This window comes from Cuculus canorus, chromosome 18 (assembly GCF_017976375.1).
Source record: "Cuculus canorus isolate bCucCan1 chromosome 18, bCucCan1.pri, whole genome shotgun sequence".
NCBI lineage: Eukaryota > Metazoa > Chordata > Aves > Cuculiformes > Cuculidae > Cuculus > Cuculus canorus.
In genome coordinates, this window is record NC_071418.1 from 5181563 (window position 1) to 5253037 (window position 71475).

The 71475-nt window shown below is 42.6% G+C and overlaps 2 protein-coding genes and 1 long non-coding RNA gene across 6 annotated transcripts in view; all 3 read left to right on the plus strand.

Annotated features, from left to right (window-relative positions):
• Positions 1-4584: 4584 nt before the first annotated feature.
• KCNJ16 (potassium inwardly rectifying channel subfamily J member 16) lies at positions 4585-36258 on the plus strand. Of its 4 annotated transcripts, none has more exons than XM_054083136.1 (3): positions 4585-4603; positions 4685-4754; positions 34585-36258. In XM_054083136.1, the coding sequence occupies exon 3, from the start codon at positions 34661-34663 to the stop codon at positions 35945-35947; it is 1287 nt and encodes a 428-aa protein (XP_053939111.1). In that variant the 5' UTR covers positions 4585-4603; positions 4685-4754; positions 34585-34660; the 3' UTR covers positions 35948-36258. The 4 variants fall into 4 exon arrangements, with proteins under 4 accessions (XP_053939111.1, XP_053939112.1, XP_053939113.1 ...); XM_054083137.1 differs by lacking the exon at positions 4585-4603 and adding an exon at positions 17318-17423 and having other exon boundaries at positions 4692-4754; XM_054083138.1 differs by lacking the exon at positions 4585-4603 and adding an exon at positions 17271-17423 and having other exon boundaries at positions 4702-4754.
• A 16975-nt stretch (positions 36259-53233) lies between these two features.
• Positions 53234-63838, plus strand: KCNJ2 (potassium inwardly rectifying channel subfamily J member 2). The gene is made up of 2 exons (XM_009558223.2): positions 53234-53378; positions 58337-63838. Exon 2 carries the CDS (start codon positions 58553-58555, stop codon positions 59834-59836), a length of 1284 nt encoding a protein of 427 aa, XP_009556518.1. The 5' UTR covers positions 53234-53378; positions 58337-58552; the 3' UTR covers positions 59837-63838.
• A 6644-nt stretch (positions 63839-70482) lies between these two features.
• Positions 70483-71475, plus strand: part of LOC128853999 (uncharacterized) — a 6209-nt gene continuing 5216 nt past the window's right edge. Inside the window, exons 1-2 of the long non-coding RNA XR_008452870.1 lie at positions 70483-70617; positions 70977-71249. This is a non-coding gene — a long non-coding RNA (uncharacterized LOC128853999). The remainder of the gene's footprint in view (positions 70618-70976; positions 71250-71475) is intronic.

Sequence of the window (71475 nt, forward strand, 5' to 3'; positions counted from 1 at the left end):
TTATTACTTCACTTAAAAATAATAAGAAAGTCCTACATCTTCTTTCTGATGTCCTCCTTTTCTCTTACAGCCTGGAAAGCCCAAGGAGATGTCTGTGTTTGAGAATGGGAGAAAATGTTTCTAAGATGTCTCAAATAAGCTCTTTAATGTGAAAAAAAAAAGAAAAAGGGAGAACATCTCCATTTATTTTCCCCTGTTTGCAGAAGCTATGTCCATCTCTGGTTACAGCTGCAACAATGGAAGTCACAGTCTATAACTTCTCCTTCTGTCCTGCTTCTAGATAAGTAGGAATGAACCTAATGTGTCCTCGGCCCTTGCACCGACTGATGAGGAAGGGTCACCCTCATAAAGTTAAGGGCAGTTCCAGCCTGTATAAATCCCTTTAGCATTCACCACCCCTCAAGGGCTTGGAAAAAAAAAAGGTGGGTCATTGCCAGGCACAGCCCATTACACACACTTAAAGGTTGGTGCACAGTCAGTGCACATCGATCCTCGAGGCACAAGCTCCTATTTAGGCCACGCGTCTCCATAGCATCTGTACTTGCAGGCGGTGACAAACAAGCCCCATCAGGCTGGTGGTATTGACTGCCTTTGTACTGTCCCATTCTGTACACACTTTGTTTGCTTGTCCCATTCTGCTAATGCTGAAAAGAGTTCAATTTTAAAAGGGAAAAAAAAAATGGAAAAGAAAAGCATAGTGCCGTTGAGTCCTAAGAGTGCCATTGAGTCCGTAACTCATTCCCCAGCTGTTTGCTCCAAGGGGAATTATAAATAGCTGGAAGTAAGAGTGTGGAACAGTGGAATATACATTTGGTAAATGGAATTCTGAGCAATGTCCTTGTTTCAGGACCAGTGAAGTTAATAATGGCCTAGAATCCACCTCCATGTGCACGTTATTATAATATAGAATAATAATAAAAGTGTTCCTGGATTTTCACAACTTCAAGCCATAAAAAGGAGGGAAATCATATATTTACTCTGCCTTCCAGTCACTTTTTATAGCTTTTATTGTAACTTTTCCCAAAGAAGAGAAGGAAGGAACAATGTTAGCCATCTCTAGGTAAAGAAGAAAAGAGCAGGGGGGGAGAAAAGAGAAACACAAAAGATTTGAGACTAAGTCCAGTTCTGTTGGCATCTTTGAGATTTAACTGTTCTGTAGTCAGTAGTAGTAACTGTGTAAGAAAGTCAGTATCTTCTCCATTGTCTTCCAATTACAGACAGCTTTGCAAATAATGATAACAAACCTGCTGTTAATTATCATGCATTATTTGCCAGTGCAAAGCAATGTTTCTTCATTGTGACCAAGGAGAATTATGTTAGTCATACTATCAGAAAATTATCCACAATGGTTAGTAGTAAGTGTTAGTTATATTATGGTCTAGGAAAAAAAATGAGATATAATGGGGCTTTCTGTGGTATAAGATGGGATACAAGGATTTGTGGATACATCTCCTGCTATTCCATTGAGGACTATCACAATAGCAGTACCCTTAAAACAAGATTTGTTTATGTGTGGGTGAAAAAATCAGATACTTGAAATTTCCCTGTTGGATAACATTTGGCTTGATTTTTTGAGTGAAGTAGAATTATACTGATTAAAGTAATTAGTTGTCACTGCACCCCAATTTGCTAGCTATAAAATGGGACTAAGAATTCTTACTACAGGATGGAATACATGAAGTTTTGGACTGGAAGATACTTTGTTAAACAAGAGCTAAATTCCTACTGGAGAACAGACAATTTTGAGCCTACCTTGAAGTAGATGACAGATGACATCTTAGAATCATAGAATCGTAGAATCATAGAATAGTTTGGGTTGGAAGTGACCTGAAAGATCATCCAGTTTCAACTCCCTGCCATGGGCAGGGACACCTCCCACTGGCTCAGGCTGCCCAAGGCCCATCCAACCTGGCCTTGAACACCTCCAGGGATGGGGCAGCCACAGCTTCCCTGGGCAACCTGGGCCAGTGTCTCACCATTCTCATGGTGAAGAAGTTCTTCCTAATGTCCAGTCTAAATCTGCCTCCCTCCAGTTTATACCCGTTTCCCCTCATCCCATCACCACAAGACTTTATGAATGATGACAGATGCTTTGCCATTGCTACAGCTAACCCCATCACTGCCACTGATGAGTGTATTTGACCAAGAGTAGCTGTAAGATGGTCATGGAACTCTGGGTAGTCGGAGTAATTTCTAAAGCAGGCAATTGCCTTCACTCCTATTGACTTCTAAAGAACTTCGGTAGCTTGAAGGTGCAGACGATGCCAGTGGCAACTGAATTAGAGGATAGTAAGTAGAAAAAAAAAAAGGCTATCTGAAAAAATCAAGACTAAAAAGAAATTCATCATGCTACAATCATCAGGCATGGCAAACGGTGATTGGTTCAAAGCAGTAAGAGCCAAGGCGAAAAAGGACAGTTCATATGCAGCTGTTCCAGTTCCAAGTGGTGTGCTTTGCATATGCTACTGAATCTCTAGATTGTGATGGGATCATTCATCCTCAGGCAAAGGAGATGTTGTATTATCTACTCCAAGATGATCTTGTTTTCATTTTTATCTTGTGTGCATTGTCAGCTCCTGCTTTGTAGTCCTACAGACTTGTCTTTCCTACACGCGTGAGGTTGCGTTTAGCAGAGTGTGGTAATTAAGCCTTTTGAGGGTCTTGCATATTTTAATTATTACTTGTATTATTGTCCAAAGCTTGCCCACATGAGATGCAGCCTTGCATTCCATGTGGGACCGAAATAGGGGTCAACACATTCCTCCAGAACCCCAAATATTAAACAGACATTAATTTGTTTTGAGCTTTGCACATTTTAGATATGCATAAATCAAGAGGTATAATGGGGATAAATTTTCCTTCATGTGTTGGGAAGTTGAACTGAGGCACTAACTCTAAGTGACAAAAGGTGGTGAATGCAACAGAAAATGATTAAATTATTTGTTTAGTGTTTAAATAATGCATTAATGACCTTGTCTGTATTAAAGCGAAGCAATGATTGGGTTTCCACCAGCAAGGGCTGTGAATTTTAGCTGTATTCCCTTCTGGGACTCTGAAGTTCTCAGGTTCCAGCTTATACAACAGCAAAGTCTAAATGCAGACCAGTTTTTCATCCATGAAATGGAAGTTAAATAACGCTTGACCAAAGTAGACAAAACAAGAAGATACGTAGACTAACTGGAAACACCAAGATTTGAAAATTACCTGATAGGAAAAGGGAAGGGAGGGGATCAAAGACGTCCCAGGGAATGAAAAATTCCTTCACAGCACTTCCTGTTCTCTCTGTTATGTTAACCAAGGTAGGATTAGGTTTCAGCTGCCAAAAGAAATAACATTGGTAGATTTTTTTGGTCTGGGGAAGTGGGATAGAAAGATTTAAGACAGCTTTTTCCAAACTATTTGCTTTTTGTCAAGGAGTCAAGTCCAGTTATTATTATTAATTTGTATTACAGAACTACCAAACCGAGGGTGGATTTCCATTGTATTAGGTGCTGTACAAATATCCAGTCAGAGGCTGGTCTCACCTCAAAGAGCCCGCAGTCTAAACAGACCAGACAGACAAAGGGCATTTTGCCCTAAGTTGTAGAGCTGCTCGGCAGTAGAATTAAGAGTTACACTCATCCCTCCTGAGTCACAGCCTAATACCTCAGCTACTGGAGTACAGATCTGGAGAACGGAGCTATCATTAAAAGAAATGAGCCTGCCTTCTTGTGCTCAAACACGAGATAGGCTGGGATTGATTCACCAAACCCACGATTAATGTGAGTTAGCATAACTGACTCCCATTGATGGCCGACTGGGTGAGCTGGAGAAACCGCGCACCGCCTTGCCCCAAATCATTTTGCTGTTTAGTCCTTATGGTTTGCTGTGGTTTGGTTTTACAACAGGTTCATTTCATATACAAGGTTTAGAATGGGCATGGTCTCGGTGAGGGGATTGCAGTCTGATCTGCTCCTCGCCTTACGTGGTACAGAACAATACCTAGAAATTCAGATGGCCTAAATTCATCTTTAGGTGCCTAAAAAATCAGCCTGAATGTAATGCTGTGAAAAGTGAAAAGCAGTAGCTAATAGGCTTTCCAAAAGGTCCTGAAGGAGCAGAGCTGCTGAGCAGGGATGAAGGCTGCACTCCACTCTCACCCTTTCCCAGGTATCTGCCCAGCAGAAATTGGCACATAGTACTGCCTGCTTTGTGACTGACAGAAAAGGAGTTTGCACTCTGAAAGTCTTTACTTTAGCCTCACGCTAACATAGAAACAAAAGACTTCCCGTAGAAAAAAAAATCTGAATAAATAGAATATAAGTATAAACTTGAACCTGCTTATTCTAAAGTGGAGCATCTGTGGGTAATTCCAAATCCAATCCCACATGTATTTGAAGTAGCATTTGAATTGTGAAGGGCTTCTCTTAGATGGGAGAATTTCCTGCTTGTCTTTTAAATACTAGCTTAGATGTGCACAGGTGACTTCAACTTTCTGCTGCGTGTGTCCCAGCTGCAGGCAGGGAAGTGGCTGGGCAAGCAGCAGATTGGCTGCCACTCATTTCTCAAGATGCCAGCAGTTAGGAAAGCAGACCTCTGAGTTTGCTCACAAGACCAAGCTAAAGTAAATGTTTAACTTGAGTCTTTGGCGTCTACAGCTTGTACCTTTCTTTATTATTAACCCAACCCCTGTTTTTCTTTACAGTTGCACAGCTGCTGGCACACAAGAAACAAAGGACCCTTGAATTAACTTCCTGATGGAGGAATGAGCAAAGGTAAAGTACGTTCTCTATTGTTTCCACACCTATACATGGGAAAGCAGTTACACATTTTTGTGTTCTGCATTTCTCTTAGGGCAGAAAAGCTTGTCAATAGAAAGCATTGTCTAACTGTGTGTTTTGTAAACTAAATCACTAGATAGAACCAGCTAATTTCATCCTAATTGGACACAAACTGAAAAAGTATTTATATACCTGATATAGGAGTATGTATGGAAACTTTGTTCAGACATTCACATACTCACCAGTATGCACCATTGCTTTCTCTCGCTCCTTTCTTCGCACCAATAGCCTTATCTTCATACCTATTGTTTTCCTCTAAATCGCCTTCCTCTTAATTGCTTTCTGTATTGCTCAATTTGAGAAGTTCTGTCTCTTTTCCCTGTGGAAAGGCTTGACTGCATTATGAAGATCTGAATTTACATCAGGCCTTTCACTAAGCTCACACAAACCAACCGTATCATTCGTTTCCGATTCTTCCTGCATCCTTTATTATTTGTCTCTGCTCTTGGGTAAGCTGTGAATTCTAGAAGGAAGCTTCTTGGCAAGGCAGGCACTCATCAGCACAGCACAGAAATGACACAATTGTTCTGGTTACAACATCAATATGGTGTGAATATGTATTTTAAATTATTCTTAAATATCTGTGTGTACTATGTGGTGGCTCAAAATTGGTTTGTAGAGAGAAGGATTAACTTGCTCAATTTTTTTTTTTTATTTGTTGAGACATAAATTTATGTGGAAAATTATATAATTGGACATTAGCAGCATTTGAACCATGGTGCGAGCTGTCCTCAGAGTAAAATAGTTTCTTTACATTATCTTTGAGCTTTATTGGCAATCAAAGCATTTGACTTGTAAATATATAGGAATCTGTGAGTAAAGGTTTGCAGGCACATTATGGAATGAGAAAGTGGCATAATCACTGAGCGCTGTGAAGATACGTTGTCTTCATAGCTCCTGAAAAGAAAGTATAAATAGCTGTTTGGGAGAAGTTCACACATTTCTGATCTTGAAAGCCTGTTAGATTAGGAAAAAAACTCTGCTACTGCATGTTGTGATCAGATCCAGCTGTTTATTTAGCCCTAAAGATTGTTGGCACCATAAATAAGGGATGATGCAGGGATGGTAATGTGGCTAACAGATATTTCCAAAATATCTGTCACATATAGCTAAGATTCTGTCACTTTACTCCCACTGAAGAATACAGAAATGAATGGGACTGTTGGTGGAATAAGTTAATATGTATTGGAAGGATGTCAGAATACCGGCCCAGGTGGCTATGAAAATCTGAATCGTAAGACAGAAAAAGTAAATGAGGAGTTGCATGAACTTCAAGAGAATGACACCTTGGTTATGAAGTAAGTGGGAAGTCAGTAGTGAAGCTTTCACCCTGTTTCTACAGTGGCCAAATTCAGATTTTACAATTTACTCGAAAATTAAGAGATAAACAAGGAAAGAAAACCTAAGAAAACACAAACTTGTTTTCTAAAAGAAAGGGAGAATTGGCAAGTTGATAAAGAACCTCGTGTCTGTTCAAAGGTGACCTAGGTCAGCAGAGGATGAATTTGCCTTCTTTTTTGTCAACAGCTTAATGTTTATTAAGGGTCCATGGATTTCTCCATTTCCCAGGCATTTTTTTTTCTAATCTGGCAATTCTACAAAGCATATGTTGGACTTTAAATGTATTTGCCTAACTTGTTCTGGGTGCTACGAAATGCAAATAAAGGCACTGGCATCAAAAGGGGATGGAGTGCTTTGAAGAAGAAGAGCTTGACAAAGAGCCAAGAAGCCAATGGACCAGTGAGAACTGGAATTCTTATAGGACTTAAAGAGCACAATGTTTGTTGGTGAAAGCAAACAAACATCATAAAGGAACCAGGGGAGACCTTCATTGTTTTCTTCTAGCTGATTGCTTAGGCCAATAGAGCTGCCTCAACTCAGTTTCAGAACTGAAGTGGTTAAAGAAAAATATGGATAAGTGGGGGGTCCTACAGAGAAGAAGGTGGGAAACGAGAAAAGGCTAAATTCTACATTGCCTGTATTAAAAGAGGACAAGACCTTTGAGCCTGTGTTAACTTTTGGCTCTGCTGGTATGACAAAGCCAGCAACAAGAATCCCAGTCCAACAGGACTTTGAGCTTTGTAGGGTTTTGGTTTCTTTGGTTGGTTGGCTCTTAATTTTGGGGTTTTTTTGTTAATATTTTTTTATATTTGATTGCTTTGTTGGGTTTTTTTTTTAGTGCAACACTAGCAAACTGTTCCAAAGCATTCTGGTGATACTACAGGATAAGATATAGGACCTTATCATGCTTCAGAGATGTATGAACTGAAAGCAGAAAAGCATCATTTCCCAGCACCACCTCCCATCCAGGCTCAGTGTTATTCTGACAATAAATAGATTACTCTCTTGGAGGAAAAAGTGCAAAGCAGTAACTGCTTTTTGTGCCTCAGTCCAGCTCTGAACTTGCTTCTCCCCTCCTGTCTAAATCCGCAGAAAAAGACTCAATTGGCTAACAGCAGCGTACGGCGTTAAGTGTTAAAATGCAGTCATAATCATAGAAATAGCAATAACACTATCCCATGATATGATCAGGATTTTTTCAGAATCTAATGATGTTAAAATAAAGGGAATTATGTTGCTTTCAATTTTTTTAAGTCACTAAATTCCAAAAGAGGATTTGCCCCATTTCTACAATGTGCTTAAGGACTTAGAGTGCACGATCAAATGCAGATTTATTAGGGGCATGAGGGGCTGGCATACAGCATTCCCTGCTTAGAACTGCTCAGTGCCTTTTCATTCTGGTCAAGGAGGTTGGTTTTTTTCATCTTAATCAGTATTTGTGGGACCATATGTGGCCTTGCATTTTACAGAGATGGTTTTTGATTGCACAGAAAAAGCCATGAGCACTCTTTACTATGAACAGCAAGGAAAACTGGTATTATGAATGGGACTTAGAAAACATAAGTTGGAGAAAATATCACAAAGATGTCACTAGTGGAAGACTTTTTCTTCTTTTTATTGACACAGTCAATGAGAATACTTCCGCTGATTTCAATGGAAGTTAGATCAAATCACAGTGTCTCTCTAACTCTCCCCCTCTGCTGGCAATTCAGTTCTTGCTGTGCTGTCAGAGCTGCATAAGATCTTCAAGCTTTGCTAAAAAGTCTTTTAGGAAGTCATATAGTAGCAGTCCTGATTTGAGTAAAAGGATGAAGCACCTAAGAAAATTCTGTGGCAGTGGAATGCAGGAAAGGTAATAGATTCTAGAGAAAGACAGGTAGATTCTGCAGTCTGAGAAATATCTGTTTACTTTTTATAGAGATTGGAACCAAGCACACAGACTGTGACTGATAACACCTGGTCAGGAAGATAGTGTTTCTGGTTCAAACATAAGGAACAAACATTCAGAAAGGGCACCTTAGATTTTAACCTTACTTCCTTTGATAACCTAAATCAATTTCCACTACTAGACCAACAAAGCATTATATTATTGTTCTATTTTGAAACACAAAATAAATAACATACAAACCAGCGACTGCAGATAAGATTATTTCATATGCTTTTGTAAGACACTGCTATTTACAGAATACACAACACTGGTACAGTCCATGCTCTGCGATATTGTACATTATGGATCTTAAAACTCATACTTTCTCATGCACAGGGAGATTGGATTCTTGTATCTGAGATGTTTAGCTTGTGTGCGTACGGTGGTTTGTACGGTGGTTTGTACGGTGACAAGAACATCTTCCTACTCCTGCTTCACAATCCTTCTTTAAGCAGCTTAATTTTTTTATTCTTATTCTGCTCCACACAATTCTTTGTTTTGTTCAACACAAAGGCATAGAAGTTGCTAAATGTAAATGGTGAGGAAGAGAAATCCAGTCCTTGAAGTAAACTTTTCCACCAGTGATTAGAAATATCTTCTCTCAATAGAAGCACGAGAATTTCTTTTCAATATTTCTTCTGGCTAGCTAAGAATATGTTTTATATATGTAACACTAAAACCTGGGATACTATGGAGGTCCTGATTTTTGAACAGAAACTTAGAATTCTCTGCCTTTGATGGAAAAATTCTCACCTGAAAATAAGTGCACCAAGTACTTTTGGAGTCATAGGAGGCTATTGGATTCCCAGATATTTGCTCAATTCGAAAGACAGCTATTTCTTCCCTCCAGACCCAATTTGAAACAATGAACAAGCATACAGTGAACTAAGTTTATTTAGTTGGTAGGCAGATTATTTTGAAATAGTGGTATAAGAAACAGTCTCAGCTCAAAATGAAATTATTAATGGTCAAGGGAATGGCAGAGTTGTATGTTTTAGACAAATTCTAACCTTCATTAGCCCAAATTACAGTGTTGTCCAAATTGCCAGATCAGGTCCACAGGTCGCATGGTTGTGTAGTTTTCTTCTAGTTTAATTATATGTACAGAAACACTTATTATTTTTTTTAGAAGAAAGGAAAGCACAATCAATACTTTGGTAACTCAAAAGAAAAAAAAGAAAAAAGAAAAAAAACATATTTTCTCTCTGTTTGTTTAGGGCTGAAGAAATGTCTCAGTAAGACAACATTCAGAAAAAGGATTTGTTAGTTCAGGACTTTGGCATGTTTTCAGAATTCAGACACTTTCACCATGTCTTTTGTTCTCAGCTCAAATTCAGAAAATCCTCTTAGGTTAATTGGTTTTCCAGTGCAAAAATGAGATGAAACTTGAAACCGGAGAAAAGCATTTTCTTATTTTCTTTCCTCCCCACCTCAGAAGAACGAGATAATCCCTGCTCGGTATGAGCAGACAACATAGGGTTGATCTCAACATTGGGAAGGGCTCTTGGGTGGAAGGTTTGGGATAAGGGCTGGAAGGGGCTGAGCCGAGGTGCGTCCGCTGTGGTGCTGAAGGGACAGCGCCCGCCCCCGCCCCCCCGGGACCCCCTGCGCCCTCCCGGGGACTCTCTGAGGCTGTAAGAGCTTTTGCAGCTCTTTCTGAATGACAGTTGTTCATGACTCTGCTCCTTCCCCATGGCTTGCCGTACTGTAGGTATAGAATCGTTTCAGTTGGGAAAGACCTTCAAGATTGTCAAATCCAACAGTAAAACTAGCACTGCGAGGTCCATCGCTAAATTATGTGATGGAGAGCAGACCCGCAGAAAAGGACTTGGGGGTGCTGGTTGGTGACAAGCTCGACATGAGCCTGCAATGTGTGCTCACAGCCCAGAAACCAACCGTGTCCTGGGAAGCATCAAAAGAAGCCAGCAGGGAGAGGGAAGTGATTCTGCCCCTCTATTCCTCTTTTATGAGACCTCATCTGGAGTATTGTGTCCAGTTCTGGAATCCTCAACATAAGAAGGAGATGGAACTGATGGAATGGGTCCAGAGGAGGCTACAAAGATGATCAGAGGGCTAGAGAACCTTCGATGCGAGGACAGGCTGAGAGAGTTGGGCTTGTTCAGCCTGGAGAAGAGAGGGCTCAGAGGAGATCTAATACCGACCTTCCAGTGCCTGAAGGGGCTACAGGAAAGCTGGAGAGGGGCTGTTCGGAAAGACTTGGAGTGATAGGACGAGGGGGAATGGGTATAAAATGGAGAAGGGCAGATTTAGACTAGGCATAAGGAAGTGTTTCTTCACAATGAGAGTAGTGAGGCCCTGGCCCAGGTTGCCCAGGGAAGCTGTGGCTGCCCCATCCCTGGAGGTGTTCCAGGCCAGGTTGGATGGGCCTTGGGCAGCCTGAGCCAGTGGAATGTCCCTGCCCATGGCAAAGGGTTGTAACTAGATGATCTTTAAAGTGCCTTCCAACCCAAACTATTCTATGATTCTGTTCTGTGTCCCTAAATGGCACATCTACACACCTCTTAAACACCTCCAGGGACAGTGACTCAACCACTTCCCTGGACAGCTTCTTCTGACACTTGGCAAGCCTTTCGGTGCAGTAATTTTTCCAAATATCTAACCTAAATGTCTGCTGGTGCAACTTGAGGCACTTTCCTCCTGCCCTATCATTTGTTGTGGAGAGCAATGAGGTTTCCCATGAACCTCCAGACTAAAAATCCCCAGTTCCTTCAGCTGCTTCTCACAAGATTTGTTCTCTAGACTCTTCACCGTCTTTGTTGCTCCTCTTTGGACACGGTTCAGCACCTCAACGTGCATGGGCAATACTGTTCTCCCTGAAACTTAATATCTCCTTCCCAGTAACAATTACTGAGGTTTAAAAAAATTATAGTAGTACTTAATGACCCCAGTAATGGTCTGTTGTGCTGCTTTACCAACACAGAGCAAAGAATTGGTCTCCAGCCTGAATTGCCTAAAGCTTAATTAGGTAGGACACACATTACTTCTTGTGCTAAACTGCTGCAGGAGGATGTTGTATGTTGTTAAACAGCTGCTGGATTCTGCCCGAGAGGGAAATCTATTTATGGGTTGTATTTTGAGTTGTAAAGTTTGCAACTATACTTACAAAACAGCAAGGCTATAGAATCGTGCTGAATTATTAAGAATGTTCAGTCACACAGAACAATAACGATAAAACAAAGGGTCAGACACTGGCTGGCCCCATATGAGTGGTGTGCAGGGACGGAAAGCACAGGTCATCCTGAGTGCAAGGGCTACTGCTGAGTAGCAATACCTAAGTGGCCAGAGACCATTAACAATTACCCTCTGGCCCGTAGAACTGGCTGGATCCAGACAGCTCAAAAAAAACATATGTAACCACACTGGAGTGACTATACTTATGCAATGAGAAGTTCTGGGAGAGATTTCCTGATTCACTAAAGAATTGAACCTGGAAGTACAACTGCCAGTGAAAACTAAGACTTTTTCTTCTTCAAGTACTTTGGGAAAAAATGACTTCTGGGTTCTCAGTAACATCTTAAGACCAGGAGGTTATCTTTGCATTTGGCAAGGGCTGGTGTACTTTTATTTATCAAGTATCCCATTTGAATTCCCCTGCTAAGAGCTGAATATTTAGCATTTCCATGGCAACATATTTCTGAACCCATATTACAGTCAGACTGACGCGTGTCAACCGATACAGCGATGCAGGAGGTAGTGGCTGAATTTATTCAAGCAATCACATTCTCTTTTCTAAGGCTAATGCACATGAATCCAGAGTTAGCAAACTGAATTGACAGGGATTCCATCTCAATGAACATGTATAATGTTCCAGCCCAGGAGAGTAGCATTTAATTGATGAGTGGGATTATATTTACATAGCAATTATAACAAAGTCAAGGTTGGCTTTATGTCAAAGACTGTTTGTTGTAATATCTTGTTGTTTCGTCGTCCGCAAAAGCTTTTTCTTTGTGGGCAAGAAAAAGAAAAAATTCAGGACAGATGCACTCAGGTTTAAATGTACTTCTTTTCATATTCTGCAAATACTCACTTCGTGAAGGCAGCTCGGTAGTCACATTGTGGTTGCCTTAGATACGTACATTAATTTACTCCATTATAACTTAGATGCTGGTTGTTTAACTGTGTAAGTATTAATAGTTACTCGCTGCTATCCTCAAATGGCTGTTTGGTGGCTAATGTAAAATGAATAAGGGCTCTTTCTAAATCCCCCGTAAGTCAATGGACGTCTTTGTCCTCATTTCATTCAGAGCTGGAATTAGCTAGCCCTGTTACCGTGTCCCTAGATATTAATTCTTTGTCCTCAAGACACCTTTGCAAGGTAAGATAATGCTAGTGACTCAGTTTTACAGGTGGGAAGCTGGGGCCAAACAGGTTGCTTCAGAATCACTCAACATATACACAGAGGTCCTGATCCTCATCATAACTTCAGTTTGGATTACTTTCTGTGGATAGTGGGATGTAGAGAAGAGAAATGTGCGTGCCTGGGTTTTACTCCAACCTGGAGTTGGATTCAGAGGGAAAGAAGCAGCTGGACCTTGGATCTAGAAAGCAATTTCACATCTTCTAGTTCTGGTTAGTCAAAGAGAGCAACAGCTGTATTCAGATGTCTTCTTATGGGGCCTAGCATGTAGTTAAGTTCTGCTGATGTCTCTGGAATCAAGAGGGTGGTGAAGAACTCAAACCATCTATTATCTAAGTCATTGCAGGGAGAAATATGCATCACTCATTTGCTGAGTTGTGTGAACGGCTCTAGATGTTGAGAAGAAGGAAGGGCTGTACTTAGAAGTATAAAGCAAATGCCATACTTTTTCTTTCTTCTCATACAAGAAGCCAGATCCTGGCATCCTTGAATTCCCTAATGGTCAGAAGTGATCATCCTTCTCTTAAACATGGATGATAGATAGTGTAGTTTAGGTCCATCATTTTTTACTACACTAGGAGGATATCCCTAAGTGGCTCACCTAAGGATATACCATGCTAGAGACAGAGAAATAAACTTAAGTCTCTTGAGTCTTTTACCACAAAAAAAAAGTTTTCTTACCTTAATCTAAGCTTTCACTGCTCTCAGTCTTATTGCCGTGGAAATTGTTTCCATAGCTGGTATTAGAATTGCCTTGTTGATATCATTAGTAAAGCATATAATAGATAGCTGAACTGCTCTGATATTTATCTTTAGGTCAACAGTTATTGAGCTGCCAGAGGCAAATTAGAAAAAAAGCATAGACTCTTTATTAGTAGAACTTAGCTTAACTGCATTTAAACTTCATTATAGAGCAAAAAAAGAATAACCTTTCTTAATGCACTCTTTCTTTATAAACTATGAAATAAGGATATTAGATTAGCTTGATCCTGGTTCTTATTATGCACACACAGTAGATGAGAATGCAAAAATTCCCTCACTCAGTCAGGTACTCTTGGATGTCATATCAAAGACCAGGTGCTCCACAAGCCTATTTCCTTTCTTCAGTGTTTTATGTTTCCTAGCCCTGTAATTCCCCCCAAGAAACCAGAAGAAATCTTAATTTCTTGCCCCTCTCCCCTCCATTAAAGTAACAGCTCTGGTCATTTAAACAATCAAGCACATGTTCCTACACTGTCTGCACCTCATGCTATCCATAAATGGTGATGTGGTAAGAAAAACCATGGAGGAAAGGAAATGACATTAACCTTTTCCATCTGATAAATAAGGGCTCTATTCAGCTGCAATAATCCACATCCTTCCCTGGAGATCCAGTTAATGTTATACCTAAGGGCTCAGTTCATTTAAAATTATTTCCACACTGGCCAGCTGATTTCTTGGTGAATTATTCAGTCCCCAGACTGAAATATTCTCCCTGTGCAATAGTACACGTAAAAGGGTTAAAGCCCTTCTGTAGCTCCCAATAGTCTGACATTCAGAGAGTCTGTGACATCCACATGGCTTATCTGTATCTTCTAAATTATCAGAAACTGTTGTGCTGATTTTCATGGGACCACCCGTTTGTAAGCAATGAGGGTAGCACACATCCTTTCCCGTTCACTGCTCCTCTCTGCAGGGTGCGTCCCACCTCCCTGTCACAACTGCAGCACCTGCAGTTTACAGGTGGTAAAAAGAGAGTCTGATCTTTGGGTGGATATTTAGTTCAAAAAAGGCAGCCTGGATTATGCACGTTGTTGCTGGGGTTTGTGGTAATGGATGTGGATCAGTGATCACCGCAAGGTTTCTTGAGGGATCCATACTCTCAAAGGCTAAAAGCTGCATACTGGAATGCAGGGGTTTTTCCCCCTTTCTCCCTTTGGAATGCATAGATGGCTCCAGCGTGATTGGTATCTGCTCAGCTATATGTGCCCAAGAATATTCCAAAGAGAAAAGACTGTTTGTATGTGTTTAGGCAGATGTTCTCAAATATTTCAGGACAGGGGAGTAAACCATACAGAATCGAACTGTACATCAGTGGGAAACACTCAAGTAACATCAGTAGCAATATGTGAAAATTCCAGATTTATTTAGTTCTATTGATCCATAGTTGATTGAATACCAAGGGAATCCTCTCATTGGCATCAAGACGTTTTGGATTAAGTTCCTACATTATGAGGCATGTTCCTTCCTCTTTTATTTTTTTTTTTCCAAAGGGAGTGTAACTAATTGAGCATAATAAACCAAAGTTGTATGCAATTTTGCAACCTTTCTGTTGCTGTAATAAGCTGTGCTCTGTGGGTTCATTATTAGCCTGTCTTGAAACTTGCTAGTTAAACAGGAAAAACAAGAAAGCTGACCTCGCTGTAGTACTTAATTGAAGAGCATTTATTGACTGTTTTTAAGTTCTTATAGCAACTCTGTTTGCTAACAACTATGAGCCAGCTCTTGGCTTGCGTGGACCCTCAGTTCCTGGGGTGGGCACAGCCCAGCCATACAAATAACGTCACGCTCCAGGCTTGCATCACAGGGTTGGATGGGGACTGAAGAGGAAGGTGTAGCTGGAGATTGGCACATTTTCTCTTGTTGCAAGTCTCCTCAGCTTCTCTCCTCCAGAAGCCCTCAGGCTGGCCAGCCCATGTACGGCCAATGTGCCATTGGTAAAGCAAGAGTGTTGTACTGGGCACGCTTTAGTTCCTGGCTCTCTGGTGTTGGGGCACATAACAGGAGTCAGTAGAGAAGAAACCCTTTTGGATCTACCCTGACTCTTTAAGGATTCTGCAAGCTGCGAATCTTTAGAAGAATGTTATACATCAGTGCCAAAGCAAGCTACAGCTGGATCTCTCTGCTAGTATATCTGCCTTTGAACTGTGATGCTGAGACTGGCGTGCCCTTAATGTTAATACATTCTTATCTCCATCCCATCTGTATTAGAAATCAAGGCAGAAATGTGAAGATCGTTACGATGCTGTAACCTTAAGAAGAGTTTCTCACTTCATAGAGGTACTCAGCAGGCACCGGTGCGTTTAGCCGTGATTCATTATCGCTGAACTGTGGTGCTGGCCTTTGCCAGTTTTATCTGGATTCAGTTAAGTTGTTCCACTGGTAGGAAAGATTGCTGAGCATTTGTGTTATCTCTCTGGAAATCTTAAGTAGGGAGCTGAACAAGATTGAGAACAGTTGCCTGGTAGAAAAGACGAAAAGGAATGTTCTGCAGGAGACTAGGGAGGAAAGGAAGTTGATCCTGGAGTGGATGGACATGGCTCTCCTCTGGTGTAAAAGAAAAAGCTGAGCTAGCGAGTGCTGGAAATGGACAGTATTGTATATGATGTTGTATTGACTTTGTGCAATGCCCATTGAACTCACCTCTAACCTAATTCACCATAGTGTTAAATTAGACTGGCCGTTTGGGTTTTTTTTCCCCAGAAGTTTTTAAAACAGTTATGGCTTTGCAGAGCTGTTGCTTATCAGCATCCTGAATACTGTAATGCCAGCAGAGTGACGCAGGTAAATGGAGTCTGTGATACTTCATTGTTATAAAGCAGCTGCAAATCTGACCCAGAGGAGATACGGATTCTATTTGAGGAGTCTTTGATGCAAATTTATGCAGATGACTGCCATTAGTCTACTGTATGTTTGCTTGAAACAGCAGGATAGGAAAGAGACAGATACTCTGCAGAGAACAGGCCACAGAAATTGCAGATTTGTGCCCAATCTGCTGTCTTAGAAGAAGTATTAGAGCACAAAAGAGACATGCCTCTCAATTCTTTTGAAAGATTTAAGGAAAGTGGGAGTGTAGAAGCGATTTCGTCACCAACCAACCTGTTGTCTGTACTTCCTCGGCATTTAATAAGAAATATTTCTGTCCTTGGGTGCCCAGAAGCAAAGCTTCATGGCCAGTTGGGCACGGGCAAAACCAGCAGTGGGGCAAAGAAGCCGGAGCAGTAGAGTTCATTCCATACAGTCCTAATTGACAGGATCAGGCTAAGATCACTTCATTTTGTGTGTAAAACTCTAACGGACTGAGTTAAAAAACTTTGTAGCAGCAGGAGTTTCCGGGAATGTATTTTGTCTAGGTGAGCCGGAGCACCTGGAAAGGGCTGTGGAAGCACACAGCTGTCAGCATTGCTCTGCACTGAGTCTGCCTCTTTTTACACCGACCTCATTTTTGTGGCTTCCCAAAGCTCTCTCCCAGCTCTCTGGGATTACTATAACATTTCAGGTGACAGTGACAGTAGGTCCAGTGGTCTCTTTGCAACCAAATCAGAGAGTGAAGTGGAACAGGAGTTTAAAATAATCTTTTTTTTTGCTGAAAGCACAGGCAGGTTAGCAGCAGCAGAGGGTTCTGGGGGAAAAAATGAGGACTTCAGACACCTATCAGTGACTTTTGTTATATATAATGGTGGTGGGATGCAAAGATAAAAGCCAAGGCCCAAAAATATTTGTGCTGCATGCAAGAAAACCTTTCCGCTTTTATAAAAATCCTGTTGTCAAAGGTGCCTTAAAGGGGCTACAGTTATCTGTTGGATCAGTTATCAGAGAAAGGGGGAAGGATTTGGGTCATATTAGTTCCTGGTGTAAATCCTCTGGTCACTTCATACTTACTGCAAAGTAGACTTTGAGGAAATAAAATCCAAAAAATGCTGGGCTCCCAAATGGAGCCTATTTTTCATCAGTTCTAATGTGTTGAAAGGATGAGATTTTCTGTGAACTTTTCCCAAACAGTCTTGCTTTTTTTTTTTTTTTTTTTTTTTCTCTCTTTGAGAAGGGGAGGAGTTGTGCCTAAAAAAACAAACCCAACCTGTCTATTCTCAGCTTTGCCAACCTGTCAGTCCAGCCATGCAAGAGAGAGGGAGAGAGACAGAGAAAAAGAAAGGAGGGAGAGAAGTAAAGATTCTTTCAGATCTCATCAGGCATTAAGGTAAAGCCCATTTCTCATTTCCTTAATTACGCTTGTCACCATGTGTGTACATGTAAACAGAAATTCTGTTACCTTAGAGAGTTTTAAGCTAACTTAACAACCTGTATGGGAATAAACTCCTTATCTTATTCAACTGGAAGTGTGTTTTGCATTGCAACCTGGCAGCTTGTTAGTGGATGTTTAGAAACGCAGTTTCCCCTCTCTAAAATTCAGAAGGAGAGTTTGTGTTCATTTGAATATTAAGAAGAGGCAGAGCTTTAGCACTCGTATGAATACATGTTTGGGAGGAATATTAAGCTGTGTAATTTCAGGACTGAAGCCAGCCTGTAATTACTGAAGATCAGGATAAGAACTTGTTAGAGGAGGGAAATTCTTCCAAAGCTGCCTATTGCAAGGCTTTTCTGGAGCATTTGGTATTAGGTGCTGCTGGAAACAGGATACAACACTAGGCAAACTGTGGAACTGGTCCAGTTTGGTAGTTCCTACATTCTTCCTCTCCGTCCATTTTTGGTGGGGTTTGTCCAGTTTGTCATTACCAGGGAAGGAACAAAACTAAGGTGCTGCAAAACTACCCGCATGAATCCTTAAAGTAGGAGGGCAAACCAGCAGAGGCACTTTCAGCTCCTACCAGAGGAAATTGAAGGTTACAGACTGTGAGAAATGTTGGCTGAAATGTGTGTGAGTCAGAAGTATCATTTTGCCCCACAGCTGGTCTTATGCGTCTCATCTGGGCAACCAATGTGTTGGAACAATTGTAGGAGAGGGGGCCTTGTAGTGAAGGCCTGAAATACAAGAATGAGCGCTACTTTGTTAGATCTATCTGTGCGTGAGCACTTGTGTGAGTGTGTACTTGTGCACAAGTGTATATACGCAAGGAGTTTGCTGAGAGATTCTGACATCTAGAATGTCAGGAAAATCTGCAGAAAAATGTAAGAAAGGGAGAATTACTTTCATTTACTTTAGAGGTACTCCTACCACTACACTGCTAAATCCTGAACAAACATTTTAAACTGTACTGAGGACTCTGTAATATTATTCTAAGTAGGTTGATGCTCTGGGAGGGTCATATAGAAGGCAAACTGGTGGACAAGTCTTCCTTTCCTTGCTGTATGTTTAGGGTTTTCATGCTGCCAAAGTGTGCCTGCTGAAGATAACCTGTGACTAATATCAAACCAACAGACAAAGCAAGTGGAAAGATGGCAGAGAATGACAATACAAACGTACTTTTGCTCTCTGCATGGGTTGAAGTGCCTTTGCCACGGGTTTTGTCACATCATATTGGCTACTGCATCTTCCTTGTTGTTAAACTTCCTCCACCAGTTGTGCCTGTGCTGTAGTTTTGGATTGAGTCTCTCCTCCGCTGACAGTGGCTACAACAGAACTGTGAGCCTGGGAAGAAGACAGAAGAGACACAGATCAGAGAGGGGTGGGTTTGTCCATATGAGCATTACTATGGAAAAGTTTGCAATGTCCTTGCATTACATCATCTTCCTTTCTTCTGGTAGTATGGTCTCCTGAGAACTTTGAGCTGGTGTTTCTTATTGTCCCTGACTCATTCCCTGTGGGGATGGCGATACAGAGTGAGACTAGAAATCTTAAATACAAAAAAGAAATTTATTTTATAGATAATAGTTTTATAGCGTTATTATAAACTTTCATGCCAGAGCCAGAATGGAGAGGGAAGAGCTTTTATCAAGTGACTGTAGGAGACAGAGGAGAGGAAGTGGTCATTTTTTTAAATGAGGGCAAACATTCTGTTGCACTTGTTTCATTACCGCTTTTGAAAGGATATGAATGTACTGATATAACAAGATTGTTGCTACTAAGTCAGCCAACTTCCCTAGAGATCAGACAATTGATCTATGTACTGTCAAACACAAGATTATAGTACACGTTGATAAATGGTTTAGCACTGCTTAGCAAATGTCAGTTGATCAATCAGAGTTAACCAGCTGCAAACTTGCTAAATCCAGGCAATGTCCAGGCAATCCATATTTTAGATGGGCCTCATTAGTGTAGCTGTAACAACTCAGCACCGCGACAGAAGGGAAAATGTGTCAGAAATACAAATACTTGGTCATATTCTTACCAAGATTTCTATATCTACCATTCTTGAGACAGAAAGAGCAGGGACTGATGTATCAGTCATGTGTTCAGGAAAATGTTCTCAAACAAAAAAAAAACTTTTGCAAAGGAAGTGTTGCTAGAGAAAAGGTTGAAATCTCAAAAACCCTCTACCAGAATGGGTTCTAAATAGGTTTTGGAAATATCAGTTAGAAAACACTTCATATTAAGAAGGTTTCTCCCTTCCAACAGAACACTGCTGATTGATCTTGCTCAGTGTTCTCCATCGTGACTAAGACTCTCCGCACTAGCTGATGTCTTAGCCTTCTTTCTTTTATTAGTTACCTTCCTTGCCCAATATTCTCACCATGGCTTTTGGTGAGACTGTTTGGTAGCAGAACATCCATATCCAGTAACCTATTGTGCAACTAAAATGCCACATGATAAATACAAGCAAGCCAAACAAATAAAAACAGCCTTATATTACTTTTCTTTTTCTTTCTAAATTGGAATAAAAGCTTGACTTGACTCTTCATCTTTTCATCTTACATTGTAAAAGCAGGCTTGTTGTCCATCCTGTCTGGCAGGAAGCAATGCTGTAACCAAAGAAGCCATCGTGCCGCTTTTCACAAGGAACTGCTCATTTCTTTTAGTTTGCAATCACAATAGTAGCACTGGTTCCGCTTTTCCAAGCAGTTAAATTCGTGTTTTGAGAGTGTAGACAGGGGGGAATATGCTTCAGCTACTCATATGTTATTTGTGGTGACACGCTGGATTGGAGAACTGGAAGAGTGGAGAACATTTCAGCCCTTAATTTCCTGTGGAAAGATTCAGCTGAGGAAGCATTGCATTTTTGGTTTCTCTTTGCTGTCAGCATGGTAGAGGATAGGAGGTCAATACTAGCCTGAGGAGATCTAAGAATTGACATTTGATAAAAATCAACAGTCTGGGAAACAAACTGAATAGAGGTAATTTCAGTGAACAGCCATTTTTCAGGCAAGTTTTCCTGCACCCCAAAGGAAAACTAAGATAGGAATTCACTAGGCAGTGTGAAATCAAGACTCACCTTGATAAAAGGGTAAAACTAGTTGGAAATTTCCATGTATAATAAAGACATCTCCACTCCGGAGGCAACTTAGAACACAAGGGAACTGCATGTCTTTTTAAAAATATTCTCTCTCAAACTGTTTCAAAATTGGCATTTAGTTCTGTGCACACCAGTCTCAGGGTATTGATTCTGTGTCGCAGTACCAGCATCACCTTGTTTCTTTGCAAGCCTGCATCCTGGCAGTGTCTAAGACTGAAGTCACTTTATGGACCTGGTTTCTGACGTGGTCAGACGGCCCATTTTGCTGTCCTAGAAGTGTTGATCCTTAGCAGCTATGGGAGAATACGCACATTTTCTCACTATCGTTCTCCCACTCAAAGGTAGCTCAAATGAGGACAAATCTGAACAACCGAGATATTCACTTAACTTATATAGAAGTATATGCTATAAAATACAGTCTACTTTCCATGAGAAATCTCAATGGGAAAATCCAAATATTTATATTTCCACTCACAAGCCTTAACCAGCTGTTCGACTATTAATGAAAATCCTTTTAGTTTTCTACAACTGAGTGAGAACTCTTTCCAGGAGTGGCCTGTGGTGAGATTTCTAGTGCAGTCGTGCTTTGGATAGACTAAGAATATTAATCGTCTCATGGCATTTTGTCACCACAGCTAGCTATTCCCCAAAGAAATGAGGCGATTTGTACCTCATGCAAAAAAAAACCCCAAGCAACCGTCAAACAACTTCTCTAAGTTTCTGTTATTCACGTCTCAGAAAGATTTTATTTAGTCTTTTCCAATAGGAATAAATAATCAGTGCTTTGCTTTATCTACATGAGTCTGTTCAAATTGAGTTAAATGATTGGTGCAGCAGAGTTTTGGATTGAGGTGCAGTTGCCCTGGTAACAATCGAGAGTGAAATCAGAACCTTTTGAACAGCCACTGGAATGTGGTTCTACTTGGATGACAATAGGTTAAAGCATTTTAATGGGTAAAAACGTAATCCAGTACAATAGGATTTATTGCCACCATGTCATCAGATTGACACTATTCCTGCAAATTCTTTAGCTTGTGACAGACTTCAACCGAAATCTGTTTAGTGGAAAAACTTGTAAAATGCCATTAATCATTTTGTTTTCCAAATCAACCGGAGTCTGTGTCTCAGGGGGTTAGAAAGAAAATATTCCAAGTGAGTGAAATTCAACCTTTCTGCACAAAGCCCTAATGAATGGCTGTTCTGGACACAATAAATGGTTCTAAGAACTAACGGTTCATTTCTGCAGGGTGCTGAGTACTCTGGTCCAAGTCTGTTGGAGAACTTCCGCACTTGCTTAATTTTACACTAACAAAATAGTTTCCAGTGATTTCTAGGATGGTTATTCATGTTCTTAAACCTGATTGTATTTGCTGACAGACAAGACCTTACAGGATTAAGTCCTAAACCAACACTGGAAGAAAAGATTCCCTGTTCAGTATGGCAAAGGCATGGGGCAATATTTCATCCCTTCTGCTGACATTTTTCCAACTTCTGTAATAAAAATCTTTTTCTTTTTATTTTTTTTTTAATTGAAAGATCCCAAAGTTCTGTCTGAACAAATGCAGTGCAGCCACAGCTAGGAGCAACAGCGTGTAAGATCAGGACAGGAGAATTTGTTGTCTGCAGCTTTAAGGAAATGTCAGGTTATGATTCCAAAATCCGCCCCTTCACACTGAAGCTAAAAGCATAAAAGGCTTGGCTTGGCATCCTTTGGGGTGTTAGTAGGGGACCTCTGTCACGCATAGGTATCTAAAGCCATCTATTTTGGTAATAATTCAGCCAAAATGTCCCTTAATTCACAGTAAGTGAGTACCCCATTGAACTTTCTACCAATTTTCCTTTCAAACAGAGGAATGTCATTCTCATTCATTTTCATTTAATATGAAACACAGATTCTCCTCAATCATATGTCTGCTACCATGTACACTTTTTCATTGTTGATAGGATGCTTTTACAACAATAAAACTTCAAACTAGTAAGTATTCCTCTCTTTGGAATTATTATGTAGTTACGAAGAACAATTGAGCCAGACAATGACACAACCTGTTTCTTGTCTTCCTCAATGGGAAATGGGGTTTGAGTTTTGTGAGGATGTTCATAAACAGCCAAGGGTGTGTAAGGCAAAGAATGACCTCAAAGCTGAGTTTTACACAGGAGAACAAAGAGATCTCAAGTCCTGATTTGAAAAACACTCAAAGACCAAATCAATGGCATAACATCATAATTATCAACACGCGTCATAATGTTGCTGGAACCCACTCGCCGCTTCTGCCTTTAAACACAAGTAAACGCAAGCTCCTCTCCTAATTGCTATGCAGCTGTCAAACTTCATAAATAATGTTTGTGCTGGCAGTAGCTGGGAGATAACTTCATCTATCTAGCATTCATATGGACCGGAGATTCCATCCTTGCTTCTTTCTGCGGGATGTTTTGTGACATTATTGTTTTCAGATTGCTTTCCCTTTGTTACGGTACTTCTGGCTTCCTTCCAGAACCTTTGAGGTTACTTTTTAGTCTCCTTAATCTGTACTTTCTCCACTGAGCATAATCAGCATTGCAGTTGCTCCCAGACTTAAGACACCCAAGTGGTGTGACTTGTTTTTTTCTGTGGGAAACACCACATTATGTTTTTCACAGACTTCATTCCCTGAAGACCTCTTTGGTAAGAAGCGAATACAGCTTAGCACTATACAAAATGTTCCTGAGGAAGAATGCCACCAATCCAAGCTCGTGGGATTTGGAGCTTGTCAGCAATTTGATAGCAATTTGAGGTTTAATTAATCACCTACGGATTTGTGTGACTTTTGAGTGACTCTGGCTTTATGGCAGGGGAAAGTGATGTTTTTACTCAGTTTTATTCAGTCTAAATAGGAGTAAAAATGACCCAGGGAGAAAAAAGCATAAAATACCTCCTGCTTAGCCTGAGTATATCACTTCTGAATTTAATGTTGTTGCCCAATCAGTTATCTAATTCCTAATGAGTTTGGAGTGGTTCAGGTGACAGTGAAAGTAAATTTCAAACCAGAGAGAAACATTACGTTTAGGCGTGCTGCTATCTCTAATGACAGCACCCCTGTAAAGTTAATGTGTAATAAATGAGAGAGACATTTGCTTCACAGGTCCATAGCGCCTATAGGGAAAACCAGAAAAGTTGTTTTTCAAAGCTCTCTTTGGAAATCGCTTTGTCAATGAAATGAACTGTAGTGTAGTTTAGATATCTTTTTTTTTTTTCCTGTCAGTGTTGACATTTGTAATATGGCAGATTTTTATTTGATGTATTTTTGTTAACATTATCTTGATAAGATCTGCTCGCTTGTTCACAGTGTTTGCCTTTGAGAAGTAAAACAGGAAAAACACAACTGACTGAACAGGTTTATGACAAACATCTTGAAGGGAGCTCAACCTCCTCTAAGCAGTTCATTCAGTCAGTCGTACTGCTGAGTGAAAATCTTAATGCAAAGATCAGTCACAGAGGTACACACCACACACCACGGGCACTGAGGAAGGCGGAACCAGGCTCTATGCAACTCATTGGAAGAAAAAAATCCTATTGAAAACCCCTCAATTCAGTTTTTATTAAAGGCAATTTTTATTATTTTTTTTTTAATAACCACTGTCACTTTTGGAAACAATTTATTTTTTTTAACAATAATGTATTCACTTTCCCTGAGACAGCTGAGGGATTTTCTGAATTCATTATGATAAGACCAAGAAACCAGTTTGTTGCATTCTCCAGTGGTTTGTTGTAAAGCCTTCAACAAGTGTTTCACCTCTCTGGCTTCAGTCTCAGGAAGGTTTGAAGCAGGCTTACATTTGTTCTTATTATGTGCTTGTAGTTCAGCATATGCATGAATGTTTTTCTTACATTTAAACCCAATGCCTTAGCTCTTGGATTGTCCTCATTCCACATGGAATTCCTCTCAAGTCCTTCAGGAGCTGAAGAAACTGACTGCCTATGATTGAAGGGTCCATTCCCTGGTGAGCCCACGGAAGAAATGATTGGGATTTACTCACAAACCAGTTTGGCAAGTGCAGGTTTCACATATAGTGGTTGAAATATGGGTACAAAAATAAAGAAGAAAATATCTAGGAACTTATGTTAGAAGTATTAGTGGTAGTCAAAAAAAATCCACCCAAATAAAAATAAAACAAGTTGAAGATAAAAGGTTTTTACTATCAGAAAAAGTATCTTTTTAACTGTGCGAGGCAGATTGTGAGAGGCATTTTCAATGCCTGTCGCAATGTATGCCACACACACCGTGTGTAAGGCAAAAGTACAGCAAGAAAAAAACTATCTTCCCTTGACAGCTTTTGAGAACTCAGAATATGCCAAAAGAAAACTCTAAGAAGCAGGAGATATGAAATGAGGAGGATTAGATCTGAGGAACTCTGCTACAGAGGTGATAACTCAGTCCAAAAGAATGGGATATTGATATGAGTAACTACTCATCAGGGTGTCACAGTTAGTATTGGTGCAAATATTGGAAAGGATCTTAAGAATTAAGTACTAAATCTGTCTGCTACACATGGTTTTAAATGGAACGGAGAGGAGAAACTTTGTATGATTTATTCATAAATTATGAATAAAGTTTGCCCCATTAAATATTTCATGTGGACCACCATTAAAGAATGCGCATTGTCATACACAAAACTCAGCTCTGATTCACGATGAATGCCTCCATCTCGAGAGGGATGAGTAACTTAGCTAATGATGTTTTAAAGTTGAGGGAGAAGAGACAAGCTTTAAAAGGAGATTCTGTTTTTCTTCATATTCCTTAATAGACTAATCCTTTTGTCCAGAAAATCACTGAGGTGATCAGGAATAAACTGTGGAACAGCTTCAAGAAACTGAAAAGGAAGTTATGCAACCCGCACACTGAGGTAAAAATAAAGTCCTTAAATGTACAGTCCAAACACATGCACACGTGATTTTCCAGTTCCACATTATTTTCATTATCTGACTTGCAAAACGTCAACATACTGTAAATTAGACTGTTGAACTTGGGAATAGAATGGCAGAGTTGAAAACAAGAGTAGCCAACATCATGCTGAGTATAAGTTTTGAAAAAACAGCTCCTGAGTTTCAGAGTAACCTGCCTTTCCAGATCACATGCCACCATGCTGAGACTGAGGGTCATGAGGTTGTATACACAGGAGTTCAGCCTTCTGCTCAACAAGGTGTTGAAAGCCACCTCCGAAAGAAGCATCCCACTCCCAAATTACCTATAGACTGCGTGGAGTTAAGTAACGTTATGGAAAGTCCACCTTCTGCCAAAGTCTGTGAACCAAAGAAAACGAAGATTTTAAGAAGCTCTTGTTCCTTAAAATGCATTTGCTATAATTCCAGCAGGCCAAGCCAATTCTGAAGAGCCACGATGGATACTGCCTGTGGTGATACTAAGAAACCCAGCAGCTAAATGTGATCCAAAACAAGAAATCAAAGACAATCCCTTTGCTGACTTCAGCAGGACTTGGATCAGGTCTCTGATCTCTGAAACCATTTAATTTGTTTCACAGGCTTTTAAAAAGTGATGACATACGTTGCCTGACAAACACATATTTTGATTTGAATGAAGAACCTGAAGCTCAGGATGCCATGTAGGACTATGGGCCTTTACTGAGCAGCTCTAACCATGCGAATTACATGATATGCTCCACTGCACTCAAGAGAAAATCATGTTTGAGCATATCAGAGGTGGATTTCTGCTGTCTCTACATTCACAAACGAGTTGTACAAAGCTGCTCAGTGAAGCAAGCAGTCATTCTTGACTCTAGTAATAATCGTTATTTGATTGCCTGGTTTATCTGACTGCATGTGCTAATGTCAGTCACAGAATTTTCTGGTTTGTGGTGTTTCCTAAAAAATTAAGTCATGGTGGATGCAATTCATTTTATGTATATGTCTCATTTTGATTTGTTTTTTTTTTTTCATTTCCTTTTCCATTTCCTCAAGGAAGTAATTCAAAAAGAGTTTTTCACCATTAGATCCTACGTCAGATTTGCAGATGTAAAGGCTTTGGTGATTTAATTGGCATTTAAGATGTTTTATTAGGTGGGCTGAGACAGCTTCTAGGTATTATAGTGGAATTCCTGCTGCGGTCAGTAGCCCAAAGTTGAGATCAGCAGAGACTTGCAAGTGTTCCTGTGTGCCTGGGACAGCCCTTAGAAGTCAATAGCTGGTGTCAAGCCACATCTTAGGGAACTGTCTGGTAGGGTTGGAAAAAAAGATCAGAGATCCTCCAGCTGCCTACTCACATCTTCCTTCTTTCATGAGTTGAGCAGAGCTCGCTCACGCTGTTAACTTGGGATTCTATTTTATTCTATTCCTTATATGAAATACAATAGCAAGGCATCTGATCCAAGCATCATTGACACCAGCAGAAGGCTTTCCATTGTCAAAGCTTCAGCCTTTTGAATTGGCAGGATTAAAACTTGCACAGGCAATATAACGGTTTCTCTGATCTTCACACAATCCTTTGGTTAAAGCCAAATAACCTTTTCGTCTCCCAGTTATTTTTGCCGTGCGCACACACACAGAGCTGCAGGACCAGGGGGCACTGATGTAGGTAGGAGTGCAGGAGCTCACTGTAGGGCTATAAGAACTACAGCCCTGTGTCTGTATATTTCTTGTTCTATAGCCATTCGTGAATAAAGATCACAACTGGAAAGATAGTGATTCCGTGTTCTTATGTCACAGTGCCCTTGCCTGGTTTACATTGGTTTACAACGTACGCCAGAAAACAGGAAAAAAGAGTACACTTTCTGCCTCAGGAAGCAGAACTGCACCGTGTGACGTAAAGGAAACAGTCCCTGAGACTGGAAGAACCCTTTTAGAATATCAGCCCTTGCCCGTCCCCAAAATCCTACATTATTAATGACCTGTTGTGTTTTAAGAAGAGATTTAACAGCGCTGAATCGCAGCAAATAACAGAGCTGTGGGTGTTGGCTCCATTAAATGAAAGTGGTCAGCATTATCTAATCTGATTGTTCGTGACCTGTCACTTACCTAGCGTTGAAAACATTATTACATTACATCATGTCTATTAAAAGCTGCAACAAACTCTTCTACTATTCCTTCCTAACAAGATCTGGGGGAAAAGTTCCTCGAAGGATTTTTTCTGTGCCTTTGTAGGCTGAATGTAATCCATAAGGTTTAGTGTTTGGAGAAATTCTACTGCACACATCTGCAGAATTACTGAAATTAACCTCCTTCGCTGTGCGTCGGTGCAGATATCACTGTGTCAAGGGAAGAGGGAGGAGGAAACCATAATTAGTGCTAACACTTATATTCAGTCGTTTCACAGCTAACATGCATTAAAACTCAGGAGATTCTGCCTGCTGAAGGAGTAGATTGGTTACTCATTACCAAAGGAAGGCGACAGTATTTATAATACATTTTTTCAGCTATTTCATGTTTCAACATCTGTAGATTTTCAGGTCTAGGATATGAACCAGCTACAGCATTTTTAAGAACCGAGGCTGCAGAGGTTTGACCAGAAATGATCCAGTCAGCTCGATTCCGAAATGCAAATGGATCACAGCTGATGGAAAGAGAATCAGAAGGAGCAATTTCCAGGCTGGAGGAAATGACAGCGGTCCTGAGTGAACCTAGCCGCTCCATCGCAGGTGAACACTGCAGGAGAGGTGCAGCAGGGTTAAAAAGAGGAAGAGAGTCCCGAGAGTCAATTTTAGGTTTCACCCCTGCCAAATTGTCTGAGACAAAGAATGGCGGTGAGGCCCAAAATCAAGAGTTTCGAGTTGCCAGCACTTTCCATTTCTCATGGTATTTCAGTGTTTCCACTGCTCATTTCTGGCTAAAACCAAGCAGTGCATACAGTAGGAATAAATTAAAATAGACATTTTCAGCTTTCTACAGCTTTGGGGAATTGCTCTGAGTGGTAAGCAGAAGGCTGGTTCACTTTTAACCTGTCCTGTGGCTCTGAAACAGGCCACCAGCCTTTGTCAAGGAGCAACTTTAAAAGTCTGCCTTCTTAGAAGGGGCCAAAGTTATAATGTATTTCCTTTTTGGTTTTTTTTCTTTGTTGTTTATTTTTTTTTTGTTTTAAGGAGATGTGGTTTCACTTAGAAAAATTAGATGTCAATATATCTGTTACTGCGAGGTGTTCCAGTGTAGATTGCAGCACTACTGTATGGCTGTAAAATCTGCGCAAAGATCTGCTGCTCTGTGCTGTTTATATCTATTTTTAACCATGTATAATAAACAAACACTTTAAATCTTGTGTCTATGTGGAGGTGTTGAATAGCAAGTCTAAGGAATATTCTTTTGCTCCAGCTCTGAGCTTAACCTATTCAAAGTTTTCTTTTATTTCTGTATTTGCAATCTTCTCTTCTGCTGTTGAAAGTTCTGTGTACACAAAAGGATGGAGAAGAAGGGTGTTAACTCATGAGGTGATGCTTGCAGAACAGTGCGTTACAAATGTGACAGAGTTCCATTGGCAACTGATGAACTGCAGCCCTACTACTGCGCTGAAGTGAGCTGAACAACAGAACTTTTATTTTAAAGGGAAAGTTGAGCCATTGAAAAGCTTCGCTCTGATGGCTTCAAGACATTACTATGGATACAAGAAAGTTCTGTGGCTGAAGCTCACGGCTGGGGTGAGCTCCTCTCCTGTAAAGTCAGCGCAAAAGGACTTTCTGATCTAAAAGTGCTCTGGGTCACCCTCTGTGGTAGGAACCCCTCTCCTATGTTCTTGCTCTCTAAAGGTCTGGCTCTGGGTTCAATTCAGGGGATTTTGCGTTGCCCCATCCCCCTGCCTTATAGAGATGCCCTTTAGTCATTTGTGGGGAGCTGAGGAAAATTAAATGATTAAAAAAAACCCCATTTGTAGTATCAAGTTGTGCTTATCAAGCTCTCAGGTCTGACCATATCAGACCGAGAATATCAGACAGTTCCTGAAGTCGTGAACATCATTGTTCTTTTTTTTTGTTCTGCCAAAGGAGGTGAGTGAGAGGTTTTGCACCATAAAATCTATTTTGTGAGACAAGCGTAGTAGATTTGCAAGCTCAGTTTCCTGAAGCGTACCTGTAAGAGACGCCAGCAAACACCTCCGTGGGTGGACGTGTGGTGTGCGTGGCGTGAGATCCACAGATGATGAATCATGATGTGTGTCAATCCTGCTCTGGGGATTACGTATTAGAAGCATAAAGACTGCCTGTAAGCATTAAAAGTTAGGTCTGTTTGCAAAGAAGAGAAGGAAGGAAGGAAGGAAGGAAGGAAGGAAGGAAGGAAGGAAGGAAGGAAGGAAGGAAGGAAGGAAGGAAGGAAGGAAGGAAGGAAGGAAGGAAGGAAGGAAGGAAGGAAGGAAGGAAGGAAGGAAGGAAGGAAGGAAGGAAGGAAGGAAGGAAAGAAAGCGGGCTCAAGTCTCTCTTAATAGATTTATATAGTTTTTTTTGTGTGGTGTGTTTTGTGTGTTTTTTTTTTTAAAGAAACATATATTTGAGTCAATTCCAGAGCAGCTCAAAAGGTTTTGACTTGTCACATTTCTGCTCTGTGAGCTGAAAGCCTTCCAGGGTTACACAACAGTGACTAAAACTGGAAACCTTTCAGACCATTTCTAAAATGAAGGAGGAAACTGAGGCAATTGCTAAACCAGCTCTAAAGAGAGAGATCCACTTCCATGTGTGTGGGGTTAGAGTGAGAGTACCCGGTTTCATTTGGAAGTTTCGAGCTGTTTTCTTTTTGATTTAATCTCTGAACAGAGAACCAAGATTTTTACATTGTTCTGCTTAATGTTTTACAAACAGACTGTTGACTGAAGTTGTCACTGGACAAAAATTCACCCCTACTTGCTTAAATAATAGGAAATTACAGTCATAAAATGAGTCTAGCAACATCTCGTTAGGTAGTAGTTTAAGGTGTAATGTGGGGATTATCCTCATAAAACACTGAGCCCTACACAAAAAATATCAAGATTATAGTGACCATTACACTTAGGGGAAGTCTTTACAAGGCTGAACTTGATGCTTAAGGCTTTAAATTTATTGTTGAGTGAGCTAATGAAAATGAAGAGTTCGAGTTCTTCTGGTACAGCTACTTTATTCAAAAGGAACTCGATGAAGATGATAAATATGATAAAAAGGCTTGCGTCTGCCAGTGTTTGCTTTCTGGTAGCTCTCCACTGGATATAAGTAGTTGTTGGCTTTGTTTCTATTTCTACTACTGCACTGCTTTATGACCTTTGAAATATAGAAGTTTACTTACCTTTCTCCCATATCTGATTGGGATGAAATTTTCAACGATATCCCATAAACACAGGTCTCTGGAACAGTCCCTTATCTCACTGGCCATCTTTCAGTATCCCATATAGTAAGATCCCAGCCTTTGCTTAAATAATTAAGAAGCTATGCTGATTTTCAGAACTCTGGGTCTGATGTATAAACTTTAGAAGAACCTCCAAACCCTCTCTGCCATTTACCCTAATGAAATCTTTGAGATTTCTCTATTTCTGTCTTCCTGCTATCCTGCCCAGCTTCCCTGCTCCATTTTTATCTCTGACAAGTTTTTATTTGGGGGCGTAAAATGCATTTATAAGAATATTTAGCAGAAGTCCTGCAAATTTCAGCAGTATGAAAGAAGAGGCTCATGATGGGTACAAACATGCCCAGAAATAAGGAAAAACACACTGAAAGTAAAAGCAAGACAAGAAAAGGGTGAGCGTTTGTGTTTTAGTATTAGAGGAAGGTGAAAAAGCTTCCTGGCGACATCTGAGAATAATTTGCAGCAACCGATCTGTGAGCTTTAGTGAGTAGAGAATGTTTTTAAATCCTCCCCCACCCTTTTGTTAATCTTTACCAGGTAGTAGGACCTTTAATGTGATTCGTATGGCTTTCTTAGGTATGTGTAAAATAGTTCTATTTTGAAAAATAAGATTTTTGAACTGCCTCTAAGATTTAAGTTCGTAAGCCTGGTTGTAAGTTTTCTCCCCTCTAAAATTTGGTAGTAATAATAGCCTTCAGACTGTTCTGCAAAAGGCCGCGTGTCTCAGTAGAGTGAGCGATGAACATCTGGCTCCACAGCCTCACTGCCTCTCATTTGGAATAGGAAAATCATGTGCCTGTTTAAAAGTGTCCCCATGAATGAAGTACAGCTCGTAACGTAGTCTTACATAATTCAGAAACACCAAAGGATGTTTTTTTAGAAGTAAATGTTCTAAGCAACGTCAGACAATGTTAAAGAGATTTTAATTATGATACATGATTCTTATTGCACTTGAGAGACTTTAAAGGGTAGCCTGGAAAAGTTCAGATTTGGCTTACCTTTAAGCACACCCAAAATACCGGGCAACAGTTTTAGATGTTTTTGAGTGACTGAGGAGGCTATTTCCTCAGACTTTCAAGCACATTTGGGATTTTAGGTCATCTGGGGCACGTCTCCACTCCGCAATGCCAAATGGCTGTGAGCAATCCAATTTTCAACACGACGGAGAAAGATTAACTCAGATTCTGAAAGCAATATATGTCTTTTACCGTTGCTCTGCACCGATTCTTTTTTACTCCATCAAGCTTCAGGGCTAAATTATTTGGTTTTGGGTTAGGAAGCTCTGTATCGTGTTCCATTTCTTTTTACAGGCATACTTCTGGTGGCTTTGCAAAATCCAATCTAGCAGCTTACTACATGGCTTCGTTTACACCAGTCAAAAAGCCATCATCAACATCCATGAGCGTATATTTAGGACTAAAATCTGTACTTAGGAAAGACCTTAATTAGAGTCAAAGCTCCTAACGGAAGATGCCTCTCAATCAGAGTTGTCTCCTGTGTACGACCGACTACCAGGAAATCAGAGTGGACTTTGCCACACAGCTTTGAGCGTGACAGTCTGTGATTCTTGTCAGCACCAACAAAATCTAAAGATGGTGCCAGCAAAGACCATTTTTGAAATATAATGATTTGCTGATGGCAACAGCAGACAGTGGAATCAACTCAGTAGTCTTTGATTCATGATCTACTTAGTCCCTTTTAGAGTCCCAGCCTGTCTGTAAGTATTTTGAAGAAACTCTGATTTGAATTGGTAAACAAGAAAAACAGTGTAAGCATGTTTTTTATTTAAAATTATATTGGCTCCTGATTACAATTTGTTTTATTTTCACACCTCATATTATGAGTTTCTTCAAAAAATAACTCAACAGTTTCCAGTTTTGTTTGTTGTTAAGTGTGACTTATAAAACATTAGGTCAAGAGTCTTCAATAGAGTAGGCTACACTGTTTGTATAAAGCTATGAGTAAAGCAAGCCTTACGAATGTTTCCAAAGAATGTATTCCAAGAAGTATTTTTGGAAACATTAATGTTGTGTTTTTTAATGAAGGCCACATTCAGAGGCTACGACACCATATGTCACATTCATTTCTCTACTGAAAAAAAAAAAAAAAAAAGGAAAAGAAAAAAGAAATGGAAACTATGTTTGGCTTTTAAGTGTTTTTGGAATAGTGTCTTTGCATGCCTGTCATTGTTCCTTGGATGGGAGAAGGCTTCTCGGACTGTTAATCTAGTCCATCCAATATATATTGCACTCTATGGGCCTGACTTCTGCCTCGAAGTGTGTGCAGTCATTTATACTCAGGCAAAGTGAATGAAGAGCTGAGGAAAAAGACTACCGCTAGGAAACTTTTCTTATAAACTCATTTTCCATGAATATGTTGGCTTCATTGTAAAAGCTACATCTGAACTTCTGTCTGCTGAAACCAGCTAAAAATGGGAAAAGTACTTGTCATTTTTCCATTGAAAACGTACAATTTTTGGAAGAGGAAGGATGTTTTTTCCTCAAAAATATTAGCTTTTTCTCTTCATAAATACCAGTCAGAAGCATGAGATCTGGCAAAAAAAAATTGAATTTTTCTAGCTGTGTCCCCTGCCACTTCTGAGTTGTCAGTGTTTTCTGTGTTAGCGGTTGGGATATGGTCAAATGAGCTGGAGACTTGCAGGAAAAGGCATTTGCCTTTTTCTAGTGCTGTATCCTAGAAGTAATTAATTCGTAAGCATTCCGTAACTGATTAGTTCAAGTTAAATCTTTCCTTTTTTATTGGATTCCATTTGATGAGGTCTCAGTTTCTAACACAAGTTCTTGTTATTATTTGCTAAACATAAAGCCTAGCACCTCGTACTGCTGAAGTTCATATGGCTGCAATAAAGACACCATTCTTTCCCTGATCTCTCAGAGGAATCTCCTAATTCACATCATTTCCTAAACTTGTATCATCCACAAAATTTATTAATATAATGCATGATTTTTTTCAAATTCATTAATAAAAATTTAAATACTTTCTGGCAGCCGAATTTTTTTTTCTTTATTTTTAAGGAATGACTTGTGAGGGTTTCCAGGACCTCAGAGAAGTTTCGTTTTCATTTGAAATGTAAATACTTTTCTACAAATTAAACAAATATATCCTTGTAGCACTATCCCAGTAAAGTTCAATTCCAAGACCAGGTTTTTCTGGGCAATTCTGAAACACAAATAACAGTGAATGATTGTGTGGTTGATACATTTTCTGGTTAAAACACATTAGCGCTGAACTTGCCTGCCTGTGCTACTGAAGTTGTGTCTAAAAGAGGGTGTTTTCCTAGGCATTTATTCTAGTAAAGGAAAACAAACAAACATGCAAGGAACAATTAGCTACCTTGAGTGTTTAGCTAACTTTAAGAGGGTTCAGGCCATTCCTGTGACCATTCATGACAGCCCATCCTAATTTCAATGTTCCTTCACCAAAACATTAGAAGAGGTACTCACAGTGAGGTCACCACAGAGGTTTTTAATTTCTGTTTTCATCTACATACCAGATTTTAGGATGGATAAGAACATTTCTAACGGTTTGAATTTCTAGCTGCCTCATATTTCCAGGTCTACATTTTGACCTATGTTGTGTAATGAATGACAGAGACTGTACTCCGCGGAAAATTGCTCATTGCCCACAGAGTGAAAGTATTTAGATTTGGTGTTACACAGTCCTGGCATAGGAAATTAAAGCAAAAATAAACTTTTTCTTTTATTTCATAGATTTCCAATGAACAAAGAAAACAAATAGCCTCTGGGACCACAAGTGTGTTCTGTAAACTGATGCCACGAGGCAGATATGAGAAAGATGACTGAAAGTGGTTGCTATAGGCCTGTAAACATACAGGGAAATAAGATCAGTTACCAAGGCGCTTGTCAAGAAAACCCTGAAAAGGGGATGAAAAGATTGCAGAAGAGATTTCTCCACAAGGACGGCAGCTGCAATGTGTACTTCAAACACATCTTTGGGGAATGGGAGAGCTATGTAGTGGACATATTTACCACCTTGGTGGACATCAAGTGGCGCCATATGTTTGTGATATTCTCATTGTCCTATGTTCTTTCATGGCTGTTCTTTGGACTAGTCTTCTGGCTGATAGCAATCCAACACGGAGATTTATTCAACGATGAAGAAATAACCCCCTGCGTTGCAAATGTCCATAGCTTCACGGGAGCATTCCTATTCTCCCTTGAAACGCAAACGACCATTGGTTACGGTTACCGCTGTGTTACAGAAGAGTGCTCTGTTGCGATCCTCATGGTTATCCTACAGTCAGTATTAAGCTGCATTATTGACACCTTCATAATTGGAGCAGCCTTGGCTAAAATGGCCACAGCTCGAAAAAGAGCTCAAACCATTCGTTTTAGCTACTATGCTGTAGTTGGCTTAAGGGATGATAAATTTTGCCTCATGTGGCGCATTGGTGATTTCCGGCCAAATCACATGGTTGAGGGCTCTGTACGAGCTCAGCTTTTGCGGTACAAAGAAGACAAGGAAGGAAGAATGACGATGGAATACAAGGACTTGAAGCTGCTAAATGACCAGATCATACTTGTTACACCAGTGACAGTTGTACATGAAATAGATAGTGAGAGTCCCTTGTATGGTCTAGACCGGAAAGCTCTGGCCAAGGACAACTTTGAAATCTTGGTCACATTTGTCTACACAGGTGATTCAACAGGAACGTCACATCAGTCAAGAAGCTCGTATGTCCCCAGAGAGATTCTTTGGGGCCATAGGTTTAACGACGTCTTACATGTAAAGAAAAAATACTATAAAGTGGATTGCTTACAGTTTGAAGAAACCACGGAAGTTTATGCTCCTTACTGCAGTGCCATGCAACTGGATCGGAAGGAGCAAGAATGGAACAGAATTGAGAAGACACGAGAAAAAGAAGCAGAGACATCAGCACTGGAGATCAAGCCTTTTAGTGCTAACCAAAAGTCATTTAGTGCAGTTGCCCTCGTCACCAGTTGTGAAGATCCAGAAGACCCAGTGACAGCTGTCAATCAGCCTTCTGGAGAAATTTCTTATCGGAAAGCAGCTGTGACCTTAAGTAGGTTATCAATAGAGTCCCAAATCTAGCTTTTTACTGCAATTGAAATCACTTTGAACAAATCCTCCCAGCATAGCTTTTAGAATATAAACAATGAACTCAGATGCACAAGTATTTATATTATAAACCCCGCTGACAGCATGCCTGCATTGTAATACAGCACTGAGCTGCTAGAAGGAGCTTCCTAATGGTTAGTGTGGGTATCAGTAACAGGTTTAGCATTGGTACAAGCCGACAGCTTACATCTGGGCTCACTAGACAGCTACTGTATTTGAGCAAACCTATTGTAAACTTTATTACCCTGCATGGACCAATGTTGGATGTACCCAGAGGCAGATAAGGATCCCATCCTCGGGTTACATTGGTGAATCTGTGGGGCTTTTCTTTGTAGGAGGAAGTGAACTGGCAAGAGTAACTGAACCCAGTATTACTGACCAGCTTTGGAAACCTGCTTACGCCCTGCCTAGTCCTGTAGGATCCACAGTGGGATCCTGGAGAGCTTTTCTCATTTCCTAGTCGTTAGCCATTCCCAGAACTGCCACTCCCCAGCGGCTTGAGGTATGCGGTATGTCAGCCGGCTTGGGGCTGCGTGAAGGCTTTGTTACGTGGCTCTGACAGCTAGGAGGGCTGGCCAAGCTGGCTCGTTTGCACTGTTTGGAAAACAAAATGAGACCTCAAGTTTGAAATCAAAATCAGCAAAATCAGGTTGAGCCTCAGAGAGAAGATCATGTTTTTTTTTGAACGAGCTGTGCAATAGTTTAAATCAAAACGTCTTTCATTTCAGAATATCAGCCTTACTTTTCTTTTTAGTGTATTATGCTTCTTTAAGAAGACAAAGATCAATCTGGACACCCAATAGTGTGATTTTGTTAAAATGAAATACTTTTATTCATCTGAAACGACTGTGTAAAAATGGTCCTTCACAGTGAAATTCAACATACTCAGCTGTCAGCTCAACTTGGCAAAAAAGGAAAATGTTAATGTTTTGAAGTTGTCAGTGACATGGAAGTTCCATGCTCTGCACACCTCTGTAATTTTTCAATAAGAAATATCTCACCATGCTGTTTCCCCCCCTGATGATTACAGTTAATTTGTACTGTGTTTGATTACCATGCTAACATAAAAATAATTATCTCTGAACTCGTGGCTGCCTATAATGCGATTTATCTCACCTGACCTCTGCCATCAAGAAATTGTTTGCCTACTGGTTGAGGTTTTCTGTGGTAACTGGAACTCTTCTGTCCTCACAGGGTGGTTCATCCCATCTTGTTCTGGCTTTTAGGGAGCTGAAAGCAATAGGATGTGTTTATCCTGGAAATGTTCCCCCCTCTCTATTTATTGTTGAAGGAGATGAGATGTCTGTTGTGGAAATGATGGCTAATTTTAGGCTGCTAAAATTAGGTCTGACAAGTCATTCACATCCTTCTGACTAATTAAAAGTTTTTAAGACCTCATCACATTTAATGAAGAAAAATAGCATGCTGATTCTTTTTTTCTGAAGTTTGCTCCATGGAGTAGTATTGCTGCTTTATTTTAATGTATCTTGCATTTCTTTTTTGCTAGCTCTTGTCTTTGGAAAGATGTGATCCCTTTAGGTAAAACCAAGCACATTAATAAGCCCGGGGAGAGATGGTTATTCCAGAGCTTATTAATTAGCTACTTTTATATGCTGAACCATCAGCAGCATCCATCTACAACTGCAGTTGAAAACGTCTTCTTGTATCCTGGGAGTGAGCACTGGCAGGCATTGGGGAAATAGTCTAAAAAATGGGAAGAGATGCAGGATAATGGGGAAGAGTCCTGGTGCTTCTGCAGCGTTGGAAAGAAACACCATTCAGATTGTATAAAATAGAATATAACCTTCAAGACATGTGAAGTACTCTTTCCACACTCCTCTGTCTTTGAAGGATCTTGGCTAGGTTGCTTTATTCAATGTTGGGCAGCCTGATTTGAAGATCTAAAAAACATGTAAGTGAGGATGCAGGGAAATAAATGATGGTGTTTTGGTGCAAAAAAAAAAGGGGGTTGAAAACAAAGAAATATTTCTCGAACACAAAAACTGCAATTCAAGAGAGAGGGACAATCTGTTGCCGGTATCCGTTGGGTAGGAAGGGAAAGCATGGGCTTAAGCTGAAGCCAGAAATGGAAGTTAATGAAGAAACATTAAAATAAGGCAAAGGACCGACTGTGGGGGGTGTAACCTCTGTGGTGGTGGGTTTCAGGACCCTGTTGGAGAAAGTGTTTGTAAGGAGTGATACAGAATGGTCAGCCTTACTTTGAGCTTTCTAACCTTGTTCCTCTGTGATCCTGTGATTTCAGAAAAAAAAGGGATGTCTAACACCAAATATGCTAAATTGATCACTTTACAAGTATTTACGCACATGTGAGTATTTGCTTAATTACAGAGGTAAAGCTACTCAGAGAGACAAGATACTACTGAGATATGTCATCAAAATCCCCGAAATACCTTCAAAAGGTGTACATTTCAGGTGCCGTTTGTAAAAGTAGTTTCCCTTATTAAGCTGTGAATCCCAGCTGCCTTTCCCTCTCTCAGCTATGTACTGTGTGAGCCTCTTGCGGTGAAGAAAATTCTTTCCTGGGAATGACTTTCCTGTAAGTGAAAGTACCAGGAGTCTGATTTAGCATTTTGCCACATGCTTCTTGGTATAGAGAGATATAAACACGTGAGCATGTATAGTAATGTATGCTTTGGCATATAAGTCAACCGCTAACTGATGAGGGTCAGGAAGAAACTTCTCTCCTGGGCATGTTAATTCATAACAGGCTACTATACAGTTTCTTCTGCTTTTATCTACAGCATCTGATACCAGCCAGTGCTGGAGACAGGATACTGGTTGAACCGCTGGTCTCAAGCAGTCTGGCTTTTTCTGGGTTTCTCTGTTTGATATTTTAATTTCATTTATCACAGTATAAAAACTATGTATAATAATGTATAGTGAAGCATGCACTGAATTTTTATGAATAAGGACACAGAAATAAAGAACATGCCTCTACCCCACACCTCGTGAAAGCACATTTCACTTTTCTCCCCTTCAGCCACAATTTTAATCTTCCATATCTTAAGCACTAAGAGGTCATGGAAAGATTTATAAGACGCAGAGTAGTCTTTTGACTTTAAAAGACACTGAAAGGCGAGCAAATCCACAAAGTTATAAAGACATTCTGTGGGCACTTCTTAGCAGGAACTCAAATTGTTTGGAGGAATGAGCCAAAAAAACCTCTCTTCTCACAGACATACAAACACACGCTTCTGCACGGCAGTTATATTCAGAGCTTAACCTGCAACCTCCTCACCTGATGAAGGATCTTTGATAGCACCAGGTGGGTAAGACAGGGATGGATAGTGGTGTAGAAGGGAAACGCAACCACACAAAGTGTGCAGACTCCTTCCGTAATGATCATTTCGTGGCGACTCACTGCGCTCTTGGTAGAGCTAGTTCTTACATCCTCCTTGCCTAAGAAAGACTCTTGCTCGATGCTGGTGTACAGCATCTTAAGGTAAAGAGGAGGGAGAATCTTCTTCACCCATCTGCTTTTTCTAGATGAGGATGTTTCCCAAGGATTTTCATTTGGCTTTTTAAAATTATTTATTTATCCATCCCCATTGCAGAGCTGAGCAATGCAAAAGCAAGCAAGACTCAGAAACCCAACAAATGTAATAACACATACATCCTCTCAGCAGAAATGGGGAGTCTTCCCTAATGAAATGGATAAAAAAGTCCACCAATCCAAAAGTAAGTGTCTAGCTGCATTCTGGGCTGTTCAGTGAGTTGGGAGCTGCAGTGACACATAAATACCCTCCCGCTCTCCCAGAGCGTTGCATGTTCTCCTTGGGTCTTCAGCAGAAAGCCAATACACTGCATTGAAGTTCAGCATCTTCTTCCTAGGCACCAAGAGGCAGCAAATGGCATTTCTGTCTGCTTCAGCTGGAAGCGGCTCTCCTTGTTCCCATCTTTTCCACAAAATTTACCAGATGAAAAAGAATGTTAACAACAAAGACAAAATATAAACCACTTTGCATTGGACTCCTGTATCTTTATTATAGCTGCATCTTGGTTATTTTCTCTTGGAAAGTGAAGCTATTGTTCTGGGTCAAGATTAGTTTATGTCAAAGGGAATATAATAAGAGATTATTATATAATTTATTTTTCCAGCTTTGCCTACCACTGTTCATTAGGGCAGCTGGCATTTCCTTCCCCTTTATCATGTATCATTTAGAGCATATTTCTGTGAAGGTGATTTTCAGATGTGGTGCGTAATATATATCCCTTTGTTTATCCCTTGTTCCTTACACACTGCGCGGGAGGTCTGACTTCAGCTGTTCGTCTAAGCTGAAGCATTACGGTTACACAGTCAGTCTCACATCAGGAAATAACAGATATTTTTCAGGGTATCTGAAGTGTTTGTGTGGGGAGAAGAAAAATTGTTTATAAGCTTTTTTTAGGTCTTAAACCTTTGCTGGTTTTGAGCTGGGAACCTGCAAACAGAAAGAGTTGGTGTCTGTGGTGGCCATAAGAGGCCCATTTAGGGAAGCATCTGACAACAAATTCACTTCCAAGCAGACAAGAGGAAGCATGACAGAAAAGCAGCAAGAATGAAATAAGGCACAATTACAGTTTCAGTCTAGGCTGAAAAATGTGGATCAATGTTTTCACGAGGCTTAAAAACACAACACAGGAGTTACTTCCAGAATTTAAAGCCTTTCTTGGGGTCAGTTCCTGTAGCTGAGGAGATGCTGGAGTGAGGCACTGGCACAGGTTGCTTAGCACAAGCCCAGCCTTGGATGCTTCCAGCTGAGAACAAACAGCAGTGGGATTTCACTTTTCCCAGCCACAAACCCCCAGCCACAAGCCCAGGGACTGGAGCTTCCATCCACCCCCGATCTGGTACCCAGAGCCTCCATCCACCCCCGATCTGGTACCCAGAGCCTCAGCCCATCCCTGATCTGGTACCCAGAGCCTCCATCCACCCCCGATCTGGTACCCAGAGCCTCAGTCCATCCCTGATCTGGTACCCAGAGTCTCCATCCACCCCTGATCTGGTACCCGGAGCCTCAGTCCATCCCCGATCCGGTCACTAGAGTCTCCATCCACCCTCGATATGGTACCCAGAGCCTCCATCCATCTTTGATCTGGTACTCAGAGCCTCCATCCATCCCCGATCTAGTACGCAGAACCTCAGTCCATCCCTAATCTGGTACCCAGAGCCTCCATCCACCTTCAATCAGGTACTCAGAGCCTCCATCCACCCCCTGTCTGATATCTAGAGCCTCCATCCTCCTTTGATCTGATACCCAGAGCCTCCATCCACCCCCAGTCTGGTACCCAGAGCCTCCATCCATCCTCCATTCTGTACCCACAGCCTCCATCCACCCCCCGATCTAGTACCCAGACCCTCAATCCATCCCCGACCTGGTACCCAGAGCCCCATCCAGCCTCGGACCGGTACCCAGAGCCTCCATCCACCCCCGATCCTGTCCCCAGACCCCCGCTGGCCCCGGCCCGGCAGCGCCGCCGCGGGCACTTGTTCGCCACCTGGTGGCCCCTTGTGGAACTGACACCCCCCCCCCCCCCGCCGGCCCCCCCAATCCTGCGCTGTCCTGGTGCAGCAGGCAGAGCTCACCCCGCAGGGCTCTGAGGGGCTTCCCCAGAGCACCTGATAGGAGCAAATCCTCATAAATTCGAATGAATCCCTTATGCTTCACCCCGTCTCTGTCCCAAGCGCTCCTTGAGGGGTGAGCTTTGCAGTGTTGCACAATCACAGGGAGTGAGAGGACAAGGCAAAATAGCTTTAAATTAGACCGAATTTAGATTAGAAGCTTTAGATTAGACACAAGGAAGAATTTCTTCACCGTTGAAGTGGTGATGCACTGGCACAGGTTGCCCAGGGAAGCTGTGGCTGCTCCATCCCTGGAGGTGTTCAAGGCCAGGTTGGAAGGAGCCTTGAGCAACCTGATCCAGCGGGAGGTGTCCCTGCCCATTGCAGGGGGTGGAACAGGATGGTCTTTAAGGTCCCTTCCAACCCAAACCATTCTATGAGTGCTATCCCTTTCGGTGGATTCCCCAGCCATTCCTAAATTGTGCATAGAAAGGCGGTGTTATAACCACAGCATAAGCGGAGAACCTGTTGTCAGCGAATTCCTAGTATCGCCTGTCCATCCTAGGCAAACTTGGGACCAGAAGTTAGCGCTTTCTACAGCTGAGTAGAATAAATCAAACTCAGAAAGAAAATTATTTTGGTATAAAAATTGATTTGACATGTGCTCCGTCCAGCTGATTTATTCTATATCATTCCTCTTTATATATAGAAGCAAAAGCTGACAGGTTGCTTGATTTGCCAGCTTAGGTATATATAGCCAGTCAAAACTGGCTACACTCCACCAGCAACTTTTCAAATAGGGCAATGATCTATTTGTGGCCAAAGATACTTACTTCAAGAGGTATCAGTGTCAAGAAGCAAAAAGCTGTTTGTTTGTTTGGACCAGGGAACGCGTGTGCATGTAGAAAGGCAATGTTAACATTTATTATGTAAAACTACACACAGAAGGGCTCCAAAATAGAAATGCCTTAATAATTATCTCATATTCAGTGCCATGTCCACTTCTGAACACACATTTTCCATTGAACAGCTTTGTGTGTTCTCTCACGCATGGGAGTAGCTCCAATTAAACATCTGCTGAACCATCTATATCACCATCCTCCTTCACATTCTTTCTTCAGGCTCTCGTTTGCAGCGGCTTGTGTAGGAAGCTCCACAACTGTCAGGCAGCTGGTTTGCGGTGACTACTGGGCATTGCATTTGTTCTCCGTGTTTCCCCATCTTTGATCGTAGGGTGTCTCATAGACTTGCCTGACACGGGAGGGACTATTTTTGGTCTGATGTTCATTCGGCACGATTCCTGCTTAGTCCAGGTGCCAAAATGAGCTGATGGCCTATGTGTAACCATTGCACAAAACAGCAGCAGAGAGGAGACAGCCCCAAAGCCTCCCATATACCATTCACAAGTGTCCACAGTGAGTGCCTCCAGCGTACTACCCCGGCAGAGTTACCTTTTGGATGTGTCGTAATTGTTCCAGTTTCATCTGATAAATGCTTAATTGTGATAGGAATGCACTAAATAAGGCATAAAAAGAGGAATTACACATAAATGGGTAGGTCTTATTTGAGATCTCCAGGTGGAAATCAAAGAAGACCCTGGTGAGTGCATGCAAAGGGAGAGCTTCCTTGCCCACCCAGGTCAAGGGCCTTACTCATGTTGAGTAAACGTGACCCCACCAATTTCAATGGGACCATTTCCACAGTGACCTGTGGTAGGATGTGAGTCGGGAAAAAGATTTGGTAAGTACTTTATTGTAGTTCTTGGAATTACTCACTGTATATACTGATTAAAACCTCTTCTCTTCAATGATCGCTTTTTCCATAGGGGAAAAAAGTCCACCTTTCTTTTGTCACTTGTTTCATTTAAGAAGGTACAGCAGAGTGCCACTCCTGAGTTAGGACCCATAACACTTTGCCTCACTGGTTTTTCTTTCTCTTTCCTCCTTTTTTATCCTTCTTTTTTGGAGAAGTACTATGTAAAGCTATCAAATATAGCTCTTCACAATCACACAAAACATCAGCCCTGTACACCTTTACACACTGCCAGCCACAAGCTGTTTCCCTCCAGCAAGCCTACAGCTGGTAGTACAGAAGACTGAAAACCACAGACTTCCCTTGATGTTGTCCATCCCAAAGATGTGGAGAGATGATTTGGGAAACCTTATGCTGGCATTAATAGTCCACAGGGATTTGGGTGCAAAAGCTCTAGCAGGGAAAATCACAGCAGAGTGGAAGCATTGCATGTGGATGTACGTCTGTACATGAGGAACTGAAATAGCTCCCATTTCCTTACATTAGCCTTAAAAAATAGGATGGTGCCTGCCAATTCCATCTCAGGTTTCACCCCTCCGAAATATGTGCACTTTCACCAGCTGTATATTTGGCCCAGGGTAATTACCATAGTGCTAATTTTACTTGAGATGATGAAAGCACTGGAACAGCCGAACCATATAAAGGGAGGAGACGCGTACAGCTGATCCAGTCTTCTGGGTCCTTTTTTGAGAGAAGAAAGTCATGACTTTGACTTGTAGATTTGCTCCTTAGGGAAGCTGTTTCTTACAAGAATTACCCGAAACACAACTGAAGCAAGAGAAGAGCGAGGTCGATGATACTTTTGTGCCAGAAAATAAAAGCATTGAGTACTGAAGTGTTTCCTTGTAGTAAATTACCTTATAGAGATTAAATTGCTCAAATAGAGCAACTTCTTTTATTTTCTCTCCTATGAGAGAAGCCACTTCCAGATACCAAAAACACGAAGATACTTGAAAGACTTCTATTTCTCTCTGCATCTTCCAAAAAGATTCAAAGCCAATTGACATTTCTAATGAAGATTCAGAACAGACACTTATTCTATCCAAACCAGTTCAGCTTGAAAAAATTACTGTAATGTATGGTCAGAGGAAAAGCAATTTGCCAGAGCTTGAAGAGTGTGAATAACGCAAAGCAAACAGCTCTCTGCAGCGTTCACTTGTGCTTTCAAACATGCTCACCTTATCTGTGCACCCATCCTGGCTTCACCTGGAGGTTCTGGTGACCAGCATCACGGATGGTGATTAAAGAAAGATCAGCAGTTTAGTGATTTCTAACTTCTAGAAACTTGGAGGATATTTTTAACAAAACACTCGGAAATTATTGGTATTGCTGGCCCTCGATCTGAAGCACTGGAGTCACCCCACCAGGAAAGGTGAACAAAGCCAGCCCGTTGTGCTCTGCTCTGGTTTGTTCTGCAAAGGTTTTTATGTCACCTTTGCTGTCAGAGAGCACAAGCACCTTCCAGTACTGTAACAAGCGACATGACGAGCCTCTGTTCATCCGCTTTATCTCTTTGTCTCTCTCACTTGCTCTCTCACTCTTTACTCTTTGCCACCAGTTGCCTCTACATGTGATCTCTGGCCTTTGTCAAATCAAGATATTCACAACCTGGGTGCTGGATGTTCCCCTGCCTGAGCCCGTGACCGATGCCCTTGGTAGGCGTTTGGCTCCCAAGTTAAGTGTGTACTTAGATTAAAGTGAAATATGTATCAAAGTGCTGCTCTTTATAAAGGTATTTTTTTTTTTGGCCTGAGCCATCCGAGGGTGAATGTGGACTTCTTTTAATCCGCCTGGCTTCTCCGTGAGCTACAGCCCAGTGGTGTGTTTCTGCAAATCGCTTTACGCCAACAACAAACGGCAGAAAATGCTAACTCATGCCATCCCAGTCTGCAGGCAGGGAAGGGACCGGCAGCGAGCCCTGCCCCCTCCCCAGCAGCCTGCTCTCTGCAGCACCCATTCGGCATTAAAAGTCAAGATGAAAACCTAGCACAGCCCTGGAAAAGCTCAGGGGTCCTGGGACCTGCCATGTCACCCATGGACCATGATGTCACCGGGCTTCACAGGCTCCGTGGGCTGCAGCAACGTTGACATTTCACAGATTTTCATACTGATTTTTAATACATGATGGGAAACGGCACAATCCTTTCCCCTCCAGTCTCTGTCACAAGGTTGCTTAATAGGGTTTGGGCATGAGCTCAAATAATATTGGAGGATCAAAGCCAACTTTTGAAGTATTAGGGAGATTACAAAGAAACAAATGGCTCTTGCCTTCTGAGGTGCAACATTTCCAAGTGCAAAACACGGGAGAGCCTCTTTCTGTGGCCATCCTTTCCCTCTGTCCGTGTATCTTGATCAGGCCAAAACAGAGCCCAGGACATGCAGTTTGGCCCAAATTATAATGCAGGATGTCCAAGGGTGAGGAAATCTCCCACCCCTGTGCATCTGCGTGGAAATGAAATGCAGAGTTTCGCCTAGAGGCACAAAATGGCACCAGAAAAGCAAATAAGCAGCACAAGATTGTGACAGCAGAAGAAAGGAAACAGTGGCATTTGCTTGCTGAAGATTATTTCCTTGCTGATAACAGATTTTTCACATGACAGAGGTGTTCTAGTGCGTGGGCCTTAGAGGGCTGGTCCAAATAATCAGTCAAAAACAATATCAGGAAGTTTAACCAACAATTTGGGGTTGGTTTGGTTTTACTCATCTGTTCAATTTTAGTTTTGAGGGAAATTTAGAAAGATGCCAGCTAATTTAATTTGTCTACCTCCCTTCCAGCCATGCAGGAGTTACGAGCAGGGCTGGATTGCCATTTTGTGCCAGCGATCTACTCCTCTGATTGCCGGGGCGCCGTGTCTCCCGGCCAGGCTCTCCTCGCTCTGCTTGGCTTCCTGAGCAGGGAAGTGCAGGCATGGGGGAGAAGAGACGCTATGATGGCTGTGAAAGGTCCTGAGGCTCTCCCAATCAAGTTGGGATGGCTCCACACCAGCTCCAGCATCTCAAGGACCCTCTTTGGTGCAGCTGTAGGCTGGGCACAGAGATTGCTGTGTTCAATAGCAGTGCTTTGGAACGGCCAGCACAAACACACGTACAATCACCCAGTCTCCTATCAGGGAGTGGTCTGCACCGTTGCCATCAAGATGGAAGTTGACATCTGATGTAAATGGGCACAGCGCTGGCTCCTCAGGAAGCTGAAGCTTGGTTTCTGCTGTGTTTTTCCTTCCACAGTGGCCAATGACCTAAGTCTCTGTTTTTAGCAAAGTTTATTTGCTTTCCAGGAGAGAAAATAAACTCTGATATTGTCACTTACGTTGTGGCCATGGGCTCCAGGCAAAGTTCGTAAGTTCTGGTACAAACTGATAGAAAACACAGAAGGAATTTGCATCTAAGCTAATATACTGAAATAAAAAGCGTGAGAAATTGAGGACAGTAATTTGCATGATTTTAAAACAAATCAGACGCTTCTGAGTTTATAAATGCAGTTTTCACTAGAGTGGATATGCCGATAGGTAATAAAGCACAGTGATAATAAATGATCACCACCAGAAATGCAATATGCACGTTGCAATGCACGAAAACCACGTAGGATTTTAACAGAGGTTCTCCGAGTCACTTCTGGGTATAGTGTTCTGCTGTTGGAAGCAGGTTTCATCATGTACCCACATATTTCACACCATCTTTCTCTCAAGAACTGCCAAATATCACCTGAGAAATTGAAGCCGCCCAACTTCAATCACTTTGGTGAACCAAGTTGTGTAATACGAATGGGTCAGTAGGAGAGCTGCAGAAAAGGCATCTACTTTGCATTAATTTTACTTAGAAGAGATGAAACACTTCTAGCTCTTTCTATCACAGTTGACTTTTTTCCTTTCTCGCCACTCCCTTTCCCATTGGAAATTTTCCACGTTTCCATCTATGATGGCTCACACACACGGTGACAAAAGCCAAAGCAGATCTCTGCTTGATCCCTCCTCTTGCAGCCGTGGTGACGTTAGAGAAAACTTCAGTCTGTAATCATTATCCCTCCCTCACCTGCACAGAACACTGAAAGATAAGTTACCACTCTTTTTTTCGCTAACCGGACCGCTGTTGTGCTGGGAAGGTTGGTGGCAAGATGCTGCAGGGGCAGAGAAGCAAACCAGGAGCACATCTTTACCCCTTGCGGCTCTCTCCGCCCTCTCACCTTGCCAAACAACCGTTTACAAGAATCAACTCACCAAACCCTGATAACCCCCACGGAAGGAGGCTGAGGTTTCATTCCTCAGGAGAGGAACCCGACCAGAGTCTCTAAGCGCAGAGGACTCTGCAGGTGAATGTTGGAATGCTGGCTGAGCACCGTGTCGGTTTTTGAGTAAGCAGGGGACTTGACAAGTGACAGCCACTGTAGGGTTCTCAGTGAAAAACCTGTGAATATCTACTCCCTTGAGAGCCCTCCTGCTCACACACAATATTTCCATAAGCAGAAGTTTGCAAGCCAGAGAAATACAAAGATATTCTTACCCTGATCTGTTCAGCTGACTGTGAGCCTATCCTGATTTTAGGAAATCTGGCAGGCCAGTAGCACTAACAACTGAAGCTGTAAGGAAGAGAATGAAAGTGGTCACACAGTTTTCTATGTGTAAGTTGCTGGCTCTTAACCCTTTTCCTTCCAGGAATTGTCAAGTTCCCTATGTCAGCTCCATGGGCATGTTCTCACCACTCTGGCAAGTTTTATTAACCATTAACTCCCTTTCCCCTTAGACACTCAAAGAATGGGCACTGTGGAAGATTATTAGATAACTTTGAAATTCATAGGAAAATACTAGCTTTATTAATACGTAATTGCTTGGACAGTTTTATCGCCTACACTAAGGCCTTCTCATTAGTCTGAACACATGGTCCCTATCGCTGGACAAAGAAAAATAAAGAATATTGCCATGTCACACATGATGCTACGTGCTAGTTTACTGCATTACTGAAAGATAACCCATAATCTCAAATCATGAAAATCGATCACTAAACGGTAATACAACTGTCTTGCTACAACAAGGCCTCTAGAAAAATAACGAATGGGCAAAGTGTGTATTAAATAACTGATAAACGTTTCCTAATCATGTTAAGGCCTCTGACCCTACAGAATTAAGTATCTGTGGAGAGCTGAGAGAGAGCTCAGTTTTACTAAGAGGTACTTATCATGTTTTGTAGGCTCTGAAAGTTTACGTGGAAATTAAAGATCTTTTAAATTAGGCACCTTAAATCATTGAGAATTGAACCTCATGGAATATAGTGTCGGAAATAAGTTGCCTCTGGCAGAACTTCTTGGGTTGCTGTTGAATTGGTAGTTATATACAGGTACTGTTAGCTGTGGATTACTATTTGTAATTCATGATTTCAAGGTTTCTTCTCCTTGCTTCCTGCATCCACCATCTGCAGTAGCAAAGATTGAAAGTATATACTTATTTTTTTTCAAAACATTGCCACTGGCTGGTGATTTGACTTTAGAATAAGACTAAGTAAGACAGCCTGAAATCTTGAGAAAAAATTTTGGACACAAAATATCTGGGAAATAAAGACAGAAAAAATGTGAATGGGGTGTGAGTTCCACTATTCTCAGATACATAAACCAACTCAATTTCCTATGGCACATTTCACCCCTTCTATGAACAAACACATTATTATCCAATATAACTGTGTCACTGGCTGGACATCTGTGCTTGCAAAGCTCAAAATACATTTATTTGCTCCCTCAAGTCTTATCAAACATGTAACTGTCTCTCTGTGGAATTTTCATTTGATTTACCCATTCCTTCTATTACAAATGTGGCTTCATTTTTCCTCGGAGATCCCAGCATTAGACCTATAAAGATCCAGTTAATGTCTAAATCCTAGGGGTTTACTGTGAATGGGGAAACCACCTTTTCCTGATGAATTTTTTCCAGTTGACTTAATGGTTAAAGAAGAAAGGCTAACTTATGCCAGTTTACATGCATGGAAATGGTGAGACCCAAAAAAAAAGCCCAACGTGTTATTTATGGCATTTCTTCTCATCTTGTGGAAACCGACTGCTTTGATTTTACCAGACCATGTTTTCTTTGCAAGTACAATACAATTAAGCTATTTTCAGCTGGCAATAAAATCCTTGAGAACCAAAGCAGATTTGGCCACTTTAAGAGATGAAGACTAATGCAATCTGATAATTAGGGCATTTCACCGCCAAGGCAGAAAAAGCAATTTAATAACATCTCCCATGCAGTAAGACAGGGGCTAAAGCCTCTGGTCTCAGCTGGCAAAGACCACGTCTGCAATACAACTCTCAAATTTGTTTCCCCGGGGCATCTGCAGATCTCTGCAGGACTGAGGGACAGGGTGGCTGTGATGGGCAAATGTGAGGATGCTGGAAAACACAAAGTGTGGGGAGAAAAAGCCTCTTCTTCCATTGGTATGGTCCTGCTGAAATTTGTCTAAGAAAAAGCATCCTGCTTTGTTACTGGCTCCTTTTCTTACACGTCCTACACTGGTATGAAATGTTATTGTTCTGCCTTCCCAGAGCCCTTCTTATTCCTCGGTACCGTTTCTTCGGCAGATAACACCTCTTGTCTTGAAAAATCCTCAGACAATCACCATTTCACACGGCTTTTCTGCTGTTTCAGTGAGAAGGGTCTGTAGCGATGGAGTAAGACGCCTGCAGCTAGACTACGTCAAATTAGAAAAAACCACTTATTGAGAGAAGGAAAACAAACCCTTGCCCACTCTTGAGGGTTAAGTTTTCAGCTGTCTCTCACCCTCTTTGTCCTGGCTTTTTGCAACAGGAAAGGGTTTTTTAGAAACTTTTCTTGTAACTTCAACTTCCCTGTTTGGGGGGTTTGGAAGTGCTTCTCTTGCTGGAGTCCACGCAGATGAGAGACAGCTTTATTACAGTTCTCATTAGCTGAATAATAGATTAGAATCGATATTTCATTCTAAGAAGAGCTTTCTGGGCAAAGCTGCTCCGACTTTAAGAAAGCTCTAAAATAGTCGTGATGTATCCGTTCTACCCTTCCTCAGAGCTGCGATTCTGCACTGCTGTGAATAAGTCTTACTCATTTCGGCGGGTCTGGGATCTCTGGGTCTGGCGGGTCTGTAGTCTTTATCAGTCGGTTTGCATGAGTAAAGGCTGAGTAAGAGTCTACGAGGTCAGGCTGTAATCTCTAATATCTTGCGGATATTGTGGTTTGTTGAATCCACCCCCCAGCAAACTGCGTGTGTTCTCAGCAGAGCATCTCTTAGCAATAGTGGATCGCAGCTTTACTTTATTTCACTTACATATGGATGAGTACACAGTTCTTCAAGGTGGGTCAAATTGTTGCTATTTCAGCTGTTAATGGGAAGCACACACAGTCGGAGGAACGGGGGATTTTTTTTTTCTTTGATGTAAGTACATGAACTGTGCAATACCTGTGCCTATGGCTTCCAAATCCTGTGAATTTGATGATCTTTGCCTTACTGAATGAACAGAATAATTGCAGTCATTCCCTCTTACAGATTTTTTTTCCCCAGATTCATCATTCCAAAGAAACTTACCTGTGTTATAGGACTTTTCTCTTTTTAAAAATGAACAGAAACACCAAAGAATAACTCATAAACCATACGATTGCCCAACATGCCAGATTGCTCAATATATACAAACACTTGTCTTTTCTTCCCCTCTCCCCAGTATGTAAATTTTGCATATCCTGCACACATAACGCAGGGCTTTTAAAAACAGCTGCTTTTGGCCATTGTATTTATTGCGGCAACAATGTGGTTCTTCCTCATTTAGAGTATGGGGAACTCGGCAAATCCTGTAAGGGCAGTCAGTGGAAATGGTTCAGCAGCAATGTGTGTTTCTAAAGCCTTTACTCCACGAGAAAGCAATGGGGCAGAGCATTTTCACCGAGTACTGAAAGGCACCTAATGTCAGAGTGGTAAACTTAGAAAACAAGGAGTTTAAGCAACTACGAGTGACTGCAGGCACTGGCATTGCTGTGGGAAGTAAGGAATCATATTTAGAGCCTGTTCTGGACATTGTAAGGAAGCTCGCCGGAGGAGAGTGACTGACCCACTTGGACCAGCCTATCCCTTAGCAGCTCCAGGCAGAAGACTTGACTGTTGATTAACACCATCTCCTCCTGGAAGCATCCCTACCACCCATGTTCTGGGTGTTGCAGAAGCTACCAACGCAGCCCTGGGTGCAATTCAAGGTGTTCAGGATGATTTCTATAGCCTTGTGTGGTCTGCAACTCTTGCATTCAGCAGTCACCTTTGCCCTTATCTTTCCAGCACACCACACAGGGCTCCCTGATGCATTTCAGCTGTCAGCACTCGGGAACTCGGCTTTCCGAGGGCAGCGGGAGAACGTTGCAGCAGCGGACACCTGCCTCGGAAACTAACACCCCTGCACTGTCCATCAGAGCTGGAGTTTGGCAAACTTCAGAGTGTGCTTACAAGGCTGTTTTTGTTCCTGCAAGGCTCCCAGCCAGGCATTTCATCCCTGTTTTCTTTGTCTTAGGCCACGTCCACTGTAGGGAGGGCAAGCTATTAAAAAACCATCTTGATTTTCTGCATATTCCAACAATGGCCAGCCAGCCTGCAAAGGGAGCTGCCACAGGTGAGCTGTGAAACAAAGAAACGGATCCTAGGAACTAAAGCCAGGCGAAGAATTCTCTTGCTTCCAGTCTTGCTCCGAAAGCCCTTAGTTCAGGGATCAAAGCTCTTGTTTCGGAAGGAGCATTTGATTTCAGGGAAAGAGAAGGATGTAAAGTTTAATAGCTGGGCTACTTGACTTTTGCTTTTAGTGTCTTAAGGTCAGGCGTTTGTGATGAGATAGCATTTCCCTTCTCCGAAATAAAGAAAGGAACAAAAGCAGGGAAACTCTTCTCTCTTTGGCATTTTCCCTTACTTCACGGGGCTTTGGACATCAGCTGGAGGGAGTAGGGATACAGATCCCGCACGGAACCTTCCCAAGTTCTCGGTAAAGTCTTGTTAAAGCCCTTCTGGGCGGGATGGGGGTACCCGTGGCAGGTGCTGGGTGTCCACAGCGGCAGTGAGGGGGATCCGGAGCGGCTGTGAGTGGGGTATGGAGAAAAACACAGTGCTGGCCCCGTCCTTCCACGGGCTCCACGGCTTCCCCAGTGGGCACCTTCCCAACCAGGACCCTCCCCATCGGGCACCCTCAGCATCCAAGACCTCTCCGCACCCGGGTGCTCCGTAACGGGGACCTAGCCCACCCCCCACCCCCCCCCCCCCCCCCCCCCCCCCCCCGCGCCCGGGATGCTCTGCAACAGCGAACCCCCTCTGCACCAGGGATGCGCCGCAACGGGGACATGGGGACCCTCCTCCACAACGGAGACCCTTCGCAAGAGGGTCTCCCCCCTCCCCCTCCCGCAGGATGCTCCGCAACGGGGACCCCCACACACCCCCGGGATGCTCCTCTACGGGGACCCTCCATCCACACCCGGGATGCTCCTCTGCGGGTACCCCTCCCAGCCTTGACGCTCCTTTACGGAGACCCCCCCACACACACACCCGGGATGCTCCTCTGCGGGTACCCCCCCCACACCCCCGGGATGCTCCTCTACGGGTACCCCTCCCACACACCCGGGACGCTCCGCTACGGGTACCCCCCCTACACACCAGGGATGCTCCTCTACTGGGACCCTTGGCAAACCCACTCGGGCCCCTCCCTGCCCCCAGCCCCCCCCCCGGCCGGGCCCCCCGGGGCCTCTGGGCAAGGCGGGGAGCGGGGTCCCTGTGGGGTACCCCCCGCACCCCCCGGCCCCGCCGCCGGCCCGGCTCGGGGTCCGTCCTCCCTCTTCCCATTGGTGCGGAGCAGCGGGGAGGGCGGGGCCGGCGGAGCCGCTATTAAACATCACATGGCAGCCCGCAAAAAAGGGGCAGCGGCTCATTGAGTGGCTCAGTTCAAGCGGTGCGGCGGCGGGCGGCGGGCACCCGGGATTGGCTCGCTGCGTCCCCCCCGGCTGCTGGATCTTACCCTCTTTTAACTCTATAAGCACCTCCTTTAAAGGCCACCGGCAGGTAAGCAGCGCCTTCTTTCCTGACCCCCTTCGGGATGCCCTCCCGCTCCCCGTGAGTGCCACTCCGGGTGGGTGCCTAGAAATTCCCGGGATAAGGCTTTCCTTGTCGGGGAAAGTGTTGCAGAGCCCTTTCGGAGGGGGGAACTCCTGCGTTTCTCATGCACCATCCACTGAGCTATTCTCAGTGCCTACAATAATTAGATAGGTATGCTGGGAACACTCGAGCATCTGCTTGCAGCATCTGTTTATGTTCATAACTTTCCATGCACCAGCTGCTTCCCCCCCACACACACACCCCCCCCCCCCGAGATATTTTATCCTAGGGAAGGGCTGGAAGTTTGCATGACAACTCCGTGTGGCAGAAGTTGCACCGCTCCATCCCTTTTCCATTCTTCTCGCCTGTTGTTTCCTGTACAAGAGAGAGGTCAAAAGTGTTGAGGCTTAGAGAACAGATGGGTGGTTTTGAAAAGAGCGCCCGGAATGTTTTAGAGAGATGTGAAATGAACCTGTAACTTCATTCATTGGCGTTATGGATACGGGGGATGTTATTTATTTGTAAGCATCCTGCTAAAAAAAAAATAAATAGGAAAAAGGAGAGAAAAAAGAAAAAAAAACACATATTGCAGCTTGTGGAGAGGATGTATTGTTTCAACTTAGTTGGTGACAGCTAAAGGAAAAAATAGTGATAAGAAAGGATAGGTTTATTTGCGGGGGTTGAGCGCTGCTCTGTCCTCTTCGCGGTGCCCGCAGGTGCCTGTGCGGAGCCAGGACCCGCACCTCTGCCCTCTCCCAGCCTCCCGCGGGCTCTCCTCCCCGCAGGCAGCGGCACTTGCTTCTGCCTTTCAGCCTTACCTTTACACTTGTTTGCTTTTCCATCCCCACTGCCGGCGCATCAAGTACACCCCCTGGTGCTGACTGCTTCACTTGTCGGGGTTTGGTCATCAGCTAGAAATATCCTCAACCCTTCTCCTTTGCAGGACAGCAGATGCAAACACTTGTCCTTTCCTTTCTCCTGTTTCTTTGCACCCATTTCCCTGCATAATCTGCTTATATATATATATATATATATATATATATATATTCCCTTATTTTCCCTCCCTCCTGGGCATGAAGGACAGATCCCTCTCCTGAAGGCAGCTCCCTGCGTTGTACAACTCGAGTCCCACCTAAATCAATAGGTAGCCCTGCGGAATGACTTTTAAGGAACGCTGGGGTCTGGATGGAGGTGATAGGGGTGGTTGTACCCAGCAGCGAGGGAGCGGGGATGGTGGGAACAGGCTTGGCTGGTGCGAGGAGCTCCTTTGTTCTGTTTGCTGAGGGCAGGAGGAGAAGGCGCTTGGCTAAGGTCGTGCTGGTGCTCTCTTAGCAACATGTGCCCGGATCGCTCTGTGTGGCGTCAGCCTGGGAATAACTGCTCCAAGCGCTCATTAATGCTCTTCTCGCTACCCTGCTCTTTTTTTTTTTTTTCCTTTTTTTTTTTGCACTTCAGCATTTTTTTTTTCTTAGTATTAAACCTTCTGCACAAATTCCCTTCGAGCTGTTTCAAGTGGAGTTTAGACGCGTGATATGAATGTCTTTCCCAAGGGCAGATCTTGAGGGGGATGTTTGCTAAGGGCAAAGTGGGGGTTCGGGCTCCTCATCATGGCATTTGCACAAACGATAGTTCAGAAATGCTGCAGATGCAGCATAGCCTGGTTTTTTTTCTCTGCTCTTCCAAGCATCTGCTCGCAGAGAGCAAGCCCAGGACTCTCCCATCCCATCTCATCCCTTCCTTGTAATACTGTGTTGGTGCCAGTGCTGGTAATTACAAGCTGCACTGCTCCAGTCTTGTATTCTCTTCCAAGAGGAAAGGTAGCCTGAATTAATAATGAAAAAATACTGAAGGATGATTGAATTTTCATCTGTGTGTGTGTCTGCCCGCAGAGCATGTGGCCAAATTATACAAATATTTAGTTTGTTGGTGGGTACTGGGTTGGCTTCTTTTGTCTGGTGAGGATTGCAGGGCTGGTCCCACAATAGCTTGGCATCTTTGGTGCCACCAACAACTGATAATGGTGTGTGTGGGGAGCAACGAGCTTGTTTTGCCCTTGAGCAGCAGGTGGATTAGCAAAATAAGAAGTACTATTAGATTTTCATGGTAGTTTGATTGTTTCTGGGATACTTGGGGGAGCCCCTACTGAAACTAAATGTGAAAGTCAGGGTGAGCATCGGTCAGGTGTGTGATCCAGAAGCCAGTGGATCTACGGGGCATCTTACAGGGCCTCTGCCCCTGTGCGTGCTCCCACCTCTGCATCCTCCCACTCCCAAGCACTCCCAAGGAAGAGAGGCAATTTGTGGGGTAAAAGAAAGAAAACTACTACGCTGTGGTGGAGCACATCAGAGCTTTCTTGTATAAGCAGGTTGTGAAGGTGCGCCTGGGCACACTCCAGTGTTTAAATATCGTTAGAGCCAAATTGATGCAGGTTCGCTCCCAAGGGCAGAGCGTTAAGTGTACAGCGAGGAAGGAGAAATGCTGTGCAAGGTACAGTAGGTAGAAGGTACTCGGCCATTAAGAGTAGAAATGCGACAGTGTATGATACCTACTCTTATTCCGGTTGCAAACTTCTAAATGCAGAGAGCTTGCTGCAAGAAGCTGGTGTTTATGATTTCAATGATCTGTGGAATTCAAACAAATATCCTTGAGTCAAGACTTTTGTGGCGGGTGCTGCATACTCAGACACTTGGGACTTTACAGCTTACCATTCCCTCCACTACAAGTTTTCCTCTAAGATGCAAGAGATAGTGCAGGGGGGAAAAAAAAAGCCCAAGGCTTTAAAATAAAGGGTTTCCTAGGCTGTGTATTTCCTTCAGCTTGGAACAAAACAGATGTGGAAGTTGACCATGACTGTTATTATAGGATGTGGTTTATCAAGGAAGTGATCGATTTGCAGACCAGTGCAATGGATTTACAGTATTTTTTTTACGTGGAATGCATTAACAGTAATTTCAGTTCCCTCTCTGCATTCAGGTTTCTAATAAAAGTATTTTTTCAGGCAAAATAAAAAAAAATTAATTTAAGCGAACATTAAAATAAATCCTTTGTATTTTTGAGAATGATATCCTGATGGGAATAAGAAACCCAGTGATTAAAAAAGGTGCGAAGGGGGAAAAAGTGAATCCTCACCCAGTGTAGACAAGATAGTCAGATAAGTAAGAGGGCAGCTGTACCATCCCCTAAGCCTGCATTGCTGAGAGCCGTACTCAAAACCGCACATTACCGAACCTATCAAAAGCTGCCAAAATGTCTTGTACGCCACTGAAGTCACAGATGACTAATCTCAGCAAGTAGGCGTTGGGGCGCATTCTTGCACAACAAACAGAAGTGAGGAAAAAAGAGAAGGTAGAAGTAAACCCTAAAAGAGATTCTAGAGGGAAAACCATCCTGCGTGCAACTGCGAGCACGATGTTGTTTTCTCTTTGTCACCTGCTCTTTTCCTAACAAGTGTTTGCTGACCTAAAGCCCTTGTAATGTGGTTGAAGGATGTGGGAGGGCTGAGAAACTGTTTGTAATCCCTCAAGTTTTTGGAACACCTCTGCGGGGTTTTAAGGGCTGCCTTTGGGGAAGGAGATAAGTTCTTATCTACAGCTGTTGTCAGATATGATCAAAGGAAGAGCCACAGTGTACTGAAGCCGCTTCTGGGCAGGCTCATGCTCCTTGGTGGCTGCAGTTTTGTTGGGTTTCGAACAAACTCAGATGAGTTTTGATAATATTGATTTACAAAGAGCATCGGGGTTTAATCTCGCACTGCTGTAAACAGTACCGAGGTCTCCTCCTATGACAAATGGATGGCAGACATTCCTCATCACTCAGTTTTAGTTTTATTTCCTCCGTGGGGCGCGTATGTGGATGGAGTAGATGCATTAATGCATCTCTTCTCCTCTGCAGTGTTTCAATTACATTTCCTGATATACAGTACATGACTTAATGGATGACGCACTTGTTAAAAGCTGGGTCTAAGCCAGACCTCCCTGAAACAAGTTTGGTGGCTTCTGTCCTCAGGAAGAAGGTTTTGTAGCCTTTCTGCTGAGTCTTAATTGCTGACATTTAAGACCCACGGGACATGCAGAAATGTTACGCGTTGGAGATGGAACTGGCTGCCCTGGGCTCCTCTGGGGAAGGTGCTGGTACTTGCCACCAAAGGTGTTACAGAGACACTCAGCCAGTCCTCCTCCATCTTAGCCCCTTGCTGCTTGCATGAGCAGGGGCAGATGAGGGCTCTTATAAGGTTTAGTTTGCATCCTATGACTTGAGCCTAATGTGATTGTAAAACCTATTCAGATCCTAATGAGTTTATGGAATTAAAGAGGAACTAATGCAGCCTTTATTTCTGCCATTTGCAGAGAATACACAACTCCTTTTTTTTTTATCTTAATTTCTTTTTTTTTTTTAAAGCTATATGTGATGTAATTTCACGGAAAACACTGACATTTGCATTTTCCAAGTTTATTGTTTTTCTCAGTACATGCCATCGTGCCTTTTGTACGCTCCCTTGTTTGTCATAGGTAAAACAGTCCAGGAGACACACATCGTATGTCATCATAAACTGCTTCGGTATTTATATGTGAACAGATGGATGTTAATGCTGATTGTTTGTTTCAAAATAAACAGAAAGCACAGTTGTAAATGGTAGATCAATTCTTTGTATCTCCAGCTCTAAACTGAATTTGCTTAGAAGCTTGTGCAATGTCATCACTTCAGTGATTTCACTCGGTAAGAGTGATGATGAGGGCTTCTTTGTAGTAATGATGTCACTTCTGTCAATACACAACTATGCACATTATATATCCCAGAGAATGCCGTCATTAAGAATAAAGAAACTTCCTGCAGGTCCACAGGCGTCATTTTACTTGCTTCTTTCAGGTTTGATTCCTTATCCTTTTCCTCCAAGATCTAATACAACATTTCTCTTTCTCTTGCAGACCATGCCCTCTCTATGACGGTTCCTTATTAAGCTAACTCTGCATGCCAGAAGACTGTCCTTGGTTGATCCAAGGGCTTTTGGGGACTCCGGCCTTTCCCCAGTTTTTCCGTGTGTGTGTGTTCCTCTAGAACTTTCAAAACTGTTTCTCCAAAGGGTTTTGCAGAAACTTAGACTGTTTTCTAAAGCAGAAGCACCTCAGTCCACAGCAGTAGTGATGGGCAGCGTGCGAACCAACCGCTACAGCATCGTGTCTTCGGAAGAGGACGGCATGAAGCTGGCGACCATGGCCGTTTCCAACGGCTTTGGGAATGGAAAAAGTAAGGTACATACCAGACAGCAATGCAGGAGCCGCTTTGTCAAAAAAGACGGCCACTGCAACGTCCAGTTTATTAACGTGGGTGAGAAGGGACAGCGATACCTGGCAGACATCTTCACCACTTGCGTGGACATCCGCTGGAGGTGGATGTTAGTTATATTCTGCCTGACTTTCATCCTCTCCTGGCTTTTTTTTGGCTGTGTGTTTTGGTTGATTGCGCTTTTGCATGGGGATCTGGAGAATCAAGAAAATAGCAAACCTTGTGTCTCTCAAGTGAGCAGCTTCACTGCAGCCTTTCTTTTCTCCATTGAGACCCAGACCACGATCGGCTATGGCTTCAGGTGTGTCACAGATGAGTGCCCCATCGCAGTTTTCATGGTGGTTTTCCAGTCTATAGTGGGCTGCATCATTGATGCCTTCATCATTGGTGCTGTCATGGCAAAGATGGCTAAGCCAAAAAAGAGAAACGAAACTCTAGTCTTCAGCCACAATGCCGTGGTGGCCATGAGAGACGGAAAACTGTGCCTGATGTGGCGTGTTGGAAACCTGAGGAAAAGCCACTTGGTGGAGGCACATGTGCGAGCACAGCTCCTCAAATCCAGGATCACGTCGGAAGGGGAGTACATCCCTTTGGATCAAATAGACATCAATGTAGGGTTTGACAGTGGGATAGACCGCATATTCCTGGTCTCCCCAATTACAATAGTACATGAAATAGATGAAGACAGTCCTTTGTATGACTTGAGCAAACAAGACATGGACAATGCTGACTTTGAAATTGTAGTAATATTAGAAGGCATGGTGGAAGCTACTGCCATGACTACCCAGTGCCGTAGCTCATATCTGGCAAACGAAATCCTTTGGGGCCACCGCTACGAGCCTGTACTCTTTGAAGAGAAAAACTACTACAAAGTGGACTACTCCAGGTTCCACAAAACATATGAAGTGCCCAACACACCCATCTGTAGTGCCAGAGACTTAGCAGAAAAGAAATACATTCTCTCTAATGCAAACTCTTTTTGCTACGAGAATGAAGTCGCCCTCACCAGCAAAGAGGAGGACGAGATTGACACTGGGGTGCCTGAAAGCATGAGCACAGACACCCACCCGGACATGGACCACCACAACCAAGCAGGGGTGCCTCTAGAGCCACGGCCGCTACGGCGGGAGTCGGAAATATGACTGACAAACTCTTCCTCTCTCTTTTGGTTGAAAGGAAAAACAAAAAATAAACCTGTCGGTCAAAGGCACGTTGACCTGAGAAGTTGGCCCAGAACAGTTTTCAGACAACGGTACTGTTGAAGAGTGGTGTGAAGGCAAGCAGACCTGAGAAACCCCGGCTGGTTTTAGGGCTGTCCTCAGAGGAGGGACAACGGAAAACGAACTCTAAACACAAAGCACTAAACATGTCTAAGTATGAACAGAAGGCACATATGTTGTAGAATAAATTATGTATATATTTTTTTACAAAACTTGAACTTGCAGGCAAGCTTTGGTTGGGTTATTATTATTTTTTTTTTCAACTTTTTCCAGAATGCTTCTCTCTAGGGAACAAGAATGTTTTTAATGGCATAACAAAGGCAAGAATCTGCCTTATTATTATTATTATAATTATTTTTTAAAAAGCTGCTGCTAACTACATGAACACAAATGGTTATTTTTGTTGCAGTGTAGTTTTTATTTTCTCTTGTGTAATTTAAAAGAAAAAAGAAAAAAAAGTCAGTGTTGAACTTTTGGGGTTGAAAAGCTCATGATCACGTCAGAGAGGCTGATGTTGCCAGAAAGTCTAAACTCCTTTTGAGGCCAGTAGTTTGATAGCTCGAATCAATTTCTCTCTTTCCAATTACATAAGGGGCATTATGTAATATCAGGCCAATCAGTAGCCTCCAGCAAAATTATGATTTTTGGGGGGCAAATTTAATTCTCTGTCTAAAGAAAAACTGAAATAAAATATATATATATCTCTCTACATAGAAAAAGTACTAAGTTAAAACTACCTAAATGGATACCAAAGAAAATGCACAGTTTTGCACAGTGAAATTTATTTTAAAAAAGAAAAAAAAAGGAAAAAAAAAAGAAACAGGCTGCTTTAAACTAAAAAAAATTCAATCCTCAGACACCTGTTTTGGTTTTGATTTTTTTTTTTTTTTTTCCTTTTTAAGACCTTTATTTTGCACCTTATTCTAAAAGCTCAAGACTCGGATCTAAAGTGAGCGAGGACTCCTCTCCTTCCCCATGCTCTTCTAGGGGGAGATAATTTCCCTTCTTTTCTTGTGAGGAGTAACGCAGTTAGAGGAGAGCGAGCAAGCAAACATCTGCCCTCCCCAGCTGCTCTCCAAGCCAGGCTGCAGCAGAAGGTGAAGTATTAGCGCACATGCTCCCAAAGCCACGCTGGACCACAGCATCCTGAAAACTGAGCCATCCTCGCCGTGCCGCGGGCGTCTGACCCGAGCCCCGCGGCTGCCCTTGTGTTGTTCCCAGTTAGACTGTGCCAGAGACCGGCAAAGCTGCCGATCGATGCTAGAGCTGATGCTGCTGGAGCAGGGGTTGAGGCACAGAGGAGCTGAGCGATAGGGAAATCCTCGGGGAAGAGAATTTTGAAGTGGAGAGGTGAGGGTTAACGGAGAGGAATAGAGAAAACAACTCTAACAATACAGCACTTGGGGAATGGCACAGGGATTGTAGGGTTTTGTAAAACATGCTTCTCTTCAGCAGGGTAAGGGTGTCTGAGAGTGTATTTCCCAACTCGTTTGGGGAGGATGAGGCTGCAAAGCGAGGTCCATCTCCTGCCTCCGCTTGCCACCAAACACCGAGCGGTCAGTGGCTGAGTCACCAAGCTCTGAGCACATTTTGTGACCTTCTGTGAAGATCTGGCTCTAGCGGTATTTTGGCTCCTTCACCCAGAAGGCTTTAAATTCTCTGTGCCTCTAAGATCAAGGAGACAGCAAAGTTGCGCTTCATGCCCGCTCCCCGAGGAGCAAATGGAGAAGGGTGGCGGTGGGGACGATAATTGTAGTCAACTCTTGCAGTATTGGATCACTGTATGCCATTAAAAAACAGCTTGTTCTAGGTCTAATGTCTTCTGCAAATGGAATATCTGTGAAGGCCTCTGGCCCCTTCCAGCCCTGCTTGAAAGAAATGCCTGCAATGAACTGGTGTCTGATGAGATGGTATCTACAGTGGGTGGGTTCGAGACGGTGGAAATTCGACGTTGTAAGCATCGATTTGGCTACTAGAGAGGGCAGATGATTAAATGCAAGTACTGAGGCTGTTGCTGGGGTGGGGGAGACGTGAAAGAAAGGGAAGGCGGAACATATAAAGGCGATTTGATTGCAGTTTCTGGGTCAACAGTGGTAAAGACAACTGAGTGCTGCTAGTGCTGCTATTGTGATGTTCTTGGAAAAGGAAAATAACTAAACCAAAGAGTATTCAGTGAAATGGAGGGCGCATAAAAACGCAATGGGGAAGGGATGGAAAAGGGAGGCTTGCTGGGAGAAAGGGGATCTTTTCTCCAGGTCAGCATTCCCCAGATGCACAGTGCTCCCACTAAGTAATACTTGAGATATTTGAGGGCGGGATGCGAGACAGGGGATGCGGGATTCAGTTTGTTTCTTGAAAGCAAATGAAATTCAGAAAAAAAAAAAAAAAAAAAAAAAAAGAAAAAGAAAATCCCCTCCCCCTAACATTTCTGGTGCAGAGGTTTTGGGTTTGGGGGTTTGTTTTGTTTTGTTTTGTTTTTCAAGTCAGTTTTTTCAGAAATATTTTTAAAAATGTACATTTTATAAAGTTTATCAAGTATTTTCATATTTAAAGCCAAATGTAAATAGAAGTCTGTAAAGGAGGACAAGGAGAAGAAGAAAAAGGCCACAAAAAGTACAAATCCTGCTCGGCAGTCTCGGCTAGCTAGTACCTAGATGCTACCGGTTAGCATGACTTTTAGAAAATACTTGCAAGCCTTATAGGATTCCTGATGCTATGAACTTCTGTTTATTTATTTGTAAGCATGGACTTTTAATTTGAGAACATGTTCTAGTTGCTGGCATTTTTAAGAGTTACCAGCTTTCTGAGTGCTAGTCTTGACGAGGGTGTGCATTGAGGTAATCCATTACACTCTCTGCCGCATTCTTTTTCTTTTTTTTTTTCTTTAATAACCCTTTGTCTTTGCCGATTGACTCTCACATTGCAGAATTGCACTCAGCCTCTGGCTCTGGGAAGCTGCTAGAAAGAGACCTGCAATGTACACTCCATGGTACCCTTCCCCCTTGTCCATCATTTCTCTGTTTCTCAACATGCTGTGGTAAACCCGGTAGAGGACAGGCTATTGTAGCACACTTCTACAGCAGCTAATTGGTTTAGTCATTTTGGAAAATATTGTTGTTTTTAAGGACTGCACAGTGACTGACAGCGTTTCTTCAGCTCCCGATCATCCTTGGCCAACTGATGCCTGGTTAGGGGCCCTTTAAACTGACTGAGGTCTACCCGCAACTCCGACAGGTGTTGGATCAGCCTCTTTATCAAGGATAAAGTTGGCTCAACCAGCTCACACAGAAGGTTTATACTGTATTTCACTTAGGGTCTGGGGGGGAATATGTTATTTCTGCCCTTCCCTGAAAATACTTGAATGAGACACATTGTCTAAACCATGATACTGCGTACAGTGACAAAAAGCATTTCTGAGGCAGGTGGGGATGGATCGCTCCTTGCTTTTGTCACTTCCGTGCGAGTCGTCCTTGGTTAAGTAGCAAGGGTAGAAATCATTACTTATTAGCTGTGTTTAATGATACTCTCCCAGCCATGATAAATTTCTGTGTTTTTAGTTTAGCACTTGCTCTTCTCGGAAAAGACAAAGGGTCCAGATGTTTTATTTGTTCTCTAAGGTCTTCTTTTCCATAATGGATTACAAGGTAAAACTGAGAAGTACTGTAATGTCTTTAAATTATGGCTGCTTATGACCATTGTAAAGTAGAAGGATGCTGCATAGTTGCCATCCCACAGCCAACAAAACTGATTTTGTAATGACTTTTGGCCTGCAGCTATCGTAAGGTGAACAATCTAGGCATCTAACAGTTGTCCATTACTATTTTCCTGTTTGCAGCCTTTTTGTATCAAAGTCTTCCTAATGTACTGCACAAATTGTGGATTGTACAGATTTTTATATATTATGTCTTATTTTATTATTTCTAAATAAATAAAAAAAAAAATTGAGAATGAACCGGTGTGCGCAGCGTGTGTGTAAAGGACCCGGGAGGTTGTTGTATAGCTGTATTTATGGCTTTCTGAGCACACCCATTATCTGAAGCACTTTAGGAAGGGACAAGTTGTCCTTTCTCTTGACAAAATGAGGGAGGAAAGGTGATACCATTATTATTTCCCAGATGAGACCACAAACCCAGAGAAGTGAAAGGCAACTTGCGGCAAAGGAAGATCTTCCCTTGAGACACTGAGGGACTTTCTTCAGGTCATACCTGGAACTGCAGAGCTCCAGATCATTACCTGCAAGTTGTATGAAGTGGGATAAAAGCTCAAAGCCTGCATAAACTACAGAGCGGAGGGAAGGGGGAAGGATGAAAACACGTAGCGTAAGCAAGCACATTGAAAGATTCGGAAAAGGATTAAAAAATTAAGCAGGAAAGTTATCTTCAAATCCCCAAGTTTCATGTCTTCTTGGAACATCCTCTTATTGAAGTGATGCTCCTCAGCTCAGCTCAGTTTCAAACGCGTTGGCTGCAATCTCCATACACGTCTCATTTGTCTGGAGTCCTGAGCCTCGTGTCGCAAGCGTGGAGCTGAGTTCTTGTGTAATAGGACGGGGAAGCCTAACGGTTCAGGCCTCGAGTAACCGAAAAGAGGCTCAATGCCCTTATTTGTCTGGGTTGGAAAGCTCCTTTCCCACTGTGTGTGGCCTCCAGGGCAGATATCGAGGCTGCACGACTGTGACTCAGCTCAAAACTGCTGGGCTAACTGGAATCAAACGCACTGCAACAGCTGAGGGGAGCTGTGAAGCATTTCACTGCAGATTTGACCCCTCTACTGCCTTTTCCATCTTTTTATCAGTCCATAATGCTATTATACGATGCCTTGGAGGGAGCCGTGACCCTATCTAGGAGGACTCCAGTTATAAATTCAAATTTACTTTGGAAATCTCATGATTTCTTGGAAGGCTTATAATAATAATAATTACAGGGTTTGGATTTAGAGATACACATTAGCTGTCACAGCCTGGATCTGCTTATTCTTCCTATTGAAAAGCATCCCCTGTGCGAGCCACTCCCTGCTCTGCCCGTGGCTTTGGTGTTTGCTGCAGGGACAGCTGGTCAGACACCGGCTGCATGTTTTGCCTGGCTCCCTCCTGTTGCCTAAACCGTTAGCACCCTCTCCTGTCAGTGTCTCTCTCTTTTGCTGGCCATTTGTCCTGTCAGGTGGAGTCAGCATAAATATAGCAACAAAACACAGTGTATTTTAGTAGCTAGCAAGGTTATAGCTAAAATCTCCTTCGCATACTAACTGGATGCGTCTAGCAAGCATCAAGAATGCGCTGGAGGACACACTACGCTACCCAAATCCAGACAAGAACAAGTAAAATGACACAAAAGACATCACAGCAGAGGATGAGCAACACTGCCTGCTGTGCGCTGGGCGCATCTGCCCTCATCAGACAGCACGTGAAGGTGCATTAGAGGAAGACGCATGAACCAACTGTTTCCTATTTTGCCAGTTTTCTCATCAAATCAGCAGTGCTTGCTGCCCCTTGACAAGCTCACGCTGGTTTCGTTGGTGTGCAAAAATCTGTAATAACGTTTAAAGAAATGTCCATTCTTTCAAAGTGTTTAATCTGACCTCTTGAATTCGAGGGAGCCTGTTTCATGGTTCTGGATTCTTAGCAGGTGGAGATTACCATGCAGTGAAGGTTTTGGATGAGAAATCCACTCTGGGATTCAACACCCACCTTGTCTGGATTATGTCATTTATCCCAGTGTAATGGGTTTATCAGCAGTTTGAGTACAGGGCTGTCAGATTTTCAGGGGTTTAGTGCACATATGGGGTCCCCATGGCTTCTTGCACCCCTCAGGGCAGCAGCGTAAGGTGTTGTACTTTGGTAAACCTCTGCGAGATAACACATCCCACATTAGTTACCAGACAGGTAGGATCTAAAAGCACTTTCAATCTTTTGTCTAAATTCAACAAATTCACAATTTTTAGGCCCATCTGCAGCTCAGAAGCCACGAGGAAAGTCAGAATAGAACTGTTGATGCTGCAAACACAAAAGCCATGCGACCTCACGGGGGAAACCAAAGAGCAGTAGGAGCCCTGCAGCACTCCCCAGCCCACCAAAGAAAGTCAAACTAATGACCACTTCACCAACTGCAACGGCATTTCACGGAAACTGGAGGATGACTAAAACCAACTGCATGGTTCTGGAGTCCCTTGGTGGAGTTTGTAATAAAAATTTCAGATTTCCAGTGAGGGAACAGGAACATGTTTTTGTGAAACGGGCAGCTACGTGGGGAAAGCAGACACTGAGAGATGGGAAGCGACAGCAGTATGTCCCTGCTTACAGCAATCCTGTATTTTTTCCAGTTTGGAGAAGGGGAAGGAACGCTGTCCCAGGAGAATGCACTGCCAGGGGAGTCCCAGCAACATTGCACGAAGCATTCATATCACATCCAGCATAAGCACCAGAGGCAGACATGGTTAACACTGGCTACCACGCTGTACCAAGACCTGCAGCAAACTGATCCTTGCTTTTGGCAGCTCTCCAGATGGAGACGAAATCCGTAGCTAAATCCTTCCATTTATCTTCTGCCTAAAGTGAGAAGTTAACATCATTTTATAACTCTCATGGCCACCTGAAGCCTTTCCCTCGTTTCAGATTGATGCATTGCCTTCACTTCGCCCTCTCCTGCAGATCACAGAGAGATTTCCACTGGTTTGCCGGTGTCTGGGGACAGGACAGAAAAGTGAAAGCAATGAAAAACAGAGAAAGTTCGAGAACATAAAAATGAAATGCGAGTCTTGAAAACATCATTCTTTTTCTACTCCCCAAGTTTTCTCTAAAGTAGTTTTTTGATGTAGCATCAACTTTTACAGCTTTACTGAGTGTACAAATCACTTGTTGTTATATGCAAGCCAATGCATTTTATAGTTTTGGGTGGTGGACAGGACAGGAAAGGGCTACAAATGTACCTGTTTCAGCAATATATACATTTTATACATTTATTTACAAAAGAAAAAAATAGTTATCTTGTGTTTTCCTTCCTTATTGGCCTGGATTTCAACCCATAGAGAGCAGAAATTGATTTTTTTTTTTAATCTACATTGAAACTCATACAAATGACATATATAACATTGTGAAATAGCTACCAAATCACTTTAGTTGGGAAGCTGTGCAAAAGGGGTGCATGAGCCGCAGCACAGATCTGTCCTTGTTGCATACACTCCTCTTGGCACCTCACAGCTACAGTAGATTTCAGGGTAACTCAGGAACCAAGGTCAAACCCAAGTATTAGGTCTCGTATGCCTAAACTTGGCCTTGCTCTGGGTATTGGCAGATAGGGGGAAGATACCGCAGGGAAACCCAACTCCCTCCTGCTGCAAAAAGCGTGTTGGCTCCTCTGGGAGATGTTCCCCACTGTAGCCTGTAGGAAGTTATAGGCTCTTGCTTTCCAAGATTGATATTTTGCTAACTCCTTTTTCTCTTACTGTGCCTAAACTGTATTTGGTATGCAAATTGACTCCTTAATTATCTTGCATTACATGGCATGCAAAGTGCCTCATGGCTATACCTGTGTTTCATCCAGGCTTGGAGCCCGCGAGCAGCAGGGACACAGCTGCGGTGTTCGCTGGGCTGCTCCAGCCTCCAGCCGCTCCCTTGGGAACCCGCTGCTCCAGCCTGTAAACACCGACACTCCGCTGTAAATAAAGAACAAACTAAATCAGGGCACTTTGAAGCAACCACCTAAGAAATTTCTTGATTATTGTGAAAAATCTGGCTGCTAGAGTTTCACAAGACTGATAAACTCCAAGGTACTGCTCCCAGCAAAATAATTATTGAAGTTTCATTTAATTGATATATAATAGCCTGCTAACAGGAAAGGATAGATTTCTATAGTTTAGTAGCACAGGATCTTTCTGAAGAGAGGTGACTCTTACCCTGGAGCAGTGTGATTACCTAGAGAAATAATATCGCTTTAGCTCTATCTTTTGAAGTCTTTTGATATTCTTAAATGCTGCGATGGCTCTTAGCTCCCAGGAAGGATGAATGCCTACCTTGAGCAAATACATTTCCATCTTTACTCCTGTATTTATGCACAAGCCCTTTGCCTGTGCATAGAGAATTCAAGTCAGACCGGCAAATAATTTTTTTTTCCCTTTTTCCCATGTTGATACTTGCACTGACTTCACTTTTGCTGGAAAGGTAGAAGCAGATCAAAAGTTGGTATTTTTTCTGTTTACACCTAAGGCAAGAGAGCTTTGGCTGTCTGCAGTTGACTTGGAATACCTCTGCGATCTACAGATGGAAACAGCAGGAATTCCATTCTTCCTTCTGCAAGAGAGTTTGGCAAGAGGTGTCTGCCCTCTAATAAGAAGCTCAACAGCTAATTGAAAGAAATAAGAGGCTTTAAAGGAAAAGAAAGTGAATAAAGGCAGGGAGCAGCTCAAATGCCCACACTACGTTTCAAAACAAATGGGTGCAAAAATGCTGGATCAACCCTTTCTATCAAGCTCAGTAGCTCCACTCAAAGGATGTCTACCTACAGGGGTTTGGGTGACTCTAGCAGTGACACATGGAAAAGGAAAGCAATGGATCCAGCCGAGGAGGGCATAATGTCAGCTGTGTCTTGCTTTGCGGAGCCTGTGCTGATGGAGGCAGGTGCCCTTGCAGATCACAGCGTCCTCGCCCCATCCCTCTGTATCTGGCCAGCGTACAAATCTGATCCTGTACGGAAAATTGCCTCTGAAGGCACTAGTGAGGTAAGGAGGCTGTGGACCTCTGGCACGGTGCTCTCCTCCACATACCACGAGCTTCAATATGGCACTGCGCGCCTGGTGCATGGTCACTCCTGTTTTCAGAGAAGCCAAGGGGATTAAAAGCAATTAGGAAAATCCTGACTTATCCTAATTAGAGCCAGTGCTGGAGCTGTATTAGAGTAGTTATCTCAGGTTTTCCAAAGAGGTCTCCCAGCGGGCTTGGGCGCTTATTTTGGCACTTCTCATTCTTTCCCCTTCTTTTCTCTCAGTGACACTCTTCACCAGGCTTTGATCTCAAGGACCTTTGAGGCCTTGGTATTTACCTTTATAGTTGCAACATTTTAATATAGTTGGACCGTGTTGGTATTTTCAATATTTATAGCTAATTAACTCCTGCAATTAAATCCTTCTGCAGTTCTTTGCACTCAGTGTTTAATGAGGAGGGCCTGCCAGAATTCCCGTGCCCATCCCTTGGTGTATTATCTGACAGTTTTTCTATTGAATTAACTCAAGGTATGCATTGACTAAACATCTTTAGAGCCATTGGACAAACAGACTATGTAATATTCATAAATTAATGCAAATCAACTTCAAATATGTCAGATTAGCTCCCCCAGGAATCCCTGGACCTCAGCATGTTGTGACAGTTCTTGTTTAAGCAAATCTGGATCTTTCAGTGCGAATAATGAGAGTGCTTTCATCCTGAGCAGTATTACCAGTGAGACTAATGTGCCGTTCTCCTTCTTAAAACTGTGGTGTCATCAGATATAAATTAAACCATTGGGAAAGCAGGAGAAGAAAATGTAAATGGTATTTGCATGTATTGTCCCTCCTTTTCATCTGCTACAGGAATACATTGTGGCTTCTTTTTAATGCCAATATTGCTATTATGTTAAATGATTAAACAGTTGCAGTCTTTCAAATTCCAGGTTTTCAGACTTGGAGGTTGTGTTACATGCATAGATTATTTGCATATATTTGAGATATAATTAACTATGCATTGCTTGAAAGCCTCATGCCACACACTTCAAATATTGCAGGTTTTCTTCCATGAATATCTTCCCGTCCCTGGAAAGATTGCTTCAGATGATGGTTGTTGCTTATGGATTTTCAGGAGGAAACTCCCTAACAGGTTCACAGGTAACTTTAGCTACTCTAAAAGCTCATAGAGTTTTGCTGACACTCAGCTTATTATCCACAGGAACGCATAAACCCTGGGAGTTCTGCGTTGGGCTGTGCCTTGCGGCTGTCCTGCCTCCTGCTCTGCTCAGGCACACGTCTTATTCTGTTGCCAGGGTGCAGATGTGCTGTTTATTATTTCCACTGGTACTGCTAGAGTCCATCGTCTGACTGTGATTCGCAAGAGCAGCGCTGCGCTGTACTGTTTGTGCTGAAAAACGTAAGCGTTACCACTCAAAAACATTCCTGCCCCAACACATCTTCCTAACACTTTCAGCCCATTCCACCACAGCAGATTTTGTTTCAGATAGAAGATGTCCACATGGCTTCCTTGAAGTTTGTCTCCTTTGCATATCAAAAAAAATGTTAACAAATCAGCATAATATATGCCCCGGGGAGCAGAGAAAGCTGCTTTACTTTTTCTTGGCTGGCTTAATTCATGCTGGAGTTGTCTGACTTTTCATCTCTGCAGTTGGAGGAAAAGGCTAACACACAGCGTAAAAGTAGTATGATAAATTGTGGAAAAATAACTTGCTGGCTTTCCTAAGACACTCTCTCCTCCAGCTCCTCCTCTCACTCTACTCCTTCCAGCTCCCCAGAATTCATTGCATCAGCGCATGTTATGGCACCTTTGGGATACGTTAGTCATAAGAATGGAGCTACTGGTGCTTTGCAGGCGTGTTTTAACTTTGGCTCTCACATGAGTGCTCTGACACATCCGTGCTGTCTGCACGTCTGGGTAGCGTTTGCATGTGGATGCCTCCTGAGATTCCAGGCAGCTCAGAAAAGGAAACATCTAATTTGTATTTGCTAAGGTATGCGGGTGGTCTTTTTGTTATTCTTCGGTGGTGGTGAGGGCTTTTGGGTACAGGGCTGATGTGGAACGAAGGCAAAAGTAATAGCTCAAATGGAAACTTCAGGTTCGTGCTGTAATGTCCAGCTCCACTTCCGCTCTTTCTCTTCTGAACACTGCAGGATGACCAGATAGAGGGAGGAAATGTGTTTGCTCAGCCAGTTCTGCTCCTGTGCCCCTCTGTATTATTTTCTGCCTTGGGAAAATTCATGGGTACCTTGCGAAGCTGGGGCAGCTTCCTGGCTGCAGTGCCCTGGCCCCTTGGCTCACCGCTCACTGCCTCGTGCTCCTTGTGATGTTCCCTTCCCCTGTGACTTACAGGTATCAGGCTTACAGGCATCAGGAGCTGAAAAAAATCCAGCCTCCAGGAGTTTCCAGTGGCATCAGGAGGATCACACTCTCTGCCTCACCCTCGCTGCTACCACCACGTACCAAATTGCGTGTATAATTCTGCCCTTTGTGCAGCAGACGTGAAATGGTCTTGATCTGATCCCGAGTTTTCTTCCTTTGAATTCATTCAGATCTCAGAATTCATCTGTAATTATGTATAATTAATTTCTCCTTACAGGACGCTTTTGAGATGGGAGCTGATAAGTGAGTGTTGTACTTTACATTATGGACAATTTTTTCTGGAGGCTCTCATTTTTCTTCGTCAGATTCTTTTGCTCTCAAACGGTGTAATCTGGATTAATTTCAGTGATTTCAAGTGCATGTGCAAAAAAAAAAAGGTGAAATCAAACATGATTCTCTAACTTCTTTTGCATATAAATACATAAAAATTCCCAATTTACCTCTGCAGGTTTAGTACCAGACCTGATTT

Bases quoted from the DNA above. Each gene is read 5' to 3' on its own strand.
- KCNJ16 (XM_054083136.1), top strand. From the start codon at position 34,661: ATGAGAAAGATGACTGAAAGTGGTTGCTATAGGCCTGTAAACATACAG.
- KCNJ2 (XM_009558223.2), top strand. From the start codon at position 58,553: ATGGGCAGCGTGCGAACCAACCGCTACAGCATCGTGTCTTCGGAAGAG.